Below are 72,089 nucleotides of genomic sequence, written 5' to 3' on the forward strand. Positions count from 1 at the left end.
GGGCATTCTCAAAGGGTTTAGACTCTTTCTCAGCCCCTATTCCAGTGATACTGGATTTTTCTGCTAGGTTTCAGTTACTCTACTATAAAAATCCAGATGGCCACCATCTCAAAGTTTTACATAGTACATAATGATATGTCTATTGCATCACTTGGGGTGATCAGAGCTTTCCTTGAGGGAATGTTCTTACTGAGACCACCTGTTTCAGATCTAGTTCCACAATCGGATGTCACAGTGTTGCTCCAGTCATTGACTCAAAAGTGCTTTAAATCTGTAGCAGTAACAAATTTAAAATTTCTTTCCTTCTTGGAAGATTATTTTTTGATTGTCATCACTTCAGCAAGACAAGTTTCGGAACTGCAAGCACTTTCATGTAAACCACCTTTTCTTATTTTCCACAAGGATAGCATTTAACTGAAAACAGATCTCTCCTTCCATCCAAAGGTGGCATCAGAAACAAACTTATATCAACACATTGATTTGCCTGTATTCTTTCTACATTTTGCTAGCAAGGGTGAACACACCCTCCATACATTAGATTTATTTATTTATTTACTTGTTTATCTTTATTTACCAGGAAAGTTACCCTAAAAGTTATGTGTTACCCTAGTTTGCTACCATACTTCGCTTTGTGCTGCACTGCAAAATCTCTTGATTGAATACTGAGGATTCTGAAGTTAAAATTTGAATGCCTTATGATATTTATGAGCTTGAATGCCATATGGACTTTTTATTTATCCTACCTACATTGTTGAATTGATTTTATGTCTTAGATTTCCCCAGATTGTTTGGCGAGATTAAGGTCCTGTTCACTGGTAGTTTTATCTATACTATCTTGCTTGTGTGATAGGATATGCAAACCTAATTTAGAGGTTCTTTAAATCAGCCCATAATCAGGGGAAAGTATTCCAACATGTGTCTACTGCAAATTAATTACTTGTTATGCCTTATTTTGCAAATGTTTTATATATATTCTAACAACACAGAAAAAATAAAAAAACTTGCCAACAGCTATTACAGATTCACCAAATGTAGAAACCACAAACAGCACAGATGTGAATCCACTTTATTTTTACTAGCGCCTTGGTGGGGTCTATGTCATTTAATTGAAAACTCATTTCATTGAAGCTTAATTCATTGACACATATTCACTGAAAGCTCACTTCACTAAAAACCCAATTCACTGAAAGCTCACTTCACTGAAAACCCATTTCACTGAAACTCATTTCATTTAAAGGCATATATGGCCTATTCCCCACTGTTGTGCAATCCTGGAGTTAGTATATAAAGTAAGGGGAGGTATGGGGGGCACAGACCCCCACATTTGTGGTGGGGGGGTGGGGGGCAAAGCCCCCCACATAAATTGGTTATATGTTGTCTTCTGGAAGAATTATTTCATTACACTTGTAAGTATCCATCTATATGCTTTAAAATATTTACAATATGTACCCCCCTTACTTTATATACTAACTCCAGGAACGCACAACAGTGGGGAAAAGGCCATATGTACCTTTCAACAAAATGAGTTTCAGTGAAATGGGTTTTCAGTGAAGTGAGCTTTCAGTGAATTGGGTTTTCAGTGAAGTGAGCTTTCAGTGAATATGTGTCAGTGAATTAAGCTTCAATGAAATGAGTTTTCAGTGAAATGATATAGACCCGCCTCGGTGTATACACCTTCAAGGAGTATGGAAATAAAGTGAATTTACATCTGTGCTGTTCGTGGTTTCTATATTTGGTGAATCTGTAATAGCTGTTGGCATGTTTTATGTATATTGCCTGGTTATTTGCTGTACCATATTTTGTGCAAACATTTGATGTTCTGAACTGTGCATTTACACTGTTGCTATTCTGTTAATATTGAAAGTCACTGCCTTCTTCTTTTGTACTCCCTGTACTAACTTATGTCAGTCAATACTGCTCTTGACTGCTTTTATTTACATTCCACCTACTCGCACTTCATCAATTTTTGTGTTCCTCTCCTCTCTTCCCACTATACTAATTAGTCTTATTTCTCCTTCTATTTACCTCTCGTTCCACTTTTCTCATCCTACTTTATTACTCTCTCCCCTTCAACCAAGACCCTCTCTTGTTTGTACTTGTGATCAACCTTTTTCCTCTTTTTCCATGTTTCTAGGCCCCTTACTTAACCAAGCAGTCTAAAACTTCACTTGCCCACCTGGAAGAAATACATCCCATAACAGGTTGCATTGGCAGAGGATATCCCATTTCACTCAAGCTCTATTTTTGTATGTGTCTTAGAACTTTTAATGTTATCAGCCTACCTACTGTAAGGACCGGTTATAACTGTGGCACATCACCGTGACGTTCCCCTCCCCTTTCTGCTGTCTCAGGTTAAAACAGACCCTGTCACTGTTTGGCTTGACATCAGTAAATTAGCTTCAAGTGGTCCCTCTAACTTGAATTTAAGTCCCGACACCCTCTCTTTACTCACATTCATATCTACACTCCCCACTGTTTAAATTATTTTCCAACTCTTTTGCATTGTGTCACAGTTAGCCTAGCTTAAATTTCAGAAAAGAATTATAGCTAAATAACTGGAAGTAATGATAACGACTTGTCTACAAGAGAACTGCTGATGGCTAGCTGTTATATACTAGACTGGTAGCAATACAAAATAAATAACTTACTGATTGTTTTTCTTTGGTTACTCTCCATTGAATCCCTGCTGGTGTAGCCCTGCTTGGGCTCACTCCACTCCCCTACCCTATCCCCATTTCCACTCACCCCACTTCCATTACCTTTATAATCTATTTGGTAAAGGTTGTCCCAATTTCCCCACCCCCTCTTCCTGCAAAGACATCCTGTCACCACTAATTTCTCATCTCTCAAATCCCTCTCCCATCTAACTTCACTGCTACTTACCTCTTTTCTTAACTCTTACTACTCTAATTAACCTACAGTATATACTTCACATAACCTCTCCCTACTACACTATACTCCATCTAAATACACCACATCCTTCATATCCTTCTAGACACAAAGCTACAACTACTGCTATCTGCAACACTGCTTACTCTCCTCTTAATCTCCACATCCTACCATCACTCTCTAAATTATATCTACCAGGGCCCTACCCTTCCATACCCTCACTGTAATTCCTCAACATCCTACTCCTTCCCTATTACACCCATTAATTTCTCTCATAATATTACTTATCTGCACAACATTAACTTATCCCCACAGCACACTCTGCCACCACCCAAACTTCAAGCCAAATCTTTTTTACCTTAAGTTTCCCCTCTCTAGCCCAAAGGTCTTAATACTTAACTTGCTCCTCTCTGGAGATATTCACCCCAATCTAGGCCCTACCTCTTACTCCACTCTCCCCTCCAACCCCATTAGTCCTCAGAGTTCAGCCCTCTAACTTATACTACCACAACTACCAGAAACCTCAAAATCATAGCTCTCAGTATTCACAGTACTCTAAACAAAGTAGCTGAAGTATACTCTTGGATAGCTTTACACACCCCTGATATTCTCTCCATCTCTGAAACATGGTTAAAACCCCATATACATGATAGTGAAATCTTATCCCCTGGCTACACTATCTTCTGGCAGGAAAGACCCAAGAAAAAAGGCGGAGGTGTAACTGTAGTATACTCGGGGCATATCTTCCTCCATCCTCCACCTTACACTCCACCTTGTTTTCACCCTGCTGAAATTCTCATTGTCAAGTGTAATTTGAAGCATCAAAAAAATAGCTATCTCTTCCATTTATATACATCCTGGCAATAACATTCCTACCCCTGAACTCTTTCTCTCATGTATCTCACAAACTATCTCTTGTGAAACCATAATATTAGGTGTTGTTAACATAGATTGGAATAGTTTGTGTCCTCTGTCTCTCTCATTACTAGCATTAACCTGTGCGGCTTCTCTCAACTCATCACCTCACCTACTCGTATTAATCTGCAATCCAGTATTAGCACTACACTTGACTGGATTCTCACCTCATACACTGACCTCTACCATAACCCCTCTACACTTCTTGACACACATAGTGATCATCTCCCTACTTCCATCCAGTGACATTCCCCCCAATTATCTAAATTGCACATATATAGAGACTGTCGTAACCTATCAAACTTTAACTCTGACTTATTCAATCAAACATTCTCTTCCATTAACTGGTCATTTCTATTTGACCTCTCCCTCGAAGAAGCTGTTCTAAAATTCAACAACATCTTCCCCATCAGAAAAAAATAGAGTTAAATCCAACTTTGCACCTGGATAAGTAAAGACACTGCCTCCCTCATGCACAAGAGAGACTGTGCTTGGAAAAATGTGACAACAAATGTCAAATAAATAAATAAACAAATAAAAGTCCGATTGGGTAATACACATTTTCAGCGAAGGCCTGTGGGGAAAAGCTCCATTTGCTTACATTGCATTATACTAAGTTCCAGTTAAATGCAGAGTAGTTATACTATTATATACATTTATACACAAACCATAGTTACATTTATACATACTAAAAAAAAAAGTCCACGTACAATTTAGTGGATTGATCAGCCAGCACTTATGTATAAAAATGTTGTCATTTCAGTGAGAGGTTGAGTGCATTCTGTTTAGGGAGAGTATTTGGAGACTGTCGTACAGTGAACACAAAGTCTCAGCCTTGAGATGAGCATGTGCAGGACCAGGATTGGTTAAGATGTTATTTAAGCAGTGGTTTAAAACTATTGAGTTTGTCAGTTTTATTTGTGTGAGGATACTATTCCAGTTTAGCAATGTACTGGGAGTAGAGCAAGTCTCCTGCAACATTATTTGATTTATTTGTAAGTAATAAGAATTTGTTACTAGAGTGGAGGGCCCTTGCTGGGCAATAGATCCGTAATAAGTTATGTAGTACAGGGCATTTTTATGGATGATGAATGAGTTTGTGTGCTGTAGTTAGTTGTAAATATGTTTGGTAGCTGTGTAGTTCAAGCCAGTTTAATGTCCACAGATAATTCAGATTTAATTTACATCATACAAAAGATTTTAGAAAATTAGACCAGCTCTTTGTCTCCATTTCCAAGACAAAACTAGGACAACATCTATTAAAAGTCACGCTTTTTAGTGTGGCTGACAGGTTGCAGTTCTTTTGTTTATAAGATATATATGCATGTGTGTGTGTGTGTGTGTGTGTGTGTGTGTGTGTGTGTGTGTGTGTGTGTGTGTGTGTGTGTGTGTGTGTGTGTGTGTGTGTGTGTGTGTGTGTGTGTGTGTGTGTGTGTGTGTGTGTGTGTGTGTATGTGTGTGTAGAAATATATGGTTTAATCTGTAAGAGCAAACATTCTTTTTTCTTTGTTTTGCTGCCTGACTGCTGCTGTACATGCAAGTTGGAGGTGCAGTGGGTTTTGTGAATTTGCCTTTATCCCCACTGTTGTGCAGTCTCAGAGTTGGTTATGTATCGTTAGCAGGTGGTTTGAGGACTCAAAATAGTGGAATTCTTTTTGGTATTTTTTTGATTCTGTTTAAAAAGATCTATCTTTTTTTAATTAGAGGTATGTTTTGATAGTCTGATAGGTATCATGATTGTATTGCAGTTTTTCTTAGGTATGGATAAGAGTTTCAAGAAGTGCTCCAGGTGCGGGCATAAAATCCCACCTCGGGATGCATACTATATGTGTGTTGGTTGCTTACGTTCAGAGTCCCTAAAGACTGAATGTCCCATTTGCAAGAGGTTTGGTCTATGATCTCTTATGGAGAGAAAGAATAAACTGATTATTAAAGGTGTTCTCCCTAGTGACATTACAGGCAAGCCAGAAAAAAAAATGAAAGAAAGAGAGAAAGAAAGGGACAAGTAGTCAAAAAACAGAAGGTAGATGACCAGGGAAGTTTGTCTTCTCCAAAAACTGCTAGGAAGGGATCTTCTCCTATGGTATCGAGACAGAGTTCTCCAGTTTTGTATACCACAGCCTTTAATAACAAGTCTCCTACAAAGTTGATTAGCAGACAGTTGTCAGATTGAGAGTTAAGCACACTGCTTAGGTTTAAGGCTTCCCTGAGCTTCATCATTAAAATGTTGTCATTCTTTCAGAAACAAGTCAGAAGCAGACTGGGAACTGGTGATGAGGGCTTTCTTGAAAAAAAACAGATGGAACTGGGTATCATCCCATCCCTGTCTGTTACCAGGGTGGATCTGGTTTCCCCCCTTACCTCTTCTAGCTTTTTCTGCAGTGCCAGTTTCTGCACCAGCAGTTTTGGAACTGGTGACTGATCCAGATCCTGTCATATCATCCCAGACAGTCATTCATACGTCAATGTCAACAGTTATACAATCAATGCACTCGACTTTAGCCCCATCAGTGTTGAGTGGACTCCAGACCTAAATGTGTACCATTAGCTTCTTGGCACCGGCTATGGCTACAGCATACTTGATGCTGTTATCATTTTCAGGGTCTTTGGAGTTCGAGCCAGCAAATTCGATCACCACCTCAAGGATATCTGGGTCCTCAGTGTTGGGGCTTCCCTCTTCTGTTCCATCCATGTCTGCTTCTGAAAAGGAGGAATTGGTGCCTTGAAGTAGTCATTCAATACAGATGGAATCTGGCTCCATATTTGAGGTTATGGGGTGGATGTTAGCCATTTCTTCCCAAAAGGTATTGACAAGACTTCCTTCAGTGCTGGCTCCACCCCAACATGCCCATCCATAAATGCTTTTACCTGTTCATCAAAATTCTCAGGAACAGAGTAGAGCTGTACTCTTTGGATATTCACAACAGATGCAATCCATCTATTCTGAAGATTACCATAAGCCACAACCAGAGATTCCTAGGTTAAAACTTGCAAAAGGAAGCATGTAGAGTCCCCCTTGGAGTCCAGTACCTCATACACTGATTTAGATGGTTGAGAGAGATGCAGAGGGTCCTGCTGAAGATGTCACATTTGGAAAAGTCGTAGAATTGATGAAGCAGAAAGGTTCTGGGCCATCTGACTCGCACTGTCTAGATGAGGAAGTGTTTTGCAGCTTACAGATCTGCCCCTTCTACCCCTTGGCTCATCCCTCCTGTGAGCCATTTTATAGATTTTGTCACCAGGAGTGCATAGCAGGAAGCAGATATAATGGAAACCATTTCATGTTAATCCAATAAAGTCCTGCATCCTCTCAGGATAGGCAGTTTTGGTTTAAAGATCCTCTGGTGGTCTCAGTGATCTTTGCAGCAGCCACTAAAAAATAACTCCAAGATGAGTCATCTGCTGTTTATCCCTATAACAAGGAATGCAGGGTGATTGACAACATGGGAAAGGTTGTTTAATACTTGGGTACTGACAGCATTAAATTATTTGACTCACATGGACAGATTTCAAAGGGACCTAGCTAAACAAACTATGGATAAATTGGGTCAGCCCTTGACTCAAGAGTCTTCTGAACAACTTCAGAATACCCTGCACAGCATGCCTACTATTACAAATTTCTCTATGCATCAGTATCACAATGCAGCCAATGGAGCAGCCAGGAAAACAGGAACTAGCATAACCTCCAAAGCCATGCTTGGCTCCACTTGGGTGACTGCAGACAACTTCAGTGCATCCTTTACCAACATTCTCTTTGAAGGACCCTTGATTTTTTGACTAACTGTTAAAGAGAATATGACAAGGTATGAGGAAGATGGAAAGATGCTGTCTGCTGTTGGACTTAAATTTTAGAGCCCTCAGAGATCAGTAAGCATGAATCAGAATAGTTCTAAATTCCCATGGTTAGGAAATCCCAGTGTCAGCCTTATGGCTCCTTCTCTGGCAGGGGCAGCCATGGCAGAGGTATTCCTTTTAATGGATACAGACTACTAAGAGATCCACAACATCAGAAATACAAAGAACCCTTCTCAGGAAGGGCAAATCAGCACCCCTGAAAGCTTGCTTAACTGCTCATCCGTAGAGGCAGTTGTCTTGACACCTAACTGCATGGATGTACATCATGCAGGACATCTGTGTACGAAAAATTATATACAGAACCAATGCCATGCCATTTTCCCCAAAGACTATCAGTTCAGAAGCTACTATTACCAAATGTTCCACCCTGCCAAATCCTTTAAAAAAAGAGCCATCCAAGAGGTCCCACCAGACCAGAGAAGATCAAGAATTTACTCAAAATTATTTTTAGTTCCGAAGAAGAACAAGGACCTCAGGACAGTTTTGGATCTCAGATGCATAAACCCATTCCTAAAAATAATTGGAATGTCAGGGTGCCAGTGATTTTGCCCTCCTTCAAGACAAATGACTGGATGCATTCCATAAACCTCCAGGATATCTGCTTCCACATGATGATCACAAAGGAGGTTCTTTCATTTTCAGACTGGAGCTAATCATTTACTTTTCAGAGCTTTGCTTTTCGATCTCACCACAGTCACCCGGGTGTTCTCCAAGTGCATGGCAGTAAGTGCAACCTACCTGTGGCTACAAGGGATATGCATGCTCCCATAACTTGATGATTGGCTCCTAGATGTAACAACCAAGGAGCCCTTATTAACAGCTAAAGACTACTTTTTACATCTCTGCCTGTCTTTAGGCATCTCTGTAAACAATCAAAAATCACAGTTGTATCCCTCACAAAAAATTACCTTTATCATACACCACCTGGACAAAACTTAATGTCAAGTGTCTCTAACACTAAAAAAAACTCTGTCTTCAATACTCAGTGCAAATCCTGTGTCATCATCAAAACCCCTGAAGGTACTTGCTGTAAGAGTTATCGGCTTTATGGCAGCCACAGTTTTCATTTTACTCTACTCCAAATTTTACATGAAATACCCACACAATGGTCCTAACTGACACACCCCCTTTCAACAACAATTCATTTAATTCAGTCACGCATGAACCATTTAAACTGGTGGTTGATGTCCCACTCCTTCAGTCAGGAAGAACATTTGTTCTGCATGCCCTGACAGTGACGGTAACCATGAATTCCTCATCTCTGGGGTGGGGGTGGAGGGCATTTTGAGGGGAGGATAGTTCATGAATTATGGAATCAATCAGAGGCCAGTCTAAACATAAACATTCTGGAGATGAGGGTAATCCTTCTAGCACTGTGGGAATTTTAGGATAGCTTGCCCTCAGGGGGCATAGCCATACAATCAGACAATATATTGGCAAGAGAGACTGGAATTTACTGGAGAAAGCTGTCAAAGGAACCAAGATATTGAGTGCAAATAATTAGAGAGGGAAAGGTAATAGAATGGGAAGAGGCCAAGAATACATTTGGACTCCAGGCTAGGTATTACCTTCCCTGTCAAGGACTGATATCAGAGTATATGTAAAGAGAAAGAATTTGGGGGATCCTAAGTGAAAGACCAGCACTAGTAGAGTTTTTAGTATAATATAGAACAGAAGCTACTGTTTAAAAATGGAATGATCAGTAGGGCATATAAAATATTGCATAATAACTATAGGAATCAGCCAGACGACGTTAGAAAGGATTGGAAAGAGAGATTGGATAAGCAATTCACAAAGCAACAATGAGAGGATATACGTATGGCTCCCACATATGCGACAAAGTCTACAAGATTTAGGATTTTTGCTTGGAAGTGTTTGCATAGGTATTTCTATACTCCAAGCAGACTCCAAAGAGTTTCTCCTCATGTAGACTGCAAATGTTGGAGGTGTGATGAGGATGAAAGAGATAAATGGGAACATATCTTGAGGATGAAAGAGATAAATGGGAAAATATCTTTTCGGGAGTGTAATGAGTTGGCAAAGCTTAAAAATTCCCTGCATACTTCTCTGTCAGAAATACTGGGTGAAAATAACTAAGGAAATATTTTTGAGCTGTGATACAGAATTGGAATTGCCTAAACATAGTGAGGCCTTGCTGAGCTTAATTCTGATGGGTGCCAAAAAAGCAATTACTAGAAAATGGAAATCAAAGTCTTAACCAATCATACCTGAAGCACAGAATATAGTAACAGTAATAAACTGGAAATGAGAGCTTTAGAAAAGGGTAGGAGCAAATTATATAGAAAAGAATGGGAATTGTGGGAACAATACATGCAGCATAATGTTTTGTAGGAGAAATGAGGTTTAAGGGAAGGAGGAAATGAGTGAGTTTTGTAATGTTCAATTGACAATGACTATATAGAATACTGTATGGGTTGTATAATGTTTGCAACTAAAATATGTCACTATGGTTTGTTTTCATTTATATAAATGTATGACTGCCTGTGTCATAAGTGATAATTCAATAAAGATGATTCTTGTTTAAAACCCACACGCACATATTTTATAGATAGATAGATAGATAGATAGATAGATAGATAGACTACATCAGCAAACAGGGAGGAACTGAATCTTATCCTCTTTGCAAAGAGGCCATGGCAGTATGGCAGTTTACATTGGATTCAGATCATCTTCTAGTGGCAGCACACATTCTGGGGACGTCCAACTGGCTGGCACACAGGCTCAGCAGGTCCTTCCTAATGTCTCATGAGTGGTCTCTCAGCCTGCCATTGGCTCAACAAATCTTCAGTCACTGTGGCCAGTGTTTGCCTCTCCATTCAATGACAAATACAAAATTACCCTCACCATTCTCCCCAGAGAGACTGCCACCTAGGGTTACCAGTGGCCCTCCAGTCTTCTTTATGCCTTTCCCCCTCTTTGCCTGATAACCAGATTTGTACAAAAGGCATCAACCTGACAATCACAGATAATATTCATTGCTCTATACTGGCCCAGACAGAGTTTGTTTCTTCTGCCCAGGACTGACTGGGGGGAAGTCCCCTTGGGTTCTAGATCAGCAACCGGACCTTCGGTTTCATTCCTCCAGATCTTGACAAGCTCAAACTTTCCCTAATGGCCAGACATACTTCTTTTTCAGTGAATTGAATCCACTTTTTATCTGCTTCTCAAAAGCAGTCTGCTCAAAAGATTTACAATAGTAAATGGAAATGTTTCTCTGTCTGAGCCACGAATCAAGGATTTGATTCATTTTCTGTTTTGGCTGCAGAGCTTTTATAATTTATATCTTCTCTGTTTGAAGCAGGTTCCAGTTAATGTTTATCATTATGATCACTGCTGCAGTAGCCATAGTTGGATAGATTATATCCTGCTAAGGATATAACAACTGACAAGGTTCCAACGTATCAAGGGGGTCTTCCACTCATCCAAACCATTAGTCAGCTTGAGCTTATTTGAAGAAAAAGAGTGGTTTGAGTGCCAAGTCCTTCAGAGCTTTCTCGCCATGGAAGAACACTTCTGTTGAAAGCTTTTGAGGATGAATGGTCAGCTGATGCTTTTCATTGCTGGGCAGATAAGTTCTCTTTGTGGAAAAGCCTTCTGCATTTTACTATTTTGACAGAACTGAACTTTTCCTGTGAAATTATAATTGTTAAGTTAGGTAAAAGTGTTTTTATTGACTGTCCCATGACTTTTAGTAAATTTTAAACAGGACCATTATTTTTACTTTTGGTGAAATAAGTTTTTAAAATGAATTTAAAAATACGTTTTCTGAGGTAAAAGTTGGACTATTTTACTTTTGGGGTGAAGTAAATGTTTAAAGTACTTTTTACTGAGTTTTTTGTAGAAAAACTGACTTTTTTACTACTTACCTTTTTACCAACTACTGTTGCTATGCTTCCTTTGGAATTAGATGCCTTTATTCACTTTACTATGGAACATCCTCAGTTTTTTTTCCTTTTAGCAGCTGCAAAAAGAAGAAAATTGCTAATCAGCCTTTGCCAGCGCAACAGGCTGCTAACATTAGCAGTTGCAAATGGGGGACTCTGCTGTGGCTATTTCTGGTTTCCCAGACAATTCTTCTTTTTCCTTGGTTCCCTCTCGTGTAGTCCCTACAGCCACCATGGACCAGGGGTTAGACACATCCTTTCCAGCTGATGGAGTGCCCTGACAAGCAAGAGAGAATCACTTATCAGTCCTTAGAGAAGGAGCAAGGAATTCCTCTTTTCATAGCCAAAATTGATACCTGTCCCTAGGGAGGTTTTGCCTGGCAAAAGTGGATCTGCTTCTTTAAACATTCCTGTCAAAAAAGAAACAAAACCTCAAGACATATGTCTTCTCCCATTTCAGTTACTCTGGACAGGAGTGATTTTTTGAACTTAGCTCGAGGTCTAGTTCAGGCTCTTGACTCTTCCAGTTCAGTTGTTTCATTTAAGAGAAAAATGGATTCATCATTTTCTGAAGAGGCTCAATATTTTGAACCTGTTAGAAAAATATGTATTAATGTGTGTATTAGTAATATGCTTAGTGCATTCAGAGCCTAAAAGAGTTAACACATTTATTCTATTTCATACTGCATAAATCTGTACAAACTGCAGTTGCTTTCTGACCTTGTATTGTCAGCTAAATCTTGCTTGTGCCTAGGAAATTTACTGAGAAGCAGATGATTTCTGCTTGCGTTAGGAAAATAATGAATAGAACAATACTGCTTATACGAAACTCAGACAAGACGTTCCGCTGTGCCATGAGAACATACACAGCTGTAGAAGTAACAAATAATTAGGACAAAGCCTGCTTGAAAATATGAACTGCAATCAGCATTTGCTTGTATCTGTATTAGAAAAGTACCTTGAAAAGTAATAGACGCTTGTAAATGGATTAATAGTCACCAAGGCCATGTTGTTTTTCTGAAAAGTTTCTCACAAATCTAGTCATGTCAGCAGAAAATCTGAAGTAACACCTGCTGTAGTACAATGCTTAAAGTTGTGTTTGATTATGTCAGCTTAGAAGGCCATGTCTTGTAAAACAGTGTAAGAATGAACATACTTCCTGTTAGTAGACAAATCCTTGTATTTGCAAGTTTTTGTCTCCTTGCTGCAAGTAAATTAAAGTGCCTTAACTGAACCTTACGTGTATTGGTCTTTGAAGTTTTTTCCTTTGACAGAACCACAAAATGATTGTGAAGAGAAAATGTCTGCTTTTTCTCCTTAGGTTTCTGATTCAATATTTGACAAGAGCATGGGTTCTGACAATCCTTTTTAAGAATTCTCTTTCTAGGAAATTATTTCTCGAACAAATCAGTTGTTTCAGTGGGAATAATGACATTCCACTGTTTCTAAATAAGTATTAGGATGTATTCCAAATGGATTTTCCAGAACTTACTCCAATTCCTCCTGTTCTTCAGCAGTGAAGAATGTTTCTATGACAGCCTATAACTTGCCTGAAAGCCAGTCTTTGGCTCCAAGAAAATAAATAGAATGTATTGAAAGCATGGATATTACTGGAATGAGCTGGAAACAACTGAAATGAGACTAGAATGAATGTCTTTACAGAACTGTGCTGAACAGGTGCCAGTCTTACCAAACTCTCCAATATGGGCAAATCTTGTACTTTTCAGGAATAAAGTTTCCACATGCTGTAGTTCAGTTAAGTATGCTTTATTATGTACAATGAAAGTAGATGTCAACAACATCTGAATACTGTTTCCACTAACAGTGCTGATAAACTGAAACAGTCCTTTGCATTCATAATCATAAAACAGTCTGTAGAAGTTCTGTACTATTCCGGAATGCTGGATAACAGTGCTGATATTTCTTTCCTCCTGAATAGTATCATCAGTATTCTGGAATGCTAGATAGTTGACCTGACTTCTGCACCCTTTCTCAAGTGTCTGTACTGTCTTCTGAGGACTGCACTGCCATGACTATCTGCATATCAAGTCCAAACAAAACTAATTTAATTTACTGTATCTGAAGTATTTCCTTATAATACCAAAACCCTGTTCTACACGGCTCTTTAGCTTTGATTCCCAAGCCTTGTAGCATACAGACAAGATGCGTTTGTACTCAAATGTACAGCACATTCTGTTCTTATCAGTATTCTTGACTGAAGGTTATTTTTCCTGATTTATTGAAACTGTATGCAAATTGTGAAGCCTACTTTAATATGGCTGCATTTCTATACTTATGCAAAGAGACTTCATACTTCTCAACTGTACAGATTTTCGCAGAATGTCTGGATTTTTGCCTCAGTTTTTCTTTTATCTGTTCCTCATAAAATTTTTGATTTTCTGGATTTTTGTGGTAAGTCAATGAGGATTGAATTCACTAAATAATGACAAGCATTTTAGTTTCAGACTTCATATCCTTCAGGAAATGCATGTTAACAGCAAGACCTTTTATTATAGCAACTTTCTAAGTTTATAGGAACAGTATTTAAAAATGTGTCCCTATTTTGAGGCTTTGTCCCCCCATTATTTTTGGCTTTGTGCAGACTTTTTGTGCTAAGAGGTTGAGAGCTATATATTGTATTTTTGTACATTTAAATGATATCAGATCTAACATTTTGTCTGTATTATATAGTTTTATACACTAATCCCAGATTAGACCCAGCTGTTATTTCTCTGGTGAACCAAGCTGCTGCTAAACACCTGGTTAATACAATCCCTCCCTTTTTGAAAAGGATGGGAAAACTTTTGATAAGTTTTTGGGAAAAGTATATTCTTCTGCAATATTTATTTTTAGAATCCTAATTTGTCAAGTTAATTTGCTCAAGTTTATGCTTGTCGCTTTTGAAAACATGAGGAATATGGCATCAGTTTGTTCTTCTGATGAAAACATCTTTGAGTAACGTAATTGCTTTGATACCACATCTAGGGCTGCTGCCACTGGAATTGTTATGAGGAGGTTTGCTTGGTTTGTTACTCTAACGTTTCCTGATGGTGTCAAATATGAACTTATTAATTCTCATTTATAACAGAGAGTTAGTTCTTGGGCCACCTGTTGCAGGGGTCCTTAAAAAGTGTGAATAGAGGAGTAAGTTAATTAAAGGCATATTTCAGATTTTCAGCCTTCCTTCTCAAAGTTTGTCAAGCGGTTTAATGCTACCTCTTCAACCTTTATCACAAAACAAAATAAATGCAGCAGACCGCTGCTAAGCAAACATTAAAAAAAAAAAAACAGTGGCAAGAAGGCACCAAAATGAAATGTGACCCTCCCCCTCCAGAGCAAAGGACAGTCTAATAAGTCAGAATAGCTATCTGCAAGACTCCCCTCACCCTTCTCACCCTGGTAAACATTTAATTCTTCTAAAATGTCTGAACCTCAATTTCTCTCTTTGGCAACAGATAATTTCTGACAGAGTGATTCTGAAAGTAATTCATCAAGATTACAGATAGCTGGAATCTGTCTCTCCTTTCAAAGAAGATTCTCCCTTATCCACCTGCCCAAACTCCTCTTTTCCCTCCTGTAATACAACACCTGTTGTTTCATGGAGTAATACAAGTGGCCCCTCTTCCTCAGCTATAGGAAAGGTTTTATTCAAGAATGTTTCTGGTGCCAAAGAAAGATCCATGGGATCCGTTCTGGATATTTTCTAAATGTTATCCCTTCACAACCTTTATTTATTTATGGCCTTTTTAACTGGGGAACTCTGATTGGATTATGCAAAACCCAATTTCAGCAGAAACCCAGGGGGAAAAAAGCTCCAGTAGTATACATTAACAAAATACTTAGAATACAAACAAGTAAAATGCAACAATTTTTATATGCATGTACATAAATACGAGCAACACTCTTTAAGGAGGTAACAGATAGACAAGTATTACAAGTTTGGGAAAGCTGGTGGTTCATGTTAAATAGACAATGATAGATTTGGTGCATAAAGAATAAGGTCAGTTTAGATTGTATTGGACACTATGTGATTAGAAGTATATAGTTACGAGTGATACAAAAGGTAAAAACAACAGAAGTAGGTTGAGCTATGCCAAACTGAGCAGAGAATGAACAGGCAATAAGTTACAGAGAGTGAGTTGGGATTGGGAATGGGATTAAGTAAAATTGGCAGATATGTGAAGCTAGTTTAAGGGAGAAGGAAAAAGTGAGACGTGGGGTGAGAGAAGAGTGAAAGAAAGAGGAAAGGAAGAGGGTGAAATAGCATAAGAAGAAGAAGTGAATTAGAGTGGAAAAGGTGCAAAGAGATAAGCACAGAGGGAAGTTAGGTGTGAGGCATTGAGGGAAAAGGGGATATTTGTGAGGAAAAGTTAAGGAGGAATGTGAGATGTTTGTGAAGGAAAAGGTAGAGGGGAAGGTTGGAGGTAAGATAATGTTTAGTGAGAAGAAGACTGATTTAGAACTTGGAGAGAGTAGGAAGATAGCCAGGAATTATTTAGGTGTTGGTTTGTTGCTTGCTTAAAACTGTTTGGTTTATCACTTTGTTTACAGGTGAGATAGACTGACTTCCAGAGTTTTGATACATAATTTGAGTATAAAGTGTCTCCCATAGAGTTATTAGATTTGGTGACATTGAGTAAGGATTTGTTGGTTCATATACTTCTAATCACATAGTGTGTGATAAAGTGAGATGCTGCCAGCCCAGTTAGCTGGAATTTTGTAAATAATTATATGTCACTTGAAAATATTAATATGATTTATATAGAAATGTGACACTGCCAGCCCAGCTAGATAGAATTTTGTAAATAATTATATGTCATTTGTGAATAGTAATATGATTTTTATGCTAGTCTTAAAAATGTAAGAAAACTGTATGTTCTGTACTGAGCTTCAAGATTGTAATCACAGTACATCCTGCTGGAAAAGAGCAGGCGTGCATAAACAATATGCCAATGCAAATGCATGGTTTCGTAGTAAAAGTTGGAATATACAGAGTTAACTTGCAAAACTCTAAGAAAATAAGCTGATAAGTAAAGAGTTTTATGATTTCTATAAAGTTAGTTTATCTCAGCTAAAGAGACAGAATGTCTACAGCTGGAGTTTCTTTCTATTGTCTGGAAACAGAGGTAATTACAGGTTTCCAGGGTAATTGTTTTATGACTTCCAGTTCAGGCAAGCTTCTAAGAGAAGAATTGTCAGCTTCTGAGAGATAAGTATTTTTAACAGAGATCTGTTAAAATTTTAAGTCCCTGCTAGCCTGGTAAACTTGGGCAGAGGTGACAAGAATGATGCAATCTGAGATAATTCAGCAGTAATGTGTATTATTAACTTAAGAATTATCTCAGAGAGATAGTGAGTGCATTTTGTATGTTGTTCTGGACCTGTTAACAACTCACCAACACTTTGCCTTGCTCTGTAAGTAAGTTATTTAGAACATAGCTTCTGTTAGAGAGAGATAGATAGGAATGTAGAAAGATTAGTTTAGATGTTTTCTATACTTATGTGAGACTATCCTACTATGTTGTTTTAAAGTATTTCCTGTATTTCTGAACTCTATTGTCACTGTGTTGAGTTAATGAGCATTGTCTTGTGCTTTTATTATTTATTATTAAATATATTTAAACTTTTTAATTGTGGCAGGTTTGTGTAGAGATATATAAGCTCTTAGGTGGTGGTGCTGCGGTAGCGTTGTCACCTCACAGTAAGATGCTGTCCGGTTTGATTCTCAGCTAGAGCGTCTTCTGCGTGGAGACATGTGTGAATGGGCGTACCTTCGTTGAAGGTTGTGCGTCAGGCCTGGCACACCGGTACGTAAAAATCAACTGCCAATCATTAGCGGACCGGAGTTCTGCTGTGGCGACCCCTAACCGGGAAAAAGCCAAAAGACACAAACAAACAAAGAGTGCTTGCTTGTATTTGGTGATATTGTACAAGCCACTCCTAAATAGCCTTAGCCTTGATCACACTTACTATTTGGATAACAGTAACATTACACAGTAGAATTGGTCACCATTTGGGAAGGGCCTTATTAGTAGCTGATAAGTAGTGGTTGGTGGTAGTGATTTCTACCTTATAGTCTGGGCAGAAGGGGGTATAGGTAGAGAACCTGTGCCAGCCTTCCGCAGGAGTGTCTGTGTGTTTGTAAATAAGTCAAATCTCAAAGTGTGAGTGTCAGCTACTTGGGCAGGGACACGAAGCACTGGTTGGACAGAGAGGGTGCTGGAGGTTTTGGCTTGACCACTCAGCTGAGATCTTAACTCTATAGCTGTGCCAGTGGGGAGTCTTATTGGGGATCTGGAGAGAGAGAGACAGAAACCAGACCCAGACTGACTGTGATCTCTTTACTGTGTGCGTACTGTTCATCCTCCCAATGTGCACGTGCTTCACTGGTGTTAGTGGTGAGGACTGAGGCTCCTTAATTACTGGGCCAGTGCATGGGTGTCATATAGTGTTCAAGGTAGAGGTGGGATTACATCAAGGATCAGCTCTGAGCCCTTTCTTATTTTCAGTGGTGATGGACAGGATGACAGATGAGATCAGACATGGGTCCCCGTGGACTATGATGTTTGCAGATGACATAGTGATTTGTAGTGAGGGTAAGGAACATGTAGAGGAGACCCTGAAGAAGTGGAGATATGTTATAGACAAGAGGAATGAAGGTCAACAGTTCTAAGACAGAATATTTGTGTGTTAATGAGAGGGAGGACAGAGGAATGGTGAGGATGCAGGGAGTAGAGCTGGTGAAGGTGGATGAGTTTAAATATTTGGGATCAACAGATCAGAGTAATGGTGAGTATGAAAGAGTGGTGAATAAGAGAGTGTAGTCAAGGTGGAGTGGGTGAAGAAGAGTGTCAGGAGAGATTTGTGACAGACGGGTACCAGTAAGAGTGAAAGGAAAGGTCTACAAGATGGTAGTGGGACCCAGCTATGTTATATGGGCTGGAGAAGGTGGCACTGATGAAAAAACAGGAGTTAAAGCTGGAGGTGGCAATGTTAAAGATGTTAAGATTTTCACTGGGTATGGCAAGGATGGACAAGATTAGAAATGAGTATATTAGAGGGTTACCTCAAGTTGGACAGTTTGGAGACAAAGCCAGAGAGGCAAGATTGCATTGCTTTGGACATGTGCTGAGGAGAGATGCTGGGTATATTGGGAGAAGGATGCTAAGGATGGAGCTGCCAGGTAGGAAGAAAAGAGGAAGGCCTAAGATAAGGTTTATGGATGTGTTGAGAGAGGACATGCAGATGGTGGGGTGACAGAGCATGATGCAGAGGACAGGAATAAATGGAAACAGATGATCCTCTGTGGTGACCCCTAATGAGAGCAGCTAAAAGGAAAAGAAGAAGAGTAATTATTTCTTGGATGAGTGGAGATTTCTGGACAGTAGAGCTGGAAGCAACTGTTTTAAAGTGGGACAGCGCTCTGGTTTGTATATAAGTTTTTGAGGTATGCGTAATTGATTGTACAGTTGGTTAGATAGTTAGGTAGTTCTAGCCATTCCAGATGTTTTAGTGACTAGCAGTGGTGAGATCTATGTGAAAGGTTTGCTACACATTTTGTGATTTTGTTGAAGCAGAAGTCAGGTTTGTTTTAGGGGTAATATATAGATTTGTAAGAACAGGGAGTGGATAAAGAAGAGGTAGAGGAGGTATGCTGATGCTGTGGGCCTCCTAAAAGAGTCAGTAAGGAAAGATTTAGCACAATAGAAGAGACAGAGTTTTTGGTGTTTTTTATGACTATGGAAATGTGTTGGTTATATTTTAGGTTATCATCTATTGTGAGACCAAAAAGTTTTGTTTTGGTGGCTGTTTCTATACTGATGTTGTTGGCTAAGAGAATTTTAAAAGTTTGTTTCTATGCTAATATATGCTTAGGTATGAAAAACATTAGTTTTGTTTTCTTAACATTTAACAGTAAGTTCATAATTTTGTAGTCAAGTCTCAGTGGAAGAAAATGATTCTTGATCATTTGAAGCAGCTGTAAAATATTTGGTGCTATGCATGTAAGAGTAGAGACATCTGTGTATTAAACAACAGTTGTATGTTTGGTGGATGGATGGAGTTTGTTGGTGAAAATAACAATGGGCCAAGAATTCACCAAGAGAGACTTGTGGGAAGGGGGAGAGATTTTGTTTCCATTTTCCAGCTTGTATCCTGTTGGATAGGTAGCCAGGGAACCATGACAGTGCAGACTGGAAGGACCCTATAGAGGAGAGTTCAAAAAGCAGTTTTTGGTGGGATATTGTGTCAAAAGTCATTGACATGCTCTAAGAGGTTGAGAGAGGAAGTGATGTCAGGACTGCTTTGTTGGATTCACTATAAATAACAGCATTTGCAATGCCATTATTGTTTAACCACTGATGAAAGCACTTTGCTGGTTCCTATTAAAATTTCCTTGCTCTTGCCTTCCGGGTGCTGGTCTCTTTTTTGTGCAATATCATGTTTGTTTGGTCCGTGCATCAGCCATACTTGCTAGCCTGGACTTTCTGAATGATTCATTTCGCTGGCTGTTGGCATTTGAAGGCTCGAACTTGGTGGCATTGGAAGTCAACAGGGGAGGATTCCTCTCCCTTTTATTGTATTCTACGGTGTGTTCTACAGTCAAGTATATTGTTCTGTTGGATTATTACATTTCTTGGGATCATCCTATTGAGAGTGTGTCTTCTTTTGGTTTATTGGTAGACTTTTTGGCAGTGAAGGGATCGCCTTGGATTTGTCGACGTTCAGGAACATATTACATCGACAGGGCCACTTTTACGGATTATTGGTATTATTCGTCCTTTTGGATATTTTGTGGATTTGGGCTGGTTACATCGATCCTGCGCAAACTGGAGGTTGCTATTTTGTTAATACTTTTGGATTTATTTGGACAATCGAGCTGCCTTGGATGGACGTTTGGCTACAATTGGCTTTCTAACCCTGACCTTCTCTCTGACTACACCTGACTCAGAGGCCTACACCTAACCTTTCAACAGAACAAGCCATAATTCATTCACCCCCTTATGGGAAAAGGACTAAGCTCTTCATAGAAGAACTTATCAAAGTATGTATAATTGCTGCTAAACCTTGTGCCATTAAAGTTGTATTATTCCTGCTAAGTGTTCGGTACATTCCCTTGCTAGGAAACCCAGCAGCTAAACACTAATTTCACCCTGTATTCTCCAATATCAGCCCACCTCTAGACCACCTTTCATCACTCTCCCCCTTAACATAATCTAGCCTAGGGATCTTCCCGGTGAATTCTCAGGTGCACTTCACCTTTTGTCCACTAGGTGGCACCCTCTCCATACTCTTCCCAAGTTTCTATATCTTTTAATTTACTCCCTAGTATTCCACACAGGTTTTTAACTTCCCCTTTTCCTTTCTCCCTCTGCCTTCTGTAAACACCGCTGGTAACAAATCCCCTGACCCTTGCACTTACCTTCTCCACTCCATAGTTCACTGATAGGTTCTCGCTCTCTTTCTGCCTTCATTGGCTCTAATTCTGGGTACTAATTCCATTGCTTGTTTTTTCCCTCCCTTTTTCTTACTCTTCCTGAAACCTATTTGCTTACAACAGACTGCAATACCCTTAACCTCCACTACCCTAAATACACTCACTACTTATATTCCTCCTTCCCGTTCTTACCTATCTGTCCATACACTCAGTCACCCTTCCCTCCTCCTTCCTGCTCCCACCTACCAATTTACATACTCAGCTACTATGTGTATAGATCCTCCAGTCTATACCTGCAAACGCCCGCCCACTCCCTCCCCCCCTTAACTGACATCCTCCCTGAATTTATAAAACCCTATTGCCCCAGGGCGCCATCTTTAAAGTATTTCCGCCCTCGGCTGCTGCGTTTCCTGGCATTAGCACCTGCAACAATAGTAAGGAAACCTTGTTTATCTCAACACTGTACTGCTACTGGTTGTAATGTAATAGATTAAGGTATAAGAAAAATAGTACAATAGTAAGGAAACCTTGTTTATTTCAACACTGTATCGCAATTTGTTGTAATGTAACAGAGTAAGGTATACACTGCTTATTTTACTTCTATATGTCTGTTTGTTAAAACGAGCACAAGAGGAAGAAGAAAGTAGCTTATTTCCTAGTAAAGTCCTCACACTGAATGGCTTGGATAAAATTACTGTAAGCTGGTTCAGTGGTTAATGCAACGAGCTAGCTAAAATTAACCAAATACTGGGCAGACTATTTGTGAGCGCTGCCAGAAGGTTATTAAGCGGCATTTCCTCCATGTGTTTGTGTAAAAGGTGAAATGTTATCCAAATTAGACTCGCACTCTAGCGCTAGTCAACCGTAACCTAGTATTAAGTGCAATCCCTGGGAATACTTGAGCGACAACACCAACCCCTGTACGTGCTATGAACAGCGATGAAACGCTATCCGACTGAGACCTTTATTTCGGATATTCTTGCGTGCACTGACCAATACTTTTAAAAACGCTAACCTTTGCTCGTGCGATGGTCAAACGTTCATCGCACATCACTTGCTAACCACAACCAGTACTATATTTATTTAAAATAAAAGGAAAGCTATAGTAGGACTTGCGTGTACTGGTGAGAAATATTGTAACAACGCCAACCCTTGCACGTGTGATGATAAGCGTTCAGCGCACATCACCTATTAACCATTTTCCAGCATTATATGCATCTATATAAGGGGATGATAATATTAAGGATCCTATGCTTAAACAGTGAGTGTGCGATAACTGTATAAAGAAGGGTGAAATATAGCCGATCCTAAGGGAACATATAGCTATCTGATTCTCACTGAGAGTGCTAGGCACACAATAACCGAAAACGCCTACCTTTGTATGCATTTGTGCTAGCATTTCCTGATCGTAACCAGCTCTAAATGTTACTTCATTGCTGTTTATAGGTACAGTTTACTGAAATTACACCTAGCCCATGCCATACTGCCCTTTACAGGATGTAGATTGTTTGTTTTCCCTTGATTGCTTTACTGTATCTTACCTTGCCCGAAAGCATTTGTGGACCTAGTTCTTTGAGATATTGTGGAATTTACTACAGTGTGCCAAGGATTATCTAAACTGCTTACTAAGGTGCATTTAATTAGTATGGTTGTTTGAATGTATGATGAAAACACTACTGAATACTTGTGGTTAACTATTCTACAACAATGTTTGCTTGAAAGTATGCTGAACATGCTATTCTGAATACTAGTGTTAAACTATTCTATTGCAGAGTATATGCGATTATGTATCAATGTGTTTCTGTTACTGTTTAACTAAGTGCAGTTTCTCTTTCTGTATTCTCCCCTCTTTTCCAGCTTTCTAACCCTGACCTTCTCTCTGACTACACCTGACTCAGAGGCCTACACCTAACCTTTCAACAGAACAAGCCATAATTCATTCACCCCCTTATGGGAAAAGGACTAAGCTCTTCATAGAATAACTTATCAAAGTATGTATAATTGCTGCTAAACCTTGTACCATTAAAGTTGTATTATTCCTGCTAAGTGTTCAGTACGCTGCCTTGCTAGGAAACCCAGCAGCTAAACACTAATTTCACCCTGTATTCTCCAATATCAGCCCACCTCTAGACCATCTTTCATCACTCTCCCCCTTAACATAATCTAGCCTAGGGATCTTCCCCGGTGAATTCTCAGGTGCACTTCACCTTTTGTCCACTAGGTGGCACCCTCTCCATACTCTTCCCAAGTTTCTATATCTTTTAATTTACTCCCTAGTATTCCACACAGGTTTTTAACTTCCCCTTTTCCTTTCTCTCTCTGCCTTCTGTAAACACCGCTGGTAACAAATCCCCTGACCCTTGCACTTACCTTCTCCACTCCATAGTTCACTGATTGCTTCTCACTCTCTTTCTGCCTTCCTTGGTTCTTCCCGCTCCGTTCGCCCTACGGGCTCACTCCGCTCCCCTACCCTACCCCCAAATCCCACCCACCCCCAGTACCTCTACATTTATATCTCAATAGTCCCGCCCACTTCACTCCCAACCAATCACATACCATATCTCTGTCTACACCCACTTCCCTACCGCACCCATTCAAACATTACTCATCCTCCCAGAAAGCCCTACCTTACCAATTAGAACCATTCTTGCAAGTCTACACCCACTACCAAACACACCTACATTATTCATTACTCCATACCATCCTCCCATAATTAATCAAAGACATACCTAGTTACTGTACTTAAAACCCGACAGCATCTATAAGTTCACTGCAAACAACATAGCAAATCCTAACTGTTCATCTACACCTTTCGCATTTTCAAAAACTACCTTTACAAATGTTGCCAAAACCCCTACCCTCCTCTACTCTACTACTATTTCTTCTCAACATAGTCTACATTTACTACCTCACCCGGCCCATATATATTAACCACTCACAAGCCTTTCACATAACAATACATCTCAACTCACCTCATGCAAAAACACACACAACAATTTCTCCCCATCTTTACCCTATAAAAAGCCATCTACTTTTTACCTATAAACTTATCAACACTCAAAAACCCCACACCCCTATAGCACCTAACAATTCTTTCAACAACATAATAACAAACAAACCAAACTCAAAATACGCCAATTATCTCTCCAACCTAACCCTATACCTACTAACCACTCTACTATCAGGTGATATTCACCCAAATCCAGGCCCCTCCACCTCATCCACCATAGATAAATCTATACTATTCACCTCCCTAAACTCCCAAAGCAAAGTAAACAAAGTGCCAAACCTTCATGCTTGGCTTACACATAATAAACCAGATTTCCTAACTATCTCAGAAACTTGGCTAAAACCCCACATAAAAGACCACGAAATAATACCACTAAACTATTCAATCATTAGAAAAGACAGATCCCACAAAAAAGGAGGTGGAGTAGCTCTAATATACTCATCCTCCTTGACAGTCACCCCTTATAACAAAACCATACCTAATTTCAATAATGCAGAACTACTCCTATCACTACTCCAAATCAATAAAAACAAACACATATGTATAGCTTCCCTCTACATCCCTCCTGGAGATAACATTACCACACTTGAGAATATCCTATTCTGGCTCTCCACTAACATCAATAATGAAATCATAATTTTGGCTGACACAAATATCAACTGGTCCTCCATCCAATCCTCCACAAACCCACTTAATATCAACCTCTATAACTTCTCACAGCTTATTAACAACATAACTCGCCCCTCAAAAAACACTTCAAATGGTAGCATTCTAGACTGGATTTTAGTCTCCCACCCCCACTACTTCTCTGATAGCGGCACACTCCCAGACTCCGTTAGTGATCACCTACCCATCTTCACATATCGTCTCCACACTTCTATACAGAAAACACATAACTACATTACCACCCGCAACCTCAAAAACTTTAACCCAATAACTTTCTCTGACTCCCTAAAAGTAACTGACTGGAGCATTCTAAAAACTTTACCTCTATATAACGCTGTGGACCACTTCAACACGACCTTTTTAAACCTCCTAGACCACTATGCTCCTCTAAGAACTAAAAGAATTAAACTAAAAACCTCCCCATGGCTAACTAAAACCACACTCACAACCATGCGACATAGAGACAAACTCTGGGCACTTTACCGGAAACATAAATCTCCACTAATTCATAATGAATTCAGGACACTTAGAAACCAAGTAAAAAAGCTTGTTATCACTGATAGACAAAACTACTTCTTCACCCTCCAAAATACTAATAAAACAAATCCTCAGAAATTCTGGAAAGGAATCTCTAGCCTAATCAATCCTGGCAGGACAGTCAACCCCAGTCCAGATCCAAACGCCACTGACATGGACTTGGCTACTCAATTCAACTCTTTTTTCATTGACTCTATTTCTAAACTAACCTCCTCTTTCTCTAACACTGCCACATCCTCAACTTCTCCCCCTTCCTCCTCTACTAACACTTTTTCCCCCACTTCCAATACCACCCCCACTTCCTCTACTATTCCACCACCCTCCAACTCCCCACCTTTCTCACTAAAACCTATCCCCACATCAACCATCAAAAAACTTCTCCAGAAACTAAAGCCATGCTCCAATGCCCCAGACAACATTCCTTCATACTTTCTTAGCATATCTGCAGAAGCCATTGCCTACCCTATCAGTATTCTAATTAACCGCTCTATCCAAGAAGGCATAGTACCACAAATTTGGAAAAAGGCCTTCATCATACCTTTGCATAAAGGTGGCAATAATAACAGTACTTCAAACTTCCGTCCCATAGCTATCCTGTCCCCCATCTCTAAACTCCTAGAAAAGTGTATCCATATACAGCTCCTACCTTACCTCTTAGACAATCACCTAATGACTCCAACCCAACATGGTTTTAGACCCGGTCAGAGCACCATGACAGCCCTCCTTTCCTTCTCAGAAACCATTAATAAAGCACGGGACTCTGGCAACATTGTTTCTCCCTGCTACTGGATCTCTCAAAGGCCTTTGACACTATTTCTCACAAACTACTTTTAACTAAACTCTCCCAACTTAACTTATCAACTTCCTAACTAAATTGGTTCTCTAGTTATTTATCTAATAGATTTCAAGCAGTCAAATGGAAAAAAAACACCTCCTCATTCCTTAATACCCCTACAGGAGTCCCCCAAGGTTCCATATTAGGTCCTCTTCTGTTTAATATATTCATAAATGACTTCCACAATTCCATCCCATTTTCCAATATTATTCAATATGCAGATGATTCAACTATTATCTGCTCAGCCACAACCCTCCCAGTACTCCAAAAACTTACACAAGACGCATTCTCAATCACTGAACAGTGGATGAAAGCAAACCACCTAGCTCTCAATGCCTCTAAAACCAAATTAATGATATTTACCCCTTCTAAACGCAACACTCTCAACACAAACTCCTTCTCTATTACCAGCAACAACAACTCATCCTTGGAACTGGTGTCAGAAACCAAGTTACTTGGGGTACAAATTGACAATCAACTCAAATTCAACTCCCACATACAACTTAATATAAAAAAAACTCATCAAAAACTAGGCATGCTCTACCGACAAAATCGCTACCTTACACCCTCAACTAAAATCACTCTCTGTTCTACATTCCTTATCCCCTCTCTTCTATATGGAGCCCCACTCCTAACTAACCTTCTATCTTCCCTCAAAACACAACTTTCCTCATGCTACAACAAAATAGCCAAATTCGCACACAGTCACAAAGCATCTACCCACCACTGCTCTTCTCTCCACAAACTCAACTGGCTTGAACTAACTAATCAACTCATCTATACTCAACTTTCTCTGGCTCATAAGCTCATTTTCAAACCCTCCCTTTGTCCATCCCTTTCCTCTGCCTTTAAAATGCATCTTCCCAACAGAGCTCTCAGAACTAATAACCAAAACCTAATTGAGTTATACAAACCAACTCGTCCCCCAGGTAAAAACCTCCTATCCTATGGTCTAGCACGTCTCTGGAACTCTCTACCTCCATCCATTCGTAACACTTCCAACCACTATTCATTCAAAAAATCTCTTCACTCTTACCTGCTAACCCAATGGGAATGCTCTTGCTCCCATTCATCTTACTACTATACTGCCTTACCTCCTCTCCCTCTTTTCCAACAACATGCTTGCTTCTACCTTATAAGTAAGGACTTCTCAGTATTTTTTCAGAAATGTTTTCCTTTTTCTAGTCTATATCATCTGTAACTGTCTGTAACTGTCTTCTGAATGGTATTCTCTAACTGCATAATCTTGTAAATAATGTAATGTATACTTATGTATTTTCTGTAATGTTCACCACCAGTTTGATGCTCAAATTGCATAACTTGTAAATATTGTCTCATGCTCACACTGCATAATTTGTTAATATTGTTTGATGCTCAAACTGCATAATTTTGTAAACATCGTAACACATATTGTAACCCTTCTTTCTGGAGCTTTTCTCCCCAGGACTCCATTGAAAATGGGTTCATATTGGCCCAATGGACTATCCTGGTAAACCAACTACAAATAAATAAATAATAATAAATAAATATATCTAGAAAGAGAGAGAAGACCAGTTTGCCTGTGTTTCCATTGTAGTTTATGGTATTAGTAAAGGACTGTAAAGCTAAGGAGAGTTGAGGTGGTGCTGTAACAGGACGTAAAACCGCATTGCATAGCAGATCAAATGTTTTGCTTAATTAGCTGATCCAAGAGTTGAGAGTGAATGCATTTTTGTAATATTTTAGACAGGGGTGATAGAAAGGCGATGGGATGGTAGTTTGAGATATCTGTAGTGGTATCCCCTTTATGAAGTGGAATTATGTGCTATTTGTTCTAGACAGAGGGGACATAGTTTCCCGTAACAGAGTGGTTTATCAGTATTGAGACAGGATATGCAAGAGGATCAGCAGCAACTGTAAGTAATTATAATGGAAGATTATTAGTTTCTGGGCTGTAGGTTTTAGCTTTTGGAAGGGTTTCCAGATAGTTAAGACAAAAACTCATTGAAAAGAGAAGAAGAATGACTGGTTGTCTGGAGTGGGAGGGGCAGTTAGATTTGTTGTAGGTCTATCTTTGAGTAAAGAGATGACAGACTGAGTAAATAAGGTGCTGAACTGAGTGGGTATAGAGTCGAACGTGTTATTGGTGAAAAGAGTGGGTGTTGTGATTTGAGCATGGTGTAAAAGATCTTTTAGTTATGTGAAGTGCTACCAGTTTTGCTTAGTTTCCTTTCTGGAATATATTTTCCAGGATATGTGTTTTTGCAGCATTGGTTATCTGGTCTCTTTTGTTAGCTGAAGTGCTACAAATGATTTTATTCTTTTTGTTTTAGTTGGAGAGCATTAATTTAGTGTGGTTAGGATTATGGAGATGAAATGAGATACATCATTTTCTAGGGTCATTGTTTTAGGGTATTTCAACTGTTATTTGTAGAAGTAGGAAATAAAGTTGTATTTGCTGAATAGAGATAGGCTACATACTTGGTTGAAATGGATGTGTTTGACTATATAGCTTGTATGTCATACTGGTAGTGTTAGCAGGTGGTCACTAATGGTGTATGGTAGAAAACCAGCAGTGCTAATTCTGTTTGAGATATTAGTTAGGATCCAGTCAAAAGTGGACTACCTATTGCTGTGCTTGTTCATAGGTTTATAGATGTATACTAAGCTAACAACTACTAAGGTCCTTGTAAGCCTAGCAATGCAGCCCAAATGTGGCCCACAAATTTGATTTATACAGAGGGTGAATTACTGACTAATTCTGTCCATCAGAGACATAGGCAACAGACCAAGGATGAATTTCCGATTACTCTTCCATAGGTCCAAGTTGCACTTAAATAGGTTTAGGGAGAAACTCTGCTTCACATGCCTATTCCAGATAATGTGAATTTTCTGAGAAACATATCTGTCTCTCCAACAAGTCCTATATACGTCTCAAGCAAAATTTAAACTAATATTTCTAATGCTGTTTGTTTGGTGGATGTACAAAAGGTTTAGCAAAACAGAATCTAGCGATGCCTGCATATCAGGCAAATATCATCTCTCAGAAGTCTGTATAATACCAAGTAAAGAGACTGAACTTTGAGGCAATCAGTGCAGGGCATTGATTTTACTTCCAGTATTATTTTTGTAAAGAACCTTTGATGATGTTTCTTCTGCTGCATGTGTCTGGTCAGGTACATACCAAATGGGGCATTATTTCTAATACCATGACAGGAATGGACTCCATTCCTAAGTCAAAGTATGATTAAAGTTCATGAAATTAGTATTGTTTCAATCTTTGATGTTAGCCATAAGTGTTCTTCGCAGCACCTGCAATGTGCCCATTAATGACTGCTGCAATTCATATGGCATTACATGTATCGGTAACATATTTAAGTACAATTGTAAATTATTTTTTTTATAAGACTTGGAACTGTCCGGGTATCCTTCTTTCACATTGCCCTTATTTTTGCCTGCAAATCCTGGTATTTTATGACTTTGCGTCTCTCTGTACATAAGTCAGTGTAGTCACTGGGTGTAGCAATTTCAATGATTAATGCTACTTTTGTCCTCTTTTCATGGGCTGCTATATCTGGCTTTCTCACATCCATTTTTGAACTGTTGGTAATGGGTGATCCCATGTGATATAAAACTCATCGTTTTATATAATGCTTTGTGGCTCATGTTTCCAATGCTTTTCAGCTACTTCAGTATTATAATGTTTGCCCAGTCCTTAATGCAACAGTCTTGCCACATTATTATGACTTTCAGTGTACAGTCCTTCTGCCATTAGTATATCACATTCACTGATAAGATGTGCAACTGTTTCCAATTCTGTTTTACAAAACCTATATTTGTCTCTCTCTCACATCTTCAATTGACTTTGTAAACCAACGTGTACTACATAGCTCAATATCTTGGGCTGCCAATATTAACCTTTCGTCTTATGGTTTAAATTCACCTCTCCTTAACCATTCCTGCATTTGATCCTGATCAACATGAGGTTGTTCCAAGAATTTTCTGTACTTGCAACTATATTTATGCATTTTCCACATTACTTGCCTTCTCATCTTATCCTTCACTTTGTATTCTTTCTTTTGTTTTTGGCACATTCAGTTGCTGCCTGATTTTTATCTACTTCTGGTTTGATTTCCATTCCCGATTGACACTGATATGCTTCTGCTAAACTAAGCAGGGAAGTCATCTTTGACTTAATCTCCTGTTTTAAAATTTTCACTACGTTTGGGTCTTGTGAGGTCAGTAGATATGTATGCAGTCCTACGATTGCAGATCTATACATGTAATCAGTTTCAAGGAGGCCCATACATCCTTCAGAACAGAGAATATATAGTCTTGCTATACACTGAGTTTTATAAATCATTTGATAAGCATGAAGCATGCTTTCTTGTTTTCCTGTCCAGCTGATCCAACACCTTTTGGGGCCAGTCAATCACTCCAAAACTGTAAGTTAGGGCAGGAAGAGTAAATTGGTTTACAGCCTGGAATTTTTCTTAGATGTCAGCGCTGTTTTCAGTATTAATTTTAGTCTAATTTTAGTCTTTGAAAATATTCATTACAAATTTTTATTCACATTTGTTCATGCTTATTGTTGTTCCTTCATCAATTCCCAAATATTTATACACTTCCTCTTGCTCAAGTTATTTTATATCACATTCATGTCCCAGGCTGATGTTTTCTTGGTGCTGCAGCTTTCCTGCTTTAAAGGTTGCTTTTGCACATTTATCAAGACCAAATTAGATTCTTATATCATCTGAAAAAGTTTTTACCACATGCAGTTGTGCTTTCAGTTCCTCATCTGACAAACTATACAGTTGTAAACCATCCACAAAAAGAAGATAAGTCTTTATACTTTGTTGTTTTCTGGAAGCCACATGACCTAATCTGTTAAGCAGACAGCTTAATCAGTTAAGGGCAAGACAAAAAAGCAAACTGGAATATCCCCCTTGGAATGTTTGTCTCCAGAACAATAATTTAACCTTTATCATGGCTTAACTGCAAAGTGGTTTGCCACTGTTTCATGGTGACTGTAATGTAATTGATCAGTGTAGGGTATGTCTTATACATTTGTAAGCCTGATGAACAGTGATGAGAGCCAGGTACAGTGGTGTGATAACCTGTCTGGACCTAAATGCCATGTCCTTACTTATAAGTTGAGCAACATTTCTTACTACCTTGGGCACTTGTTGGTCAAAGGCTATGTTACTTTCTATATGACTTCCCAGATCCTTGACTAGTGAATCAACTTTTAGAGGTGTTTTATTGATTATGTAGTTCTAAGGATGGCTGACTTCCTGAAAGGTACTATAATGCATTTTTTGGTATTAAGTTGTAAGGCATGACTATGGACAGTGCAGTGGTGCAGCAGTAGAGTTGTCACCTCACAGCAAGAGGTTCACTGGATCGATTCTTGGCTGTGGTGCCTTCTGGGCAGAGTCTGCATGTCCTCCTTGCATTCATGCGGGTTTCCCCTGCGTGCTCCAGTTTCCTCCCACGTTATAAAGACATACATCTGGAGCATTTCTCAAAGGGCCTCTGTTGAAAATTGGCTTTGTTCCAAGTCGGACTTTCCCGGTTAACAAATGCTAAATAAATAAATAAAATAAGACTGACACAAAGTGTCTTATGTTAGACCTTCCTTAAGGGAGTTCTTGTCTTGCGGGGACTCAATGATTGCTCCCAGTCTGCAGTCATCTGTGAAATTGGTCAGCCAGAGGCCTTTGATATTGACTAACTTCCAAGAAGTAGATGCCAAAGAGGAGCTGGCCCAACACAGAGCCTTAGGGACTCCACTGATGACCGGACTCTTTGTTTAGGTGACCTCATCAGTCTTAATCTCTTGGGTCCTATCTGTGAGACAAGTACATATCCAGCATGTTTTAAAGGGGTTTACACCTAGTTCCATGAGTTTGTTGACAATACCAGAGTGGGGTATTGTGTCAAATGCTTTAGCCAGGTCTAGGTAGGCAGTATACACCACTTTCCCCTCATTCATTGTCTTAGTTACCTTTTCAAAGAAGTCCAGCAGGTTCAGTAAACATAACCTTCCTTTCAGAAAACCAAACTGGGATGGATCCAGTTTCCGGAGGCCTCCTATGTTCTTGTTGATAATTTCCATGATAATTCTTTCCATGGCTTTGCAAATAAGACTATTCAGACCAATGGGTGTTTAGTTTTCAGGATCTGTTGAAGGTCCTTTGTTATGAAGGGGGATGATGGTTGCAGTCCTCCAGTCTTGCGGCACAAAGCCTGTTTTAATTAACTCATTACATCCGAGTAACGCCTCCAGGCGCCTCTGCAGTTAACTCCTACTGACGCCTCTAGGTATCAAATATTGCTTGTTCATATTTGCATCAATAATTCAAAAACCATGCTATGTACAAGATTTTAAAATATTTCATCTTAAAGCTTACACAATGGCAAACTCAACTGCATTAATATTTGATCTGTCTAGTGCAGGGAAATAGATACTAATTGTTGTTTTTATTATATTAATTTATATAGATATAATTTTCACATTTCTAAATATCTCAACAACCAAGTAACACAGACAAAACTCCGTAGCCTCATTTGAATGCTCTCAACCAGATGAATAAAATGCTGCTGACAGTATGTGTGTAACTTCAGTGATTGCTGAGGTATTATAAGTTGTTTACAAAATATTGTAAATGCAATAGTTGCTATGTTTATTGTGACTTATACATTTCAGTTTAAAACATAGAACCTAAAGAATACTACCACTATAAAAATAGCTTCTGCTGAAGAGTTTGCCATTCATAGTTCTTTCATAACCCCTATGTTTCCAGAGATACGGACATTTGTTTGAAATGTGAGGACATAATTTGATTCTGACAAAAAGGCTTAAGCTCCGCACATTGGAAGTTACAGTGCAAACTTCCTGCACTACTTTGGAATAAATGAGTTAAGGCTATAGATCTGATGTTGTCAATTTTCATTCATTCCTCGACTCTTGGGTTTGGATCCAATCCTAGTATCTGACTCGGCTGCTTCTACCAGCTTGTGAATCACTGAAAGCTCTCGAGCTCCTCCCTTTTCCATAATGCCCTAGTTCCTAAAATACCATAGATCTGTTTTGCCTTCTTAGAGTACAGACGTGGTCACTGCTTCTGCTCTCAAGCTAGTAGCATTTATTGGGGACTGTGAGTATTTTCATATAGAATTTCCTTCTTTTTGCTAAATCTTATAGTAAAACTTCTATTATACTTCTTCCCTGTTTCCTTCTTTAAACTTTTTCCGGATTTTGTAGTAATAGTGTACTCTATTTTTCTTTACCATCACTGGTAGTCTTTTTTTCAGTACTTTAAGTACTTCTGTAAGTACCATTGTTGGCATTTTCCTTTTCAAATTTTCATTTTTATAATTTTCCTACCCCCCCCCAAATAAATAAATAAATAAATAAATAAATAAATAAATAAATAAATAAATAAGTAATATAAATCTCTTTATTACTAATCTTTACTCCCTTCATCTGCAAGTATGGTGGAGAAACCCTCAGATGGTTTTGATGTTGTTGGAGCCAAAGATCCTGGAGTCATTCTCATCAGATCAGAAGATACTGGTATCTTCGACTCTGGTAGTATCTCTGAGTGCACCAGCTCCACATGCCTTGGAGCTGGACGACTCTTGGAGCCATAGCATTGGCACCAGATTCAAGGTGTTGGAGTCTACTTCAAAGTTGTTAGAGCTGTCTCTTCCCCTCAGAGCCTTGGCTGTGACTCTCTCCTTGAGTATTTTCCCATTGGGGAGTATGGTGCCTTCGACTTGTAAGCATGTTCTTTCATAGTAGATGGTTTCATTCTCTCTGAGGCACTCAGAATTTAAGGGAGTGAAGAGAGCATTCTGTATCCCTAGAGCTCAAACTTCTCCACCTTCTTCAACTCCAACCACCCTAGCCTATTTGTCTGTGTCTCTTGAGCCTCAGCCATTCTTGCCACAAGGACAGCCAGCCCAAGTTAGTCTTGAGGATACCCAGCAGGGTATTATTGATTTCTTCCCACACTTCTCTGGAATATGCCACCAAAGAGGCTGCCAGGAAGAAAAAGTGCAAAATGAGGCACATGGACTCTCCTCAGGAGTTCTTCACAGAAGATACTGACTTTGATGAGGGAGAAGGGCCACCAAGATTACCACTCAAAGACGTCTCATTTGGAGACATTCTGGAACTCCTAAAGCAACAGGGTGGTTGGTCTCCTGATAACCCTTCTCAAGTGGAGTCAGTATTCCTTGAGGCTTTGGCACTAGCCCATCTACCTCCTAGGTGACTCTGCCCCCCCATGAGCTCATTGATTTGGTCTCTCAGCGGGAATGGAAAGAACCTGACACCAATGAACCAGTCCCCAAAAGACCAGACAGGATACTGGCACCACAAAAGAACACAACTTTCTGGAGTAAGGGAGTACTTGTTGATGTCATGGTCATAATGGCAGCCACAAAGAAGGAACTAGCATAACAAAGTTCCTTTGCACACTCCCCTAACAGGGAGACTAGGGCAATGGACAGATTTGGGAAGCATTTTATGCTTATGCAACCTTTGCCTTCTGGTAACTGAACTAGCTGGCACACTTCACAAGACTCCAGAGGGATTTGATAAAGGATCTCTTCAAATCCCTCACTGGGACCATATCCTCTAATTCAGACAGCACTGTTGTCTCACAGTTGGCTACCCTCCAATCCATTTTGAATTCATCCATGAGGGTTATCTCTCATACAGCAGAAGGTACCTCATGGGTGGCGGGTTCAGGTATTTCAACTAGAAGGCACACCTGAATGTGCTTATGTGACTTCACAGAACCCTTCAAAGCTTCCTTCTTCAATGGTCCCTTTGATGGATCTTTCTTTTATGGCCCCAAAGTGAAAGATGCACTCTCTAAGTGTGAGCAAGATGGTAAAATGCTGTCTGCTGTGGGCGTATGTTTTTTGACCCCTCAACGAACATTTTCTAGGAATTAAGGAGACAGTTGAAAAATGTGGCGAAAGAAGTCCCAGGGTCCCTTCCAAGATCAATGTGGAGAAAGTTACCTTAGTGGCAGAGGGGGGAATTCTAATGGAAGACACTGCTGTAGCAGCAGAGGAGGTCCTTGACAGATCCTACCAGCGCTTTTGAAAGGAGGCCTGAATGTCCATTTCTGGTGCCAGTCTAGAAATTACAAAAGATTCATGGATGCAGAGGATAATATCCACAGGTTATATCATACAATTTTCACATTCACCTCTGTTGGTCTCAAAGAAAATCCCTGATGTTCCACTCAGTCAACGGAAAATAGCAGCACTAAAAATAAGCAAGCTGCTAGAAAAAAAGAGTCATCCAAGAGGTCCCCCCAGACCAGAAAGAATAGAGAACTTATTCAAGGTTTTTTAGTGCCAAAGAAAACAGGTGACTGGAGACCAATTTTGGATCAACAACCTAAATCGATTGGTTTAATACATGAAGTTATGGATGGTCATGGTTCAGTCCATTCTGTCCTTTCTGTAAAAGGATGATTGGATGTGCTCGACAGATCTTTAGGATGCATACTATCATATCAAAACGAACAGGCAATCTAGAAGATACCAATGCTTCTGGCTGGTAGCCACTCATTACCAGTTCAGAGCTCTGCCCTTTGGTCTCACCACTGGCTCCATGGTGTTTACCAAGTGTATTGCAGTAGTGACAGCTCACTTGAAACTGCAGGGATTCTGAGTGTTTCCATACCTAGATGACTGGCTCATCACCGCTCTGAACAGACATCAACTAATCCAAGCTCAGGATTATGTACTCAAATTATGCTCCCATCTGGGCATTTCAATCAACTACAACAAATCTCATCTGGACCCATCTCAGACACTGGAATTCACAGGAGCCTCATTCAATATGATAACACAAACAGCATCTCTCTCTCCTTGTCAAGAGTTCAGGCTATTCACTTCCAGGTCAGAAAGATCATGCAAAACTTTTCTTTCTCAGCTTGTTTATTTCTTCAAGTTTTAGGTTCCATGTCAGTGTCAATCATCTTAGTACCATTGACAAGGTACCATATGAGAATTCTTCAGTGGATATTAGCAACTCAGTGGCCCATTCTTCACTACCCACTGTTCACTCAGGTAAAAATAACTCAGGCTTGCAAGAAATATCTCTTATGGGGATACACTCAAGCCAACTGCAAGAAGGATGTCCCTTTCCTCTCCCCAACAAGGCCATAGTGACCACGAATGCCTCTCAGATGAGGTGGTGGGGCACTTTCTGGGAATGATGCTCCAAGGCACATGGTCTCCCAAAGAGGCCGACATATATATCAATTTCCTGGAAATGAGAGCTGTCTTCCAAGCTTTGTAGGCCTTCCAAGACACTCTCCCCACCTGTACTATTGCGATTCAGACAGACAATATGTCAGTGGTCTGGTACATCAACAAACAGAGGGAGGATCAAATCTTATCCCCTGTGTTAAGAAGCCTTGAGAGTGTGGCAACAGATGATGTCATCTGAACAATTTCTGATAGCAATGCACATTCCTGCGACATCCATTGTGATTGCAGATAAGCTGAGCAGGTCTATCCTAATGCCTCATGAGTGGTCTCTCAACATAAACATGGTGGAAAAAATATTCCATCAGTGGGGTCAACTATGCTGTGACTATTTTGTATCCCCTCTCAGCAACAAGTGCAGCAGGTTCTTTGCCCTTATCCCTCCATAGGGAGAGTCACCAAGAAATGGTCTACTTCACAAATGGCCCGCTAGTCTCCTTTATGCATACCACTCATTACCACTGATCCCCAAATTTCTTCAGAAAGTAATCCTTATTGCTCCTTATTAGTCTTGACAAATCTGGTTTCCCTTCCTCTGGCCTCGTCCTATTCATCCTCCATGGCTTCTGGATCCAACTCCAGACCTTCTGTCTTACCCAATAAACTTAATTCACCCAGACATTTCAGGCCATGTTGAATGGTTTCTCCAATTCTGTTAATTGCTAGACAGTCCAGGCTCTCCTCCCTGGTCTGTAGCATCCTTTTATTATCCCACAAGCCTTCCACTAGGAAACTGTACAAAAACAAATGGAAAAGATTTGTTATTTGGTCACAACAGAGACATAGATTCTGTTTTCTTTTCCTATATCTACAGTTCTGAAATGTTTAGCCTCAATTTTCAGTGAAGGAGCTAGTTCTTCTACTGTTAAAGTACAATTATCTGCCATCTCAAGTTTTCATATAAGAATAAATAATTGATGTTAAGTAGTCCTATCTCACCTTCATTCTTTACATATGGGATTGGAGCAGATCCTCGGCTCTGACTCAGCCTATTTACAAGCTGGAAGACTTCTGGTTGGCTCTTGGCTAGGTAGGTATCCCATGGTGCACCAATACAATCCCTAGATCTCGTTTGCTGCATTGACGAGTTTGGTTGTGCTTCTCTTTGGCTCTGGCTAAGTGTTTGCATATTTTCACTCTTTGTTTCCAAGTTTCTTCACTGTTTAGCTTAGTTATATGGCTCAATATAGTTAAATTGTTACTGTTTGTAGTACTCAATTAGCGTAATTATATTTAAAGTTATCTTCTATTTCCGCCTTTTGGTGCATGTTTTGGCCTTTGGCCGTTAATTTCTTCTTGGTATCCTGTGTACCAGGCTTGCTATTTAGATTAGAGTAGACACATTTTATGCACTGATATTCTGTGTGTTTAAATAGAATTTGGCGGGTTTCTGCTTACTATTTAGAGTTATTAGATTGCTGTTAGCATCAATTTGCTGATATTGATAATATTGTTAACAGAGCTTCGTTCTGTTTGTATTTGCAGTTGACCTTGTGTTATTATTGTTCTCCACTGTTCTGTTGAGTGTGCTATTCTTCCTTATAACTGTTGAGTCTGTTTAAGTTAGAAGACCCTATCCCTTTTGCCTGGGCTAGGCCCGTTTAAGTTAGAAGACCTAGTCCTCGTGGTATCTTCCTTTCACCAGGGCTAGGCCCATTTAAGTTAGAGGATCTTGTCCTCCTTCTTCTTCTTCTCCTTTTCTGTGTGCTTGTGGTCTACTGATTTCAGAATGTCTGAAGAGAGTAAGGAGCAAAAGCCATCCAGCTTAAATCAATCCATAGAACTTCAGGTTTTCTTTACGAATCACTCCAATGCAGCTGAGTACAGGTTTCACCAACTGGATGTCCATAGACAATTACGTTTTTATTTGCACCAGACTAAAGACATGAGAAAATCGGATCAATTGTTCATTTCCTTCTCCAAATCCAGGTTGGGCTTACCAGTTTCCAAAGTGACTCTCTCTAGCTAGATTTCTAGCTGTATAGCTTATGTTTACAGTTCTCAGGATAAACCTTTACCCTTTAAAATCAAGGCTCATTCTACCAGATCTCAATCTACCTCTGCAGCCTTTCAAGCCAGGGTTCCACTTGACAATATTTGTGCAGCTGCTACCTGGGCTACCCCTCACACTTTTATTACTCATTACAAGTTTTTATTTGCACCAGACTAAAGACATGAGAAAATCGGATCAATTGTTCATTTCCTTCTCCAAATCCAGGTTGGGCTTACCAGTTTCCAAAGTGACTCTCTCTAGCTAGATTTCTAGCTGTATAGCTTATGTTTACAGTTCTCAGGATAAACCTTTACCCTTTAAAATCAAGGCTCATTCTACCAGATCTCAATCTACCTCTGCAGCCTTTCAAGCCAGGGTTCCACTTGACAATATTTGTGCAGCTGCTACCTGGGCTACCCCTCACACTTTTATTACTCATTACAAGTTGGATTTATCCTCCTGGGGTAGAGCTTCTTTTGGTTCCACGGTACTCAGGAGTATTTTTCCTTGAGCCACCTAAGGATAAGGTGCTAGGGTCGCTGTCCCATATGTAAAGAATGAAGGTGAGATAGGACTACTTAACATAAAGAAGTTATGTACTTACCATAAAGTTCCATGTTAGTAGTCCATCTCACCCTTCATTCTGTCGAACCCACCCACCTGCCCCCATCCTGGAAGTATCTGGAGACAGAAAAATACTAATTTCATTATTTATGGAGACCTTTTAGTATTGGCTTTTTCCGTGGGCTGTTTTATTTCTTCTAGTCAGCAGCAAACAAAATCTGGGGATTGTACTGGTGCACCTTGGGATACCTACCTAACCACGAGCCAACCAGAAGTCTTCCAGCTTGTAAATAGGCCGAGTCGGAGCCGAGGATTGGCTCCGATCCCATATGTAAAGAATGAAGGGTGAGATGGACTACTAACATGGAATGTTATGGTAAGTACATAACTTCTTTATCTCTAACATCCTCCAAACTTTGCAGAGCTTTTATAAAAAGAACTTTTCTTCAAAGACTTTTGGTTAAAGATCCTACTCCCCTTGGGTTTAAATGCAGTCTTGCAAGCTCTAACCCAGTCCCCATTTGAGCCATCAGCTAAAACAGAGCTATAATTTCTGACCTGGAAACTATCCTTTTAGCAGCTATTATCTCTGATAGAATAGTGTCAGAACTACAGGCCTTGTCTTCTAAACTATCTTATTTGATTTTTCATAAAGATAGAGTATCCTTCAGAACTAATTCTTCCTTTCTTCCTAAGGAGGTGTCAAAATCCAATATCAATCAAACTATCATCTGCTAGGCTTTTTTTCCAAATATTTCAAAGGAGAGTATATGTTACATCTATTGGATGTTCACAGACAATTGTGTTTTTACTTACATAGAACAATTTTTTAAGAAAAACAGATCAATTGTTTGTGTCCTTTTCATATTCGAAATTAGGTGAATCAGCCTCTAAAGTAACATTAGCTAGATGGTTGACAGATTGTATTACCTTTGTTTATAATAAATTGGACATGACCTTACCCAAGCCACCAAGAGCACATTCCACAAGATCCATGGCTGCTACTTCAGGTTTTTTTTATGTACATCTACTCTAGGTGATATTTTGTGCAGCTGCAACTTGGACTAATCCTCATACCTTTATTGCTCATTACATATTGGATCTGGTCTCTAGGGGCAGAACAGCATTTGATTCAGTGATGCTCAGGAATATCCTTCCTTAGAGTCCTCCTGGGATTTAGGTAACTGGGAACTCTGTTCCAAGAGTTGAGGAATGAATGAAAATTGACAACATCAGATAAAGAAGTTATGTACTCACCATAATGTTCCATCTGTGTTGTCCATTTCATTCTTCTTCAACTACCCTTCCTCCAACGCCCTGCTTATTGTCTTTTGGAAGGATCGAGGATGCTAGAGGAACTTTGTTCCTTTGTTTTTGTCCCAAAGTTGTGCATGTAATCTTAGTAATTTATTCATTATTAATAATCCAAAAGAAAGCTGTAGGTATGGAGTGAAGACCAAATGAACTGGTAATACCAAGTATTTATTTCCACACGCTGTCACAAAAAATCATCTACACGCTGTCACAAAATCATCAATCATCAATGATTTTGTGACAGCGTGTGGATGATTTTTGTGACAGCGTGTGGAAATAAATACTTGGTATTACCAGTTCGTTTGGTCTTCACTCCATACCTACAGCTTTCTTTTGGATTAATAGTGACTTTTGAAAGCTTTCACTACATTTGGTTATTTATTCATTATTAATGCTTTACAGATTTACAGGTAGCAAAACACATCTGCGGTATGTTGGGAACTAGGGAATTATGGGAAAGGGAGGAACTTGAGAACTTTCAGTGATTCACAAGCTGGTAGAAACAGCTGAGTCAGATCTGAGGATTGGATCCAAACCCAAGGGTTGAAGAAGAATGAAAATGGACAACACAGGACATTATGGTGAGTACATAACTTCTTTTTAAATAGTGACTCCAGGGGTCCTGATAAGTCATATTTTAAAGTATTCAGTAGGCATCTTAGAATGTTATTGGGACCCATTGAGGTTGTGTTCTTGGATTTGGTGAGTGCAGAAAGTACATGCTCCCTAGTTATAGTTGGGGGGTGTGTTTAAGGGTATTTTTTGGGGATAGTTTGAGTGAGACAGGGTGAAGCTAAAAATTAATCTGTCCACTAACATATTAGGTTCATAGGTTCATAGGTAGATACTAGGCTATCTGCCCTAGGGCATTTATAAGCCTAGCCAGAGTGTATTTGGCTTCTGCCTCCCTATTAGATTAGCCTACTGTGCCTTTGTAAAGTAGGTCACAGAATGTACCATTTTAAGATTAGTTTACTGTGCCTCTGTCTAGCAGGGACACAGGAGAGATCCCAGGGGTGAATTTGCGATTTCCCATCCACCCGTCCAAATTTCGCTTGAAGAGGGTCAGCAAGGGGCTATGTCTAACATGAATTGGGATTCTATTCCAGAGTGAGGGGAGCCTCTAAGAAATTAATCTGTCCCTCCAGCACAGGGTTGCCAGACGTCCCTATTTGGGCGGGACTGTCCCGAGATCAGCAGCCTGATCCCGAGTCCCGCCCTGCCGGTTTAAATCCCGGCCAGCCTCCGCTTTGTTTGTTTTTTTTTGATTGTCCCATATACCTGGTATACGGGCCAATCAAAAATTGCTAAACACGGAGCTTCTTGTGTTCCGCATTAAACACGAGAAGCTCCGTGTTTAGCGATTTTTGATTGGCCCATATGCCGGTATACAGGCCAATCAAAAATCGCTAAACACGGAGCTTCTCGTGTTTAATGCGAAACTGCAATGCACTAAACACGAGAAGCTCCGTGTTTAGTGCAGAGTTACTGAGTGAGCTCAGTTCTTTAATGTGGAACTGTGTTCCGCATTAAAGACCTTTTTTTTTTTTTTTTTGCTCTTCAGTCTCCGGGTCTCCGAAGACCTTTTTTTTTTTTTTTTGCTCTTCAGTCTCTTTTTTTTTTTTTTGTCCCTACCTGGGGGTCTGCAAATCTGGCAACCCTGCTCCAGCATATCCTATTTATTTTTGTGCTGAGGTTTAGGTCCCTGGAGTCTGTAGACTTGGATTTTTTGAGGTGGAGCATGTCCATTAATTCTAGGTTTGACATGGCTTTGTACGTCAGGCATAGATCGCCTCTGAGTAGGCGGTAAGCAACTGAGTAGAGCTGGAGTTTCTTTAGTCGAGCTGCATAGGACATCTGTTTGTAGCCCATGATCCTCTTGATGAGGTACTTTTGGGGTCTCTCCAGTTGCTGCAGGTGTCGGGTAAGGTACATCCCAAAAGGGGCATTGTATTCAATTATGGGCCTGATGACTGATGAGTAGTGGGGCACAATGACCTCTCTTGATCTAGATGTGAACCCTTTCGTGATAAGGTGGGCTATATAGAAGGTCTTTCTAACCACTTTGGCAACGTGATTATCAAAGGAGAGATTACTATCTACGTTGGTCCCCAAATCTCTAATTACTTCTTCTGTATTTAATAGATTACCACCTATGTGGTAATTTGTGGGCAACTTGTTTTTCCCAAAGGAGATGACTATGCACTTTTTAGTATTTAGCTTGAGGCCGTGGCTCTGGCACCAATCATCCGTCTCTGTGAGACCCTTTTGGAGAATGCTTGTGTCAGCTGGAGATTCGATTATGGCCCCCAGTTTGCAGTCATCTGCGAACTTTGTCAGCCATAATCCCCCCGTGTTAGCCTGAACCTCAGAGAAGTATATACCGAACAAGAGAGGTCCCAGAACTGAGCCCTGTGGTATGCCACTTGTAACTGGTTTGGATTCGGACATGGCACCTGCGATTCTGACCATGTGGGTTCTATCTCTGAGCCAGTTTGCAACCCATCTTGTGATATAGGGGTTGATATTTAAGCTGGTAAGCTTATTTATGATGCCCGAGTGGGGTATTGTGTCGAAGGCTTTTGCGAGGTCCAGGTAGGCTGTGTGGACTACCTTGCCCTCATCTATGGCTTTGGTAACTGTTTCAAAGAAATCACCTAGGTTTAAGAGGCAAGATCTGCCCTTAACAAAGCCGAATTGGGTAGGGTCCAGTGTCTGGAGGCTCCCAATGTCTTTGTTTATGAGTTCCATGATAATAGGCTCCAAAGCTTTACAGACCAGACTAGTCAGGCTTATGGGGCGATAGTTTCCGGAGTCCGTTGTGGCACCACCTTTGTGGAGTGGGACCACTGTAGCTGTACGCCATTCTTTGGGTACATATCCTGTAGTAAGGCTAAGTTTGAACAGTGACTTAATGTGAGGGTTCAGTTCTTCTTGGAGCTCGTGTAAGACACAGCCTGGGACACCGTCCGGTCCCATAGATGCCGTGTTTTTTGCTTTGGAGAGGGCAGCTTTCACCTGTGCATCTGTGATGTCAGGGAGGTTACATTCAGTTGGGATAGGCGTTTGCTCCTTTGGGGGGGAGGGGGGGAGAAGTTTGTGCTGAATCTGTCTGCCAGGATGTTGGTTATGTCTGTAGGTTCGGTATATTTTGTACCGTTATGCAACAATTCAGAGCATATCTGGGAGTTTCCGCCCATGTTTCTGACATAACTAAAGAAGGCCTTGTGATTAACTTTAGTGTCTAGGGCAATTTTTCTTACGAAACTGGCCTTTGATGATTTTATGAGGGATCGAAGTTTCTTGCTAATACTGATCAGAGATGCCTTCCCTTTTTGGGATTTTGCTCTGTCATGTAGTAGCTTCCTCCTTCTGTTGTATAGCTTATTTATGGCCGGGGTCCACCAGACCGGTCTCCTGTTTTTGGAGGAGTGAGTCTTGGTTTTATTTGGGATAGCATGATCCATGCATTCCTGCAGGTGCTCATACAATACATTTGTAAAGGATTCTGCGGATTGGGCTGTATTATCCTCTGTCCCAGGGTCTTTGGAGGATTCCACCTCAGTCTTGAGAAGTGCAAAGTTGGCTTTTGAGAAATTCTTTACAGTGATTTCCTTGGCTGGGGGTGGGGACGGGATATGGATGTCCAGGGAAATTTGTTTATGGTCTGATCTTACCAATGAGGGGTTCACCTCTGGTGTGGAACATAGAGTCCCCATGTTGGTGATGACCAGGTCCAATATGTTGTTCCCTCTTGTGGGAGTGGTGACCAGTTGTTCCATTGTGTTAGAGTTTATAAATTCAAGGAACCGTTGGGCGAGGGTGTTTGGGCTTGAGTAGTTTTCCAAGTCAATGTTTGGGTAGTTGAAGTCACCCAATAACATAGTGTTTGGAGAGACCTTCATATTCTCCAGTGTTCTCAGGAATGCCAAGTGGGGTTCCTGTTATAGGGGGGGTGTTCTGTAGCAGGCTACAAACTGAAAGGCAGTTTTGCTCGCTGTTAGTTGCACATGGGTGGTTTCCGATGCTTCTTGCAGTGCCACTAACCTGGAGGTGTAGGTATATTTGATGAATATAGATACTCCCCCTCCTTTTGTGCTTCGGTCTGAGTTTTGGGGCCGAAACGCATGGTATGAGTTATAACCTGGTAGTGCTGGGGTGCTCTCAGGAGCCTTGAACCAGGTTTCTATTACTACACAGACATTGATTTTCTCCATACTGAGGAGAGTCTCGAGTGCGTGCATCTTGAGGTTTAGACTTCTGGCATTGAGTAGCATTACCTTTAGTTTTTTTATCTTTGGGTTGTCTATGGAGGTGGGTTTGTCCTTTGAGCCTTGCCTAAAAAAGGCACTATGGGGGTGGCAAGAGCCTTGGCCAGTATACGAAAGCCTAAGGGTAACAGGTGCAAGCCGTCCCTAGCGAAGCAACGCGGCTTGTCAAGCATGTCATCCCAGGCTGACAGACACTGGATCCCCTTTGAATGACACCAATACTTTAGCCAATTGTTGAAACTGATCATTTAGTCGTTATACTGTGGCATCATTCTTGGTGAGGGCAAGATGCTACTCAAGGTCAGGGACATAACAGCCTGGGCTACATGGTCAGAGAGCTCCTCTATGTCTCTTTTCATGTAGTCCAGGGAGGTACGTCTCAGGTCATTCACACCAGCATAGACAATGACGGAGTCATACTTGTACTTGCTTTGGAGTGACCTGAGTGCTTGCGTTATGTGGCAGATCCTGGCACCCGACAGGCAGCTTACAGTGACCTTCTCCTTGTTCAGTCTGGTGAGTGGGACGTCAGTGTGCCGGACAATAGATTCCCCTATAACAAGTGTATTTGGTGTGTTGTTTGGCCTTATGGGCTGTGACTGTGAGGCACACTGATTTTGTGAGATATGTGATTTGTGGGTATTGTTGAGGGGTGGCTGTTGCTTGGATATCTGCTTAGGAGGTCTTTGCTGTTTAGGCAGATTTTTATTTAGAGCCTCTGAGTATGTTTTTGTGTGTTTATGTGTTGGGTATGCAGATGCAATAGGTCTGTGTGAGACTGGATTTGTGGTGTGGGTGGTTACCTTTTCCTCCTGACTGACTGTGCCAGTCTTGGGTTGAGAGAGCTCTGCCTCCAGTTTGGCTGTGTAACTGCATCTCTCACATGTATTAGAGTTTGTTGGAAGGAGGAGAGGGTTGTCTGTGTACATAAGGCAATTGTAACATTGAATCAAAATTCCCAGATTCACCAGCTGGACTGGAGAGTAACTTTGAAAATGACCCTTGGACATACCAGATTAGTATAGGGAACAGTTTTTTTTACTGATCAGATTAGGGAAAGGAACTGATTTTTCACTTGATCAGGAAGGACCAATCGGGAGTCTAATACTTATGAGAAGTCTAGGAGGGTGTAGTGCTTTAGTTAGTTAGTGTTTCCTTATAAGAGCTGAGCAAGTGCAGGGCTTTAGAAAGAGAATATAGTGATTACTTTGAGAGTTTGAACAGTTCTAAGGGAAAAAGTGAAGAGCAGACTTTGTGGAGCCTGGAATACTTTAAACCTGTTTAGGTGGAGCTGCCCGACGCTGCTCAGTGCGCAAAACCGTGCAAAAAGAGAGTTGTAGGTTTTTAAGAGAGAGAGATCAAGGAGTTTAGAATTGACCCAAAATGGACAATAAAACTACAGCTTCTAGGTAGTAACCACTCCTCCAGGGATAGGCAGGCTGTTCAGTGTTAACCACTCCCACTGGTGAACACAGAGACTTCCCTTTAGCCCAAGCAAGCACTGGCCTTCTAGAAACTTCCAAACAGTTCAGAACAGCAAATCTGTAACTGAACTTTCTTAACTTTCAGAAAGTGGGAAAAAAGCAAGATTTTGTTTGTTTTTTTTCTTTTTGTTGTAGTTTAAAGGTAGCAGAGATACACAAGCAGCTAAAATAATCACAACAGTGCAATAAATGACCCCACACTTGAGTGCTAGGCCAAAATCAGGTAAAATGTAGTTTTTAGAGAAAAAAAACGATTTTAAATTAAGTGCAACACAGGAAATGCAGTAAACAGGCTCTAGATGTGTTCCAAGTACTGTTACTGTTTGTAGACTAGGACTAAGCCAACTGTTCTTGTAGGCCATTTTAAGCCTACCCAGTTACCCAATGTGAGGATCAAACCCTGCACCTCATGTTTGTAAGGTAAGTACGTTAACCATTATGCCATCCTCCCACCCTAAAAGGTTGCTCTTCCTCATGGAGACACACACACAGTTGGCAAGTGCAGGATTCAAACCCCTACTTAACTACATTATGATATGACAGCAGTGCACAGTTCCATGACGCGCTATACACATATTCACTCAATTGCTAGGCTTGGTGAATGTGACACCACTATCCATCAGATCAGCATATAGCTGTGTGCTCCCCTTGAGGTTTCTGACATAGCTGAAGAAGGTCTTTTTTTTTTTTTTTTTTTTTTTTTATTTATTTATTTAACATTTGTTGACCGGGAATGTCCGACTAGGTTCTACAGAGCCTGTTTTCAGCGGAGGCCCGGGGAGAAATGCTCCAGATGTGTTATGGTTATCTTTCACCTGGAAGGCTATCTTAACCTCAAAGGTGGCTTTGTTTGACCTAATTAGCCCTCTTAGCTGTCTATTTTGTTTGATGAGAGAGTTTTTATTTGTATGGGAATTAGCCTTCCTGATTTTTGCCAATTGCTTTTCGTTTTGTCGTATATCCGGTTTAATTTGGGATGCCACCAGGGCAGTTTGTTTTGGGGCTAGTTCTTGGTTTACTTCTGGTAGGTACAGCAGCCTCTATGCAGACATTGACTTTGTTGTACAGAGTTTCTGAGAGCTACTCAGCACAGACTGCTGTGTTCTTGGAGGTTGCAGAGGCACTGAATTTTGACAAACAACACCTAATAAAAGGTAGTTTGCCATGGAATAGTTTCTAACTGTTACTGGTTTTACTGGGGTTTGAGATTTGATTTTTATTTTGAAGGAGATAGCTTTATGGTTGGACCTTGCCAGGGAGGAAAAGACATGGGGTGGGGTTGCAGCATTCTCCCATATTTGTGAGTACGAGGTCCAATATGTTGGAGCCTGTAGTGGGTCTATTCACTATTTAGTCAAGGATGTTTGCATTTACAAAGTCAAGGAATCTCGGTGCATGTAGATTTGAGGCTTTGTACAATTCCCTGTCTATAGAAGATTAATTAAAGTTCCCATGAGTAGGGTGTTAAGTTGGATGGTAAATGTCTCCAGTAGGTCCAAGTATGCATTGTGAACTTACTGGAACATGGAAGAAGACCTATAGCTGGCTAGGATATGGTACAGGATTTTGCTTATGGTGATCTGCATGTGGTGGAACTCCAGTGCATCATCCTGTCTGACCATTCTAGAGTATGCTTGTTACTGATGTATATAACATGCAGGATTATGATCGGCTGACTGATCATAACCCACATAATCTGATGTTGTTAATCTTCGTTTATTCCTTACTCTTGGGTCGGAACCGAGCTGGCCTTTTTTTCAAGCTTGTGTCAGCCACAAACCTCTCGAGCTAAGATTTAATCCATCATGCCCTTCTTCCTTTTACCCCAGATCTAGTTTGCCGTGTTGCTGTTCAGGTGTGTTGAGCCGTTCCTCTCCAGCTAAGTGTATATTTTGATAATTTTTTGAGTTTTTTTCTAATAGAATTGTTAGTTTTTCGATTTAATTCGTATCTTCTCTTTCTTTATTACTTGTACATTTTTGGTATCTTCTACTACCTTTGTTGGTAGTCTTTCCTCACCCTCACCTGGGCCTTGCTACAGTGTGTGTGTGTGCCTAGTTTTTGAATATTTTGTGGATATAATGTCTGAGAAGAAAGGAAGTCCAGGCTTTAAGAGGTGTTCAGAGTGTGGACACAAACTGCCTCACTCTAACATTCATGACTTGTGTGTTTACTGCTTGGGCATGCCTCATCTCATAGTGAAGCAGCCCTGTCAGATTTGTAAAGGTTTTTCTGCCAGGACTTTGAACGTGAAAATAAATTAGTACTAAAGGATCTCCTTAAGACCTCTTTCTGCGAGGCATTTTCTGGGTCGCAGGAATCTTCTACTCCTTTCAAACAACATAAAAGGTCTAAGTCTCTTCCATCATCTCCATCTGGAGACCCTAAGGAATTGAAACATAAAAAGGCTAAATTGTCAGAGTCGTCAGGGCCAGTGGCTGCTTTGGCACCAACTCACTTGATTCTGTCTCCAATTATGTCTGCAGGTCCCTCTACACCATTGCCTTCGATGCAGACTTCAGCCTTCATGGTGCAGACTACTACGGCACCGACTAGTTCAGTGCGGACTTTCTCTGCACCGATTGTTATATCGGTGCAGTCATCTTTGGCACCGACTGAAGTCCAGTTTCTCAGTACAGACATCTTCGGCACAGTCATCGTTGGCACCAACTGAAGTCTCGGTGCAGACTTTGGCACCATCCAGTTTCTCGGTACAGACATCTTCGGCGCCGACAGTTTTCCCGGCGCAGATGCCCGCAGTGCCAGCAGTTTTCTTGACACAGACCCCCTCAGCACCGACAATTTCTTCGGTGCAGGCTTTTTCGGTGCCGATGGTTTTAGTGCAGACAACTCCAATTTTGACAACACCGTTCTCGGTGCAGGAATCTTCCACACCGTTGTTTCGGTGCATGCCACTTCTGTACCAGCTTTAGTGGCGCAGACTATACAAACACTGCCAGGTTCAGTGCAGACATTACCTATTCAGACACCTTCTTTCAGAGGTCATGCTAGCCCTTTTTTAGACAGGCCCGAATCACCTTCAGGGATCTCAATGAGGTCTACCAGAAGCCTTTCTGAACATGATGTGGTGCGTCTTATAGACCAGCTGCTTTTGGCCAGAGGAATTCCTGCCCCGTCAAAAGTGCTTCTCCCCTCTGGAGTTGATCACCTTCTCCACAGACTCCTACCTTTTCTCCTTCAAGCTCTGTGGAGGTTTCGAGGCATCCCTCCTCAAGTGGGCCGACCTTCCTGGCCTTCAGAGAGGACACTGGCCTCTGCTTCTTGGCCACCTCTGTCAGAGACTACTACTTCCTCTGAACCTCAGCTGTCTCAGGTCGCAACCTCTGGACTCCGGGTGCAAGAGTCTCAGGCCATTCTCCCCCTGGAGACACCATCCTTGCAGCCTTCCCCAGAGTCTCCCATTGAGGAAGTCCACCGCAAGACTATGTTTAAGAGGAAGCACATGGACTCCACGGAAGAGTCAGTGATTGAAGACACAGATTACAATGACGGGGAGGGGTCCCCATGTTCACCTTCTGATGAGGTTTCCTTTTGTGACATCCACGAAATTTTAAAGCAGAGAGGTGAATGGAAGTCCTCTAACCCTTCCTCAGAGGAGTCTCTGTTCCTGCAGGCTTTTCATGCCCAGCCCCCTACCTCCTGGGTTACCTTACCTGCCGATGAGCTCGTCAAGCTCATCATGCAGTGTGCATGGAAGGCACCGGACTCTGTGGAGGCCATACCTTGTAGGTCGGACAAAATCCTTTCTCCCCCAGAAGAGTGCCCCCGTTAGTCAATAGGTCCCCCAGTAGATGCCATGGTGATGGCTGCCGCTATAAAGAAAGAACTGACAAAGGAGAGCCAGGTTGTTCACCCACCCAGTAAGGATTCCCGGGCAGTGTACAGATTAGGGAAACGAGTCTTTGCATCATCGACCTTTGCTGTTAGATCCTTGAACTACCTGGCACATTTCACAAGGCTACAGAGAGACCTGGTGTCCGAACTCTCATAGACCTTGGCAGGAGCTGTTTCTGATGAGGTCCGAGACAAGGTGGCCTCTCAGTTAGCGACCCTAGAATTGGTTTCCAATTCCTCAATGCGTTTGATATCACATGCTACTGAGGAAGTGGCAAGAGCTGTGGGTGTAGGCATAGTCATGAGATGCCATGCCTGGATGCACCTTTGTGACTTTGCGGATCCCTTCAAGGCTTCCTTCCTTAACGCCCCTGTTGAGACCGGTAATTTGTTTGGCTCCAAGGTAAAAGAAACATCGGCCAGATGTGAACAGGACAGTAAGAACCTATCTGCCATGGGTGTCCATTTATCTTCTCCTCAGCGGTTCTATTCTAGGAATCAGAAGAGTGGGAAAATGTGGCACAAAAAGTCTCAGGGTCCTTTCCGTGATTTTCAGGCCGAGTTTTCCCCTAGAGGCAGGGGGGAGGATTTCTAATGAAGATGCCCCTTTTGGGGCAGGGGAAGTCTGTGAAACCGGGGTTCCAGGGAATCTTTCTCTGGACAGCCCTATCAGCGCTCCTGAGGAGCAGTCCGATTGCTTTCCTCTGGAAGCAGTCGGGGGTAATTTTTCCTTGTACCCTTCTGCCTGGCAAACCATAACCACAGATGCATGGGTACAAAGGCTCATCACCAGAGGATACCATATTCCTTTGTTATTCACCTCCCCCTTACCCAGAAGCTTACCCAACGTACCACCCTGTCAAAGGAAAGCCACAGCTATAGAGATATTAGAGCTGCTTCAAAAAGGAGCCATCCAAACAGTCTCCCCAGACCAGACAGGATCCAGCTTCTATTCAAGATTTATTTTGGTGCAAAAAAAGACAGGGGACTGGAGACCAGTTCTGGATCTCAGCACTCTAAACAAATTCATAAAGATCCAGATGGTCACAGTTCAGTCTATACTTCCACTTTTGGTCCATAGATCTTCAAGATGCGTACTACCACATAAAGGTGGAAAGGTCCTCAAGAAGATACCTTCGCTTCCTGGCGGGAGCCAGTCATTACCAGTTTTGTGTACTGACCTTTGGACTCTCTACAGCCTCCAGAGTGTTCACAAAGAGCATGGCAGTAGTCACAGCTCACCTGCGGCTTCAAGGATTCCAGGTGTTTCTCTACCTAGATGACTGGCTCATTACTGCCCCAACAAGACGTCTACCGGATCAGGCCTTGACTTTCACCCTAAACACCGCACAGCAGCTTGGAATATCGATAAACTGAAAGAAGTCAAACCTTACTCCAAGTCACTCATTAGAGTACATTGGAGTGATTCTGGACACAATGACTTGTACGGCCTCTCCACCAGATCACAGACTTCAGAGGATCAAAGAACAGGTCCAGGCAATACTTTCAAAAAATCTAGCCTCAGCTCGATCCGTTCAACTGCTGGGATAAATGGCAACCTCCATCACCATAGTCCCTCTAGCAAGGCTACACATGAGGCTTCTTCAATGGCTGCTTCTTAATCAGTGGTACCCATCCCAGCACCCCTTATCTTTTCCGATTCAAATAACCAAGATTTACAAACAGGACTTGTCTGGTGGATGTCAAACAACCTTCACCAGTGGTCTCGCCCCTTCACCCCTCATCAGCCCAATGTCACAGTGACCACGGATGGCTCCCCGATGGGGTGGCGGGGGTTGTTTCAGGGAAAGACTGTCCAAGGCACTTGGTCACAGATGGAGGCCCATCTGCATATCAATGTCCTAGAACTGAGGGTGGTGCTACTAGCGTTGCAAGCATTCCAATCGATCCTTCCATCAGGGACTATTGCAATTCAGTCAGACACCATGGCAGTAGTCTGGTACATCAACAGACAAGGGGGAAACCAGATCATACCCACTCTGTTGAAAGGCCATGAGAATATGGCAATGGGCGATAGCCTCCAACCGTTTTCTGATAGCGATACACATTCCCGGGAGCTCCAACATGATAGCAGACAAGTTGAGCAGATGCATTCTACAGCCTCACGAGTGGTATCTCAATCCTCTAGTGGCAGTGAAGATTTTTGACCACTGTGACCAGCCTTGCTGCAACCTATTTGTGTCCCTGTCCAATCACAAGTGCAGCAACTACTTTGCCCTGATCCCCCCTCGAGGACAATCACCGAAAGATGATCTAGTCCATGATTGGCCCTTGGGTCTGCTATATGCCTATCCTCCGATACTTCTTGTACCCCTGTTCCTCAAGAAAGCATGTTGGTTGAAGAGCAAAGTGATCCTCATTGCTCCATATTGGCCTCGACAAGTTTGATTTCCTTTCCTGTGGCCTCATCTGCTAGATCAACCATGGATTCTCAATCCAACTCCAGAGTTGATCTCTCACCTGCAGAATCTGGTTCATCCAAACCTATTCAGCCTGAAACTGACAGCTTGGTTTATCCACTTCCAGTGATTGCCAGGCAGCATGATCTATCTTCCCCTGTGTGTGACATCCTGATTGCCTCTCATAGATCATCCACCAGACTACTCTACCGCAGCAAATGGAAGAGGTTTTCTCTCTGGCTTCAAGATAAACATATGGACCATTTTACAGCCCCTGTTTCTGTTGTGCTGGAATATCTTTCAGACCTTTTTAAATTGGGGGTAGCAGCCTCCACAGTTCGTGTTTATTTGGCAGCGATTTCTAATTTTCATAATGGCTTCCAGGGCTCTTCCTTAATGTCACACAGACTTTGTAAGACCTTTTGGAAGGGCATAACCCAACTAAAGCCTCCATTCAGAGAACCTGTTCAACCTTGGGACCTGGCCTTAGTCCTTCAAGGGTTGACAACTTCTCCCTTTGAGTCTGCATCTACCTGTGATCCAAAGTATATGTCAAGGAAAACGCTGTTCTTAGTTGATATTACTTCTGCCAGACGTATTTCTGAATTACAGGCCTTGTCTATCAAACCCCATTACCTCATCATTCACAAGGACAGAGTTTCATTAAGGACCAATCCTTCCTTCTTGCCCAAGGTAGTTTCTAAGTTATCTATCAATCAGACTATTGATTTGCCAGTGTTCTTCCATAATCATTCTAACAGAGGGGAATATTGCAAGCATACCTTGGATGTACATAGACAAATTTGTTGTTACCTAGACAGGACTAAATTAAATAGAAAATCTGACCAGCTGTTTTTGGCCTTTTCTGAATCCAGAGTAGGTTGTCCAGTTTCAAAAGTTATTTTAGCCACTTGACTGAGAAATTGTATTATTTTAATTTATAGCAAGAATGGTACCCCTTTACCTGGCAGAGTAAAGGCCCACTCTACAAGATCAGTGTCGACTTCTGCAGCCTTCCATGCGAAAACATCTTTGAATGACATTTGTGCAGTCGCAACCTGGGCTAGGCCTCATACCTTCATTACTCATTACAAGTTGGACTTGGCCTCCAGAGGCAGAGATTCTTTTGGTTCTATGGTGCTCTGGAATGTCCTTCCATAGGGCCACTCGGGGAACAAGATAGCTGGGGGCTCTGTACCAAGAGTAAGGAATAAACAAAGATTAACAACATCAGATAAAGAAGTTATGTCTTACCATAATGTTCCATCTGAGTTATTTCATCTTCATTTATTCATTACGGCCCACCTGCCTTCCCCCTCCGAAGGTTTCTGGTGGATCTCTTTTGTCCTTCTTTCCAGTTGTTAGGTCATGTCTGACCAGAGGTAGCCTCGGCTTCATTTTTCCAACTTGCAAACTAGATCTGAGGTAACAGTGAGAAGAGCATGATGGGTAAAATCTTAGCTTGAGAGGTTTGAGGTGCCGAAGATTTAGCCAAGGTCGGATCGGCTCCAGCCGGAGCCGATCTCGACTCCGACAAAGTCGGAGCCAAGGCCGAAGGCTTTGGAACAGAAGCCTGGGCCTTAGACTTGGAAGGCTTTCCCGGAGCCGATTTGGCCGGGGAGCCCTCCGGTTTAAGGAGTCCCCTTAAAATGAGTTTGTTTCTCCTTTCCTGCTGGACTCTCTGGCTAAAAGAGTGACATATTGCACAGGAGTCCTGCAGGTGGAGAGGTCCCAGGCAGTATAAACAAGAAGTGTGACCGTCTGTCAGAGACATCTTCTGACAGCACGAGTCACACTTCTTAAAGCCTGAGACCCTCTGCTCTTTGGACATAGTGGATACAAAAACAGTACACACAGTCCCAAACAAACAATTAAAATTAAAGTATAAGCCGTAAAAACCTCACACACACACACACCCTGACAGGGGGGGATGGGAGGGAAGGAAGGCCTGACTAAAAAAATTAAGGAGGAAGGATAAATTTAGTCAAAAAGGGGCTTACAACTAACTAAAAATGAAAGATTTCTAAGAAAAAAAAGTTTTAAAGTGAAAAGGGGCTAAAAGCAGTTTAATTTTAAACACTTACCAGGAGCTGGTAAAAGGAGGACCTCATCAGCGAAGCGGCAAACGAGATCTGGGTACTTACCGCCTTGCATCATGGGATATGGGGCTGCCTCGAGCTGGTAAAAGTGACTCTCGAGCTTAGCAAAGTGCAGTGGAGCCGAGGATCGGCTCCGAACCCATCAAGCAAGAAAGAAGGCGAGAGAAGACAACTAACATGGAACGTTATGGTAGGTACATAACTTCTCATTTTATATTAATGTGCATCCTAAACAATAATATAATAACAGTCAAAATACACAGGTGATAAATGACAGCACAGATCTAATGACATTTCAGTAGTTCAAGATCTCTGATCGTAAATGGAGCACATCTACTACATGATTATATTGGGCATGCTTACAAAAAATGACAGTGTACACTGCCATAACAGCAAGAAAACAACACAAATACACAATGAGGTTACCCTAACACAGGCCCAGTCATATTTTATCATGGTCTTGCATAATTCTGTCCAGCAATAAATGTTATACAAGTCCTCATGTCCCATAAAGCTGTACAGTGTGAAGAAAACTATTACAGAAATGCATAAATGTTTGAAGGAAGACATGAAAGACAACACATTCTTATATGGAAATTAAGTAATGCCTGTGAAAAATCAATGACATACTTAACATTTGCATCTTGCCAGACATGAACAAATGTCAGGACAGATATCAGAAAGATGCATATTAACCTGTGATGCCACAGAAATAGGTGATACACACACTTGAAGGTCTTCGAGCACTTCCCTTATGTAATGGGTATGAATCCCTTATCTTAGAGGGTGATGCCTTAAAAATGTTGCTCTCTGACTATGCCATAAATAATGTAAAGGGTTATAATGAAATTGCATATGTTTTAGAAGTTTAGTGTATGTGTGTCCTAAAAGGTTAGTGTATGTGCTGCAATAGCATAAATGGAAACATGGAAAAGTAGAGAATGTTAAGTTTCCTGAGTCTGAGACAGCATTCTTTCTAAGTCACATGGTAAAAAGAAACTTATTCCATACCAAGCTAGCACTGTAGATAAGAAGTCACAAATCTATTTTACTAAACATGACATATTTCTATTAGATATTTAGTAATGGTCTGAAGAATAAACTGCATTATGAACTGTATTAGTTAACATTTTTCTATTGGATGCTAGCCATGCTATGATTGATAGAGTTTACTACTTTGTTAAAGGACAGCAACAGGATTCTCTTATTAAATGCTCAATTTCTCTTTCATTTTTCTCCCTGTTTACACTCCCAGCTATGAATAAACAAAATACAGCATTTAAAATACTTAAACTCGACTGTTTGTCTGCACTAGAACAGTACCTTACCATACTTTTATCCTACCCTGGATAAGCTTGCTGCAGTGTACAATTCGTTGATGTCATCAAGGCCAATGAATACGGATTGTTTTCTGGCCAATTCCCTGCCCAAACTGACATGAACATGATCGTCCTAAAACCCCACCCATGCTATGATGTCACAGCTCCCTGGTCCTTCCCCTACCCATACAGAAAGTAAAGGCTAGAACAAGGAAACAGTACATGAGTTAAGTCTCCTGCTGTGAGCTGTCAGTCACAGCAGGTAAAGCTCAAATTACCCTTAGCACTTTGAAAGCTAGGGAAGTTAGGTGTGAAGAGGAATGGGAAATGAGTCGAATTAGTACAATTCAAGCTTCACAAAAGAGTGCAATTTAGCCATTCTGAAAAGAAGCAGCAGCAAAAAGTACTTTGAAAGTCTGTTCTGTGACATTTTCACTGCTTGTGTTTTAAGTAGTTATTGAATGGCATGAAATGTTACTTGAAACTAACCTATTGAAAGACAGCAGTGCATGCATGTAAAATCAATGCAGTGACTGGAGCTTTAGGAAGAAAGAGGCCTGTGTGATGTCATTTTTTTACAAACACTGCATTGTGGGATACCTAATGACAGACTAAACAATCAGGATCACTTCAAGATACTAGATCCCATGTGGTCAGACTTAGAAATTATGTATAAAAATATTTACAAACCTGTAAATAGTCCCAGAGTGGTGTTAAAATATAGGAAACAACAAACCATGATGAAATAAACATGTTTTTGAGTCTTTGGGTGTGGTTCTCATTTAAAGTTTTCCTATAAAAGATTATGAATTCTTTTGTTTAGGGTGACATGACTTTCTGAGTACTGTCTCCCATATGCGTGTTTTCTTTCAATAAATTATTTCTTAATCTGCCAATGACTGAAGTTTATTTTATTATGGTTAAACCTTAATAGATGGTGCCATCAAGACTCAGATTTTTTAGAACTGCTTGGAACTGCATCTATAGAAAATCCCTTCACTGGGCCCTCTGACAGTTTTCTGTCTAGTGTATTTTCTGTAGCATCAGTTCACAACTGCACCTATCATGGAGCTTACAGTCTTGGCAGACTTTCAGGTTTTCACAGGTAAGTGTAGCTTTTGTACGAGTGTGGATAAGCATGTGAGTGGGATATATTTTATTTTTTGCATTAACATTGTAAGTTTTCTTTACAATAGGAGTGAATGAGGGTACTTTAAAAGAAATGGATTATGGTACTCCTGCAAGACATATGTTTCAGAATTGTAACAATGATAGTTGTCTTTACTTAGATAAGTGGCATGAACTCACTAAAAATGATGGTAAATTGACTTTTCTACCTGTGGGTACTTTAGAAAAAGGTAATAAAGTCCCTGATGGCTGCTGGTCAGCCTTTAATGCATGGCAGGTAGAATCTAAAGATAGAGAAAAAGATTCTGTAGTTTATAGTTTGAAACATAACACAGCTAAACTTAAAACCCAGTTAAAAGCAGCTAATAAGACAGTCAGTCATCTACAACATTCTCATTGTTAGGGATAGGGTGTTTATGAATTCTATCTCCTTAGGGAATTACAGAAATTACAACTTAGCTGCTGCGAGTTATCTGACAAAGACTGCTTAGTTCTGTCCATTGCACTACCACCACCACCTTATAATATACCACCGTCTCTCCCTGACCAGCAGGATTCTTCTGTCTCTTCCTCCACCTCAGAGATTACTATTCCACTATCTTCTCAAGGAAAGCAACATTCTGAATCATCCACCTCCACTAGCCACATGACTCAACCTCCTCTGTCGGCTCCTTCCTCTAGCCAGCCTAAGACTTCTTATTCTTCTTCAGTTTCAGACCATATCAGGTCTAAATTACCTCAAATGTTTATTAGCTTTCTGAGGGACATATAAAGGGGGTATTGTCTTCATTTCCTAGATGACAAAAACTACATTCATGAAAATGTGTTACTCACTTTGCAATAATTATAGATGGGGATGGTTATTTTGGTCCTGATAAATTCAATACAGATAAAGATGATTTTTGATTCCTCCTCAGAAGAAGAGGGAGATAGTATAGTTACTCCACCCACCCGCCTACATCCTCTGTGACAAGTCCCAAACCCAGCACACTGCAGAGATGAAGCAACATCTTCCACTATAAATGTAGTCCACACTTGGTCTGCTGTTGATTTCCAAACTGTTTTTGGACTCTCTCCCATCAATCAGAACAAATCCAGCAAAATATGCAAGAACCTTAAAAGAGCATTTTCAGTTGCAAAATCCTACTTTAGAAGATCTCAGAGCAGTAATGGACACACCCATTCTGCCTAATCTATTTAAATGTATTTGGGATCATGCTAATATAGCAAACCCTATTCCCCAGCATATGGACCTAGAGGCTTTTCAGGAAGCTAGGACGTGGTTATTGCAGGCTATTACTGCATTATGTCCACCAGTGCCTAACTGGTCCCAGATAAATACAGTCATGCAGAGAGAGGACAGGTCAATTGAATCTTATTTATGGCACATGACAGATGTCTTTGAAGCCTTCTCAGGTTATACAGAACCTACGGAAAGTCTGGCAGCAAGTGGTCTCCCAGCTGCTTTTGTTAATGGTTTATTGCCCCTCATTTGAGACCAGCTAAAACAGGTTTGTTTAACCTGGCCAAGTTTAGGGCTTCTGTGAAGATATGTAAAGGCTGCCAGCCTAGCTAGATAGAATTTTGTAGATAATTCTGTCATTTGTAAATATTAATGTAAGCCACAGGCTTGTTATCTTAAATGTGAAAAGACTGTATTGGAAGTTGAACTGAAAAAAATGCAACAACAGTGCACTCTTCTGTAAGAAAGCTAAGTCAAGCATTTCATGACTGTCTTTGATCTCAGGGCTCAGAGCCGAGGTGGCTGGATGAAGGAATTCTGCCTATTGTTTTGAGACCAGAGTTAATTGTTAGAATTTGCATGTATAATTTCTTTTATTGCTCTGGCTTCCTGGCCAGCTGCAAGATCAAAAGGGCTATTAACCTCTGAGTTTCTGTTAGCCTGGGAACCAGAAAGAAATGATGATGACATAAAGCAGTGGTACTGTGTTATCAATTTAAGGACAGGAAGAATGAGGGCATTTAGCATTTGTCTTGAGAACATCCAACTCACCAGCACTCTGCCTGTGTTCTATATGTAAGTTTATTTTAGAGCTGTGTTTTCTCTTAGATATAGCTAGGAACTAGGAAGATTAAATTAGTTTTTTTCCTGTATTGATGTCAGAACTTTTCTACTGTATTATTTTAAGTATTTATCTGTGATTTCTGAACTATTGACTGGGACTGTATAGTAAGATGTATTGTTTTGTGTTTTTATTATTTATTATTAAATATTGTTAAACCTTTCGACTGTGGCTGTTTTGTGTAGAGATAATTTAAGCTCTAAGAGTACATTGCATGTATTTAGTGATATTGTACAAAGCCACACCAGTAGTCTTGCTGTTCAGTCACACTTAACCATTTGAATAATAATATTGCACAGTATAACTGGACAACCTTTCATAAGGGCCTTTTAGTAGCAGATAAATATTAGTAGGTGGTGGCAAGTGGTACTACGGTATAGTCTGGGTAAAAGGAGCACAGCTGGAGAACCTGTGCCAGCCTTCCCCAGGAGTGTCTGTGTGGTTGTATATAACTCTTATCTCAAAGTGTATATGTGTCAGCTACTTGGGCAGGGACACGAAGCACTGGTTGGAGAGAGAGAGTGCCAGAGGTTTTAGCTTGCCCGCTAGGCTGAGAACTGGACCCTATCACTGTGCCAGTGGGGAGTCTTATTGGGGACCTGAAGAGAAAGGGAGAAACCAGCCCCAGACTGACTGTGATCTATGTGTGCTCTTAAGGGAAATTGTACTTTACTGTGTGTGTATTTATTATCCTTTCCCTATATGGACGCCCCTCACTGGTGTTAGTGGTGAGGATTAAGGCTCCTTGATAGCTGGGCCAGTGCATGAGCATCACACCTTCATGAACTTGTTAATCAAGTTCAATATTTAGCAGACGTGAAAAACACCAGCAACAAGAAGGGTGACAAGAAAAATGATTAAACCCACATCTCCAATAATTTACCAAAAATAGAGAGAAGAATAGAGGGGAAAGAGAGTGATGTAATAGATTTAGATATTCTCAAAATCAAAGGCCATTTCCTCAGAATTTTTATAATCATACCCCAAATTCACAAAAAATAGAGACAGGGATTGAATTCAAATCCATGCTTTAATTGTGACCAAAATGGTCATTGGAGGGACAATTGTCCTTTGCTGCAGGCAGTAGATGCACCAGTACAGTCTAACAATCCATTTAATAATCAGTTGCTACTACAAGGTCAGCAAACTGTCCACCAAAATGTGAGGCAACAACCTCCTATGTGGAACACTTGTTGGCAGTAATGAGCTTGACAAGATAAATAGGATAGCCATGAGCATGAATCATAGCTATTTCCTTTCATACCTGTACAAAAGAAAGGACCACTTGTAAATATCATAGTTCAAAACCAACAGTATTCCCTTTTTAATAGATACTAGAGCTACTAGACCAATGTCTGCCTTTGTCCTGCAACTTAGTGCTAGGAGTCAGGGTATCAGGAGTCTCTTTATACTACCCCAACACAGTTACACTACCCATTCAGTTGGGAAAATTAATAGACCAACATTCTTTTCTCATTGGAATCTCTGCACCCCTTAATATTTTAGGTAGGGATCTTCTCTGTAAGTTACAATGTAAAATATTCTGTATACAGGATGGAATATATTTAAATATTCCTAATGATTCTCTGGTGATGCAGATGTGTGCTGTAGATGTTTTAGATGAGGAAATTCTCTATCTGATGTTGCTAATTTTCATTCTATCCTCAACTGATTGGTTTGGATCTGATCCCTCGGATTACACTCAGCCATTGCTAAAGCTCGTGGCAACCAAAAACTCTCAAACTTATCCCTTACCCATACTGCTCCAACCCCAAGTACCTCAAATCTCATTTGCTGCTGTATGTGAAAGATGTGGTGACCATTACTCTCAAGCAGATAAGTTTGTAAATTTCAAATGTTCTATATTTTTCCTAGCAAAACCTTTCTAATTATTGTATTCCTTTTATTCTTTAATCCCTTACCTAATTGTCTACTTTCTTACCATTTACACTAATTAAATTAGCTCTCTTTCCTCTTTCCATACATTTTTTGTACCTTTGAATAATATTGTTAGCATTCATTCCCTTTCATGTACATGCAGTGTAGTTTACTTATTACCATTGCTGGAAATTTCTCTTTTTCTCTACATACAGTGTAGTTTACTTATTACCATTGCTGGTAAATTCATTTCCTACCTATTACTTTTATAAAAAAAAAATCTCTATTTTCTACTCTTGAATTTTCTCCTTAAAATCTGTTTCTTCACTGTAGTTCCTACCATAGCAGAGAAAGAAAAGAGCCCAGCTGGATTAAAAAAAATGTCAAGTGCGGGCATAAGATTCTGTTATTGGATGACCACACTTGATGTGTGTATTACATGGATCCACTTCATTTACAAGAAGATTGCTCTATATGTTGAGGGTTTAACCCTAGAGCCCTAGTAGAGAGAAAAAAATAAGTTGATATTAAAAGGGCTTCTACATTCTTTTGGAGAGGCTTTATCTGGAGATATGTCCCCTAAAAAAATCAAAAAGATCTAAATCTCCTTCTCAAAGTCCTTCTACCTCTACTTGTAAGGCTTCTGAGCAACCAAGAAAAAGACCTCCTTCTGATCTGACTTCTCCTTTGGATCCTAAAGGGAAAAAGACTCAATTTTCAGATCTGACCTCAACCTCAGATCCAAAGCTCACAAAAAGGGATTCATCAGATTTGACCTCAACATCTGATCTGAAGCAAAAGAAAAAAGACATATCGGATCAGACTTGTTCAGATCTGCTGCGTAAGATAATTGATTCAGCTATTCCATCCAGTATTATTTACCTTCCAAGGACTAGATACTCCCCTTCAGTAGATCCTGTTCCCTCCAGGGATCCCTCTCTCTCTTTTTGGAGAGACCTAGGTCTGCTTCAGGATTTTCCACTCACTCTTCCTGGAGCTTAACAGAAGAAGATGTGGAGAAAGTGGTGAGAAGAATTCTGTCAGAGCAGACTCTGATGGGTGCCCCTTCAGCTCCTACATCTTTCGGTCAGGAGGTCCTATCCTCTGTCACACCCCCTCTTGCAGTTCCTCTTCTGACTCATACCATCATCTCAGAGTCCTTGGATCTGAGCCATCCAGCTCCATCTGACTCAGATCTGAAGATATCTTTACCCTCAGATACTAACTTTGCTCTGAGCACTTCAGCTCATTTAGATCCAGAGAGGTCTTGGAGCTGTGGCTTCCCTGTCAGATCCAAGCTGTTGGAGTTAATTCTGAAGTTATCAGAACTATCTCTGCACCTCAGTGCCTCAAGAAGGGTTAGCCCTGCTCCTGCTTCTGCCTCAGGGGGATTGTCCTCGGAGCAGAGAGGACCTCTGATTGTGTCCTCTCCCTCTCTGGGGAGATTTGCCTTTAAGGCTATGGAGAGAGCATTGTCTATCTCAGCTCACAGATGGTTCCTAACCCCTTGGATCCTCAGTCTACAGCCTTGAAATCTCTGCACTCGGAGTCTCAACTTTCTTTTCTACAGGGACAGCCAGTACTGAAACCCCAGGCTTCCCAACTGGGTATCCCAACTTCTTCTGATACCTTTCCAAAGCATCCCACTGAGGAAGCACTTGGACTCCCCAGAGGAGTCTGTCACAGAAGATACAGACTTCGGTGAGGGTGAAGGGTTCCCACAGTCACCTCCTGAAGATGTTTCATTTGGAGACATCCTTAAAATCGTAAAACAGAGAGGTGGTTGGACATCCAGTAACCCTTCTTCTGAGGAGTTTGTATTCCTGTAGGCTTTCAGTACTGAGCCATCTACCTCCTGGCTGACTCCTCCCAACAACAAGCTCACTGAGTTGATCTCTCAGCAGGCATGGAAGGATCCCAGCACAACTGAACCAATACCTCGTAGACCTGACAAAATTATGGCACCACTGGAGGACAAACAGTTTTGGGGAAAAGGCGTTCCTGTTGACGCCATGGTCATGGTGGCGGCCACTAAAAAGGAACTTGCTGAGGAGAGTTTCACTGTTCATCTCCCAAAAAGGAGTCTTGGGCAATGGACAGGTTTGGGAAGCATGTCTATCATTCAGTGACCTTTGCCTTAAGGTCTTTGAATTATTTGGCACATTTCACAAGGTTACAAAGGGATTTGATTAAGTAGCTTTCAAATACTGTCTCAGGGTCCATTTCTAAGGAAGTACAATCATCTGTTGCTTCTCGGTTTGCTACCTTGTAATCTGTTTCCAATTCGTTCATGAGGCTCATTTCACATGTAGCCAAAGGAACTTCAAGGGGAGCAGGTTCAGGAATTTCCATCAGGAGGCATGCTTGGATACACTTATATGATTTTGCAGAGCCCTTCAAGTCTTTGTTTGTCAATGCTCCTTTTGATGGCACATCTTTGTTTGGCCCAAAAATGAAAGACACATTACCCAGATGTGAGAAGGATGGAAAGACCCTGTCTGCCATGGGCATACATTTTTTGACACCTCAAAGATCCTTTTTCAGGAATCAAAGAAGTAGTCGAAAGATGTGTTTCAAAAAGTCCCAAGGACCTTTCTAAGGTACACATGCAGGAAGTTCCCCCTGGGGTTGAGGGGAAACTCTAATGGTAGATGTCACCCCTGCAGCAGAGGTGGCCAACAAAACCAGGGGTCCAGAGGTTTGTTCTTTGACAGACCCTTCCAGTGCTCCTGAAAGGATGCCCAATTACCTTCCTCTGGACACAATTGGGGGTTGACTATCCCTGCACCAGAGAGCCTGGCTAGAAATATTCATAGATACTTGGGTGCAGAGGATTATTTCCAGATGTTATATAATGCCATTTCCCTTCCTTCTCCATTTTCAAGAAAAATCCCTGATGTTCCACCCAGTCAAAGGGAACAAGCAGCAATTCAGGTGCAAAAGCTGCTTAGAAAAAAGAGTCATTCAAAAGGTCCCACCAGACCAGTTAGAATCCAGAATATTTTAATGCCAAAGAAAACAGGGAACTGGAGACTAGTTTTGGATCACAGCATCTTGAACAAGTCAGTTTGACTTACCAAGTTCCGGATGGACACAGTTCAGTCCATTCTCCCTTTTTTGGGCAAAGATAACTGGATGTGCTCAATAGATCTTCAGGATGCATACTATCACGTAAAGATGAATGGGGGATTCAGAATGCATTTACACTTCTGGCTGGGAGTCAGTCATTACCAGTTCAGAGTTCTGCCCTTTGGTCTCACCACAGCCCCCAGGGTGTTTAGCAAATTTATGGCAGTAGTAATAGCTCACTTGAGACTGCAAGTATTCTGTGTGTTTCCATATCTGGATGACTGGGTCATTATTGTCATGACTAGGCATCAATTACAAGGGCAAGAGGTGAGGTTCTCCAGACATGTTTTCATCTGAGAATAACCATAAACTCAAGAAGTCTCAACTGGAACCAACCCACAATTTGGAGTTTATAGGAGCACAGTTCATCATAAAGTCAATGATAGCCTCCCTGTCTTTTTCAAGGAATCAGACTATAAGGTCACAGGTCAGAAGAATAATCTGCATTACCAGGATTTCAGCCCGCTTGGTCCTGTAAGTTCTAGAATCAATATCAGTGGCTATAGCACTAGTACTTTTAGCCAGATTTTAAAGGAGGATCCTACGGTGGATGCTAGCGACACAACGGTGGATACTAGCGACACAACAGTTGATACTATACCAACCCATGTGAACCCTATTATGAATCATCCACACATGCAAGAGGGATCTCGATTGATGAAATCAATCAGACCATGTTCTAAACAGCCGTCCATTCATTCTCTTCAGCCCAAGGCCATAGTGACCATGGATGCTTCCCAGTTGGGGTTGGGGGCATCTTCTTAAGAAAACAGTCCAAGGCACTTGGTTCCCCGAAGAAGCCAACATGCATATCAGTGTCCTAGAGATGAGAGCAGTGCTTTTAGTGTTGCCGGCCTTTCAGAACGCTCTCTTTCTGGGCATTATTGCAATTCAAATGGACAGTATGTCAGTAGTTTGGTACACCAACAAATAAGGAGGATCCAGTTCTTATCCCTTGTGTCAAAAAGTGCTCAGAGTGTCGCAGTGGATGATCTCATCCAATTTCTCATAGCAATGGACATTCCAGAGAAGTCCAGTGTGATAGCAGACAAGTTGAGCAGGCACATTCTTCTGCCTCCCGAGTGGTCTCTCTATAAGAATGTAGCAAAAATGATTTTTCATCAGTGGGGTCAGCTTTGCTGTGATCTTTTTGCTTCTTCCCTGAATAACAAATGCAGCAGCTACTTTGCCCGAATCCCCCAACAGTGAGGAATCAATGAGGGATGCTCTCCTTCATAATTGGCCCCACTGGTGTGCTTTATGCTCATTCCCCCAATTCCATGAATTCTAAAATTTCTACAGAAAGCTGCCATGTTGAATAGCAACGTCATCCTCATTGCACCTTACTGGCCTCAACAGATTTGGCTCTCCTTCCTTTGGCCTTATTTACTTCATCAACCTTGGATTCTGGATCCGACTCCAGACCTTCTGTCTCATCTGACAGGCATGATTCAACCAGAGTTATCAAAGCTCAGGCTGGCAGCCTGGCTTCTCCAATTCCATTAATAGCCAGAAAACCTATACTGTCTTCACCTGTCCGACATATAGTTTTACCTTCCCATAAACCCTCTACACAAAGTACTACTCCAGTAAATGGAAAAGGTTTGTTTACTGGGCTCGTCAAAGTAATGTTGATCTTTTTTCAGCTCCCATACATAACATCCTGGAATTTGTGGCTATACTTTTTAAAGAAGGAGCTAGTTCCTCAGCAGTTAAGGTTCAGTTAGCAGCTGTATAGAATTTTCATGTTGGATTTAAGGGTTCCTTCGTTGCTTCTCATAAGCTCTGCAAATGTTTTCTGAGAGGGACTCTTCTTCTAAGACCTTGTTTTAAAGACTCTACTCCCCGATAGGACCTGAATCTCGTACTGCAAGATCTTACTCATTCACCTTTGGAACCAGCAGCTAAGTGTGATTTTAAATACTTTTCTTGGAAAACAGTTTTTCTGGTAGTCATTCCTTCTGCCAGACAAATTTCTCAGATTCAAGCATTGTCTTCAAAACCTCCATACTTGGTTTTTCACAAGGATAGGGTTACCATACAAACTAAAGAATCCTTTCTTCCTAAGGTGGTATGAGAATCTAATATCAATCAGTCCATTAACCAATATTCTTTCCTAAATTTGCTAACAAGGGTGAATACATATTACATTTATTGGATGTTCACAGACAATTACATTTTTACCTAAATAGAACAAAAAACATCAGAAAAATGCGATTGATTGTTTGTCTAATTTGCAGAAGTAAAATTGGGAAAGCCAGTTGCCAAAGTAACTGGCAACTGGCTTTCCCAATTTTACTTCTGCAGATTAGACAAATAATTGATCAGAAGTACAATTGAGAAAGCCAGTTGCCAAAGCAACTTTAGCCAGATGGCTGACTGATTGTATTCATTTATTTTAAATAAACTGGGCATTAGACTGACTGTATTTCATTTATTTAAAATAAATTGGACATTACCTTACCAGAACCGTTATGGGGCCATTCAACTAGATCCATGGCAGCTTCCTCAGTTTTTCGATCTAGAATGTTCATGGATAATATTTGTGCTGCAGCAACTTGGGCCACTCCCCATACCATTGTTACTCATTACAAATTGGATTTGATGTCCAGAGGTAGATCATTATTTGGTTCAGCTGTGCTCTGGAATACCCTTCCTTGAGTCTACCTTGGATTTTAGGTAGCTGGGGACTCTGTCCCATCAGTTGAGGATGGAATGAAAATTGAAAACATCAAATAAAGTACTTATGTACACACCATAACACTCCATCTGTGTTGTCCATTTTCATTCTTCCTCAACTCCCCACCCACCAACACCCATCTTTTCTAAACTCCTGGAAGAATAAGTGGTTTATGGACATTATTGTCTTTTATATTGAGTTCCAGAAATAATCTTCTCCCTATTTGTTTACAAATATTTCCTTTCTAGTAAACCAGCAAACAAGATCTGAGGTACTGGGGAATGGATCATTATGGGTAAGGGAGAAGCTTGAAAGTTTTTGGTTGCCACGAGCTGTAGGAGTGGCTGAATTAGATCTCAGGGAATGGATCTGAACCCAACAGCTGTGGAAGAATGAAAATGGACAACACAGATGGAACATTATGCTGAGTACATAATTTCATTTTCTATCCTTACTAACACAATATCAGTACAGCCATCAGATGTAGACTTAGTAAATACAGTTCTGTTGCAGTTATGGACAACCCACCACAATGAGGTAGGACTTATTAGCAATGCAACACCAGTACAAATTACTTTAAAACCTCATCAGCCTCTGCCCATGGTAGCGCAATATCCTCTTTCTGCAGAAGCAGAAGCAGGAATTGAACCAGTTATTTCAGCACTGCTGCAACAATGTATAATTATTCCTACTAAGGGTCCTCATAGCACACCAATTTTGCCAGTACAGAAACCCGGCAAAGACATTTATAGATTTGTCCAAGACCTGAGATCTGTGAATGCAGTAGTTGTGCTTGTTTTTCCTGCAGTACCTATTCCAGCAACTATTCTTAGCTCAATTCCCACTTTTGCTACCACCTTTTTGGTTACTGATATTTCCTCAGCTTTCTTTTCTATCCCAGTACTCCCTGATAGTCAGTATTTCTTTGCATTTGCATAAAGAAGACAGCAATACACATGGACATGCTTACTCCAAGGATATGTAGAATCACCCACTTTATTTTTAAGAGAAATGAAAAAGCAGCTAGATAAAATACAGTTACCTTGTGGGTCTGCTTTAGTACAGTACATCTATGATCTTCTCATAGCATCTAATTCCTTAGCTGACTATCAGACTGATACTGTCTTCTTGTTAACTATACTAGCTGAGTAAGGATTTAAAGTAAACTGATCTAAGCTTCAGCTTTGGCAATTGCAAGTCTAGTATTTAGGATACCTGATTTCTGAAAATGCATGACACACTTTGCCCTCTCACATTGCAGCTATATAAATAACATTGAGATCTACTACTCTAAAACAACTTAGAGCATTTCTTGGTTTTCCAGGCTATTGTAGACAATGGATATCCAGCTATGCTGAAATAATTAAACCTTTATTAGAACTATTGGGAAAGGACACCCCTGAACCCCTCCCATGGCAACCCTGGTATGAACAAACCTTTACTCAGTTAAAATCACCTCTTTCAAATCCACCAGCATTAGGACTACCAGACTATTCAAAAGTGTTCCTTCTTGTTGCAAATGTAATAAGACAGCATTGGGATTAATAGCACAGAGAAGAAATGAAGGTTTCAAACCAGTTGCTTATTACAGTACAAATCTTGATCCAGTGGCAACCTCACTTCCTGCTTGCTGTAGAGCTGTAGCCGCAATTGCTCGGTTAGTTGATATGGCAGTGGCACTTACTCTGGGTCATGATACTTCTGTTATAGTTCCACATGCTGTTAATGCTTTGTTATTAAAGACTAAAACACAATATATTTCTTCTTTTAGACTTTCCAAATATAAGTTAGCTCTACTTAATAGTCCATCTTTTCAAATTATTAGATGCTCTCCATTAAATCCAGCCTCTCTTATCCCTACTACTGATAAAGGTGAACCTCATGATTGTGTTTTGTTGTTAACAATGTGCTTCCTCCTAGACCTGATCTCTGAGATACTCCTCTGCAGAACCCCAACTTAATTTTGTTCATTGATGGATCATGTATCAGAAGGGAAGATGGACAATTGATAGACACTTTTGTGGTCTGTACTATTTATCAAATATTATTGACTGGAAAATTGCAGGAAAATGTTTTCAACTCAAGTAGCTGAATTAGTAGCTATTACTGAAGCTTGCAAGCCAGCACAGGGAAAGACTGTTACAGAGTACACAGATTCCAGATATGCCTGTGGAGTAGTTCATGATTCTGGAAATCTCTGGTGAGAAAGAGGTTATTTAACCTCTGCAGGGTAAAAAATTAAAAATGCGTTTTTTATCACTGAATTGTTAAATGGCCTGCTTCTCCCTAGAGAGATAGCTGTTGTTAAATGTGCCATTCATACATCAGATAATCCATTTGAAACAGTAGGTAACACATTTGCTGACAAGAGTGGCAAGACAGGCTGCTATTAACTCATTCACTCCAGTGGAGTTCAGGAAGTTTGCACTGTAACTTCCAATGGGCAGAGCCTATGCCTTTTGACAGAATCAAATGATGTCCTCACATTTCAAACACATCTTCATATCTCTGGAACAATAGGGGTTATGAAATAAACGTCAATGCAAACTCTTCAGTACAAACTATTTTTATAGTGGCATTATTCTTTAGGTTCTAGGTCTTAAACTGACTTTTATAAGTCACAGTACACATAGCAACTATTACTTTTGTAATATTTTGTAAACAACTTACAATATCTCAGCAACCGCTTAAATTACACACATATTGTCAGCAGCATTTTATTCATCTAGCTAACAGCTTTCATATGAGGCTGAGGAGTTCTATCTGTGCTACTTGGTTGTTGAGATATTTGTAAAAATGTGAAAATTATATCTATACAAATTAATATCATAAAAATAGCAGTTAATGTCTATTTACCTGCACTAGACAGAGGTCAAATATTAATGCAGTTGAGTTTGCCATTGGGTAAGCTTTAAGATGAAATCTTTTAAAACCTTGAACATAGCATGGTTTTGGAATTATTGATGCAAATATGAACAATCAATATTTGATGCCTAGAGGCATCAGTAGGAGTTAACTGCAGATGCACCTGGAGGCACCACTTGGATGTAATGAGATAAATCCTATTCGGGCTTCTTTTTTGCAGCCTCTTCCAGTTGAAAATGTGCCAGTAACTTTGCAGAAAGTGTTATCTTTTCAGAACCAAACTGATGCCTCTGAAAGGGTAAGGTGGATCCATGATGGCTACTGCCGTTCCCTGGACTCACTTTAGTGCCATCCGGATGGAAGGTTAGTAGCATCATAAGCTCTTTTACTGCAGTTGACATGAGCTTACCATTTGCCTCCCCATTTGGGAAAAAATGCTTTAATAAGACCGATTTTGACTGACTGGAATGCCCCTTACACTTCAGAGGTTGTTCAGCATCTTGTACAAACTTGTAATATATGTACTCAATTTAACATTTCTAAATCTGTAACTCTTCCCACACAGCATATTAAAAAGCCTTGGGGACCTTTTTTGTTGTATACAGTGTGATTTCATAGAATTACCAATATGTGCAAAATTTGATTGATATTTTCCCTGGAAGGGTAGAAGCATACCAATGTGTTAAAAATGATGCAGCCTCAGTGGCCAAGAAGATTTTGTTTGAGTTTATATTGTGTTTTCCGGTACCATGCTGCATTCAGTTAAACAGAGGTACTCATTTTATGAGTCAGATTATTCAACAGATTTTCAAAGTTTTAAACATTCATATGCAGTATTATTGCCCCCACAAACCTCAGGCTTCAGACATGGTAGAAAGAATGAATCAAAGTTTGAAAATTAAGTTAGCAAAACATACTGCAGAAACAGGTCTTCTTCTTCTTCTTCTTCTTTTGGCTTTTTCCCGGTTAGGGGTCACCTCAGTGGATCACCTGTCTGCTCATGATTGGCAGTGGAGTTTTACGGTGCCAAGATGCCAGCCCGGCACCCAACCTTCAACAGATGGCACACACACTCACACCTATGGCCAATTTGGAGTGTCCAATCCACCTACAGCATGTCTTTGGGATGTGGGAGGAAACAGGAGCACCCTGAGGAAACCCACGCGACCACAGAGAGGACATGCAGACTCCACACACAAGGAACCCCAGCCGAGAATAAAACCGGAGAACCTCTTCCTGTGAGGCGGCAATGCTAACCGCTGCACCACTGTGGCCGCCCCACTGCAGAAACTGGTCTAAAATAGCCAAAAGCCTTGCCTTTAGTTTTATTTACTATCCGCAGTACAATTAGCACATGTAGAAAGTTTTCCCCTCATGAAATCCTCATGAGATGCCCTACATCCACACCCCTACCTGCAAGTCTTGATCTGCAGATGGTAGAGGAGACAATGCTTACTTTCTGTAAACAACTTATTTCTGTTCTGCAGCATCTTCATTCGCTTGTGATCTCCCCGTAGCTCCATCCTGATCCTGATGAAACACATGATGCTAACTCAGGAGACTGGGTCCTTGTTCTTTCCTTTTCCAGATGACACACCTCCAAACTCAGTGGAAAGCCCCATTCCTGGTGCTCCTCATCACAACTAAAGCTGTTCGACTCAAAGGGTCTCCAACATAGGTTCATAGGTTCATAGATTAGTACTAGGCTAACTGCCCTTGTGGGCCATTTTCAGCCTAGCCAATTACCCCATGTGAGAATCAAACCCTGCATCTTATGTTTGTAAGGTAAACACCTTAACCATTATGCCAACCTCCCACCCCATGGATGAATATCTCCCATGTTCGAGAAGCAGTACCAAATGAGGGAAGCCAACCAATTCCCTTCAACCTACCCTCTGCAGCCTTGTCTGTTGATGAACCAGTTTCCTCTCGTACCAGAAGAAAAAATAGAGAAATTGGGAATAGAAATGACAGTGACTAATACTGTGAGGACATCAGAAGGGGACATTTTCCCTAAGTCAGGCAACCAAGCACTGCTCATGGAAGCTAAACTGCAACAGCAACCTTTATGGAGTGGGTTTGGAGTGCAGCAGCAAGCTATGCATCGCAAAATGAATTTATGCTTGGAAATTTTTGAAAATCCACTCCAGCCCAGAGCAGCTCACCATTCATGCCTGATTGCTGCTGTGATGACTGCAATTGTTATTTTTGTTCTTCTACTGCATTTCCTGACCCTGGCTGAAACTATAAGTACTGTTCAACTTTTTAACAGAAAAATAAAATGATTGATAAGAATCTAGACAGAAATCACCAGAATGGCATCCAAATTTCAATAACTTTCATGCCACTCTGCTATATATATGCTAAGACTCTAAATGTTAGTAACTGTTCGGTATGTGCCCGCATACTTATTGCTTATGATGGAGGTATCCCATTGTTTCCAGTACCTGTAAATGAAGATTCAAACCCCTTTCTATCATACTACACATTCTACAGAATGTGTATTGACTGTGTCTGCCGCACGACTTAACAATGGATCTTCTTACAAATAAATTAAATTAATCTGTGAAGTAATAAAGGACATTTGAGGATAATTTGTGCAATATGATTTTGTCAGAATGATGACAATGCTGTAACTAAGTTAATGTTCACACAACTCTGAGCAGTGCAGTATCAA

The sequence above is a fragment of the Protopterus annectens genome, chromosome 1.part2 (genome assembly GCF_019279795.1).
Source record: "Protopterus annectens isolate FY-2018-M chromosome 1.part2, PAN1.0, whole genome shotgun sequence".
NCBI classification, from domain to species: Eukaryota; Metazoa; Chordata; order Ceratodontiformes; family Protopteridae; genus Protopterus; species Protopterus annectens.